The sequence below is a fragment of the Marmota flaviventris genome, chromosome 8 (assembly GCF_047511675.1).
Source record: "Marmota flaviventris isolate mMarFla1 chromosome 8, mMarFla1.hap1, whole genome shotgun sequence".
Classification (NCBI taxonomy): domain Eukaryota; kingdom Metazoa; phylum Chordata; class Mammalia; order Rodentia; family Sciuridae; genus Marmota; species Marmota flaviventris.
Window position 1 is genome coordinate 3,353,213 of NC_092505.1, and position 70,026 is coordinate 3,423,238.

At 56.0% G+C, this 70,026-nt stretch overlaps 1 protein-coding gene and 1 long non-coding RNA gene across 5 annotated transcripts in view; both read right to left on the reverse strand.

The window, feature by feature from the left end:
* Positions 1-3,538: 3,538 nt before the first annotated feature.
* On the reverse strand, positions 3,539-57,757 carry Umodl1 (uromodulin like 1). The gene is made up of 22 exons (XM_071615766.1): positions 57,682-57,757; positions 54,827-55,069; positions 48,053-48,214; positions 46,553-46,683; positions 45,469-45,655; positions 43,732-43,872; positions 37,126-37,380; positions 34,372-34,484; positions 32,718-32,937; positions 28,977-29,114; positions 27,235-27,801; positions 25,667-25,924; positions 23,794-23,906; positions 21,008-21,221; positions 18,756-18,893; positions 17,477-17,796; positions 13,316-13,461; positions 12,604-12,840; positions 12,231-12,390; positions 10,537-10,621; positions 5,721-5,921; positions 3,539-4,820 (listed from the first exon to the last, which is right to left on the reverse strand). Exons 1-21 carry the CDS (start codon positions 57,755-57,757, stop codon positions 5,740-5,742), a joined length of 4,086 nt encoding a protein of 1,361 aa, XP_071471867.1. The 3' UTR covers positions 3,539-4,820; positions 5,721-5,739.
* Positions 57,758-62,422: 4,665 nt separating this feature from the next.
* LOC114087551 (uncharacterized) overlaps positions 62,423-70,026 on the reverse strand; it is a 13,959-nt gene continuing 6,355 nt past the window's right edge. Inside the window, exons 1-3 of one of the 4 annotated variants that reach the window (XR_003581857.2) lie at positions 69,017-70,026; positions 65,393-68,139; positions 62,423-65,270 (exon numbers count right to left, since the gene is read on the reverse strand). The exon at positions 69,017-70,026 is cut by the window's right edge and continues 6,355 nt beyond it. This is a non-coding gene — a long non-coding RNA (uncharacterized lncRNA). Of the gene's footprint in view, positions 68,140-69,016 lie in introns of all 4 variants that reach the window. The other 3 variants (XR_003581858.2, XR_011708280.1, XR_003581856.2) reach the window with 3 other exon arrangements.

Here is a 70,026-nt window from a genome sequence, read left to right on the forward strand (position 1 = left end):
TCTCTGGAACCTTCTTTGGGATCCCCAATAAAACTGGAGTGCAGGAGGGGCATGCCATCCCTCTCCTCTCTGAGAGGACCTGCTCTCTCCTGGAGAGTGTCCCCGCTCCCTCTACCTACCCCTTTGGTAAACCCATGCCTGTCACTCTGAGTGACATACCTTTGATCTTTCTGACTTGGTCACAAGAATTGGGGCTTAAAGGGGATCTTTGCCTCAGTTTCCCAGAAGACCCCAGCCCTGTAAAAGCCCCCCAGCAGCGAGGGTGCTGGAACAAGGGCAGGTTCTGGGCTGATCTGCGCCAAGGCCCCCGGGGCCAGCCTCTGTGTTCATGCTGTGGCATCTTTAATAATGTCCCTCTGCCTGGGGGAGCACACTTCCTTTTCAGAGAGGGAGCATGAGGTGAAGGCACGCCCTGGCCAGGTCTATCACATAGTGACAGGGACAGGAAATCTTGGTACTTCGCCAGGCTGCCCTTTCCTAGAAATGGGGAGGGAAGAGCTTCCTTCATTTGGAAACCCAGGTGGGAGAGCAGAGTCCACGGGCACTGCCCAGGCATGCGCTCCTGGTCACTCACGGTGGCTCAGTTGTACCCTCAAAGTCCAGCATGGCCTTCTCAGCTGTTGATAGGCCTCCCAGGCGCCACCCAGCAGAGACAAAGCCCAGCACCGAGCAGTCCTGAGGAACAATGTCAGATTCAGACAAGAGGCTCAAACCAGGCAAAAAAGAAGGAGAAACCCGGGCTGTGGTTGCTACAGAAACAAAGGGACCCTGAAGCCTTGATGCAGACCCTGGCGTAGGGCTCCATCTAGTGGCCATCATGGAGAGTTGCAGCCATGGCCAGAGGACAGCGGAAGGTTCCAGTGATTCTCCACCTCTGTGGGGCCTTCACCTCCAGCAGAACCTCTGCCATCAGACCCTCCACCCCATCAGACCTTTCACCTCCATAAGACTCCACCTCCATCACACTCCATCTCCATCAGACTCTTGGCCACGGAGTGAGTCACAGCCTGAGATCTTGGGCCCAAGGTGGTGTCTGAGGGTCAGGACTTCCAGGGACACAGAACCCAGCAGGAAAAGACCCCCAGCCTCAGGGAGCCTGAGGACCACCTCCACGCCTCAGAGGTACTCTGCACTGTAATATCCACAGAGGGCCTCCTTCCCTTCCCTCGGGACAGAGGGATAGCAAGGATTCATGACCACAGGGGTTTGCCGTACATCCCACTCCCACCAGAGTCCTGTGTGTGGGAAAAGCTGCTGTTTTAGTCAGTCTTTCACCTCTGTGATTAACAGACTGACAAGAACAATTTTAGACGAGGAAGTTTATTTGGGGATCATGGTTTCCGAGGTCTCAGTCCAAGATGAGGCAGGATACCAGGGCAGAGGGGGATAGGGACAGGAAATCTTGGTACTTCACCAGACTGCCCTTTCCTAGAAATGGGAAGGTGGAGGAGGACAGCAACTCAGGACATGGCACCAGGAAGCAGAGGGAGAACTCCTCACCAGGGACGATATATACACCCCAAGGTCCACCCCCAGGACCCCACCTGCCTACAGCTACCTCCCAGTTAATCTTATCAGCCATTAATGTGCTGATTCGGTAAGACTCTCATAATGCAATCTTTTCACCTCTAAACTTTCTTGCATTGTCTCACACGGGAGCTTTTTGGGGACACTTCATGTGTGAACCATAACAGATGCATAACATCTCTGAGTCCTCAGCCATTAAGAGAGAATGCTCATACCCAAGGAATTAGCACAGGGTTGAGTAGGAAGATATCTGCATGGTCCCACACGATCTCCACTCTGTTATGGGGTGGCCCCAGGGCCACTCACTCTGGGAGGGCATCATCTGGGGAGTCTCCAAGGCCCTGAAGTTTGGTCTCATGGCGTTTCATTGCACAACCCAGGGTGACGTCTGCATCAGAGACACCCAACCTTCCTCCTCCTTCTGTTTCAGTGCTCTCTGGAGTGGGTCCCTTGAGCCATGCCAGCAGAGTCTTGAACCAGAGGCTTTAAGCTAGACGCAATGCACAAGCTGAGAATATCTCTGCAGCGCCTCTGTGACTCGATGGTCCCAGACCCTCCCGTGTGGAAGCCACATGAGCCCGTGAGCATTTCCCTATTCCCCTTCCTCCCACCTGCGGGGGCCTCCCTAGCTTTACTGCACGTCGTGGTCACAGTGGGGTTTCCTCTGCTGGGTGTGAACACTTGGGAGCAAGGACTTCATCTCATTCTTCTTTTCTTCCTGATGTCAGTGTAAGAACGAGACGTGGTAAGCGTTCCTTGGTTAGCTAGATGGCTGCGTGGGTGGGTGGAGAGAAACATGGATAGATGGATAGACAAGCAGGTGGAGAAAAGACAAGTAGGTGGGTGAGTGGGTGGTGGATAGTCGCAGGAGCAGAGACACCTCTTAATGCTTGGGGATGGGCACATGTAGACAGTAGAACAAAAAGATGGATGGACGGATGGATGGATGGATGGATGGACAAGCAGGCGGATGGGAAGATAAGTAGGTGGGTGAGTGGTGGGTGGGTGGCCCCAGGATTAGAGACACCTGTTACTGCTCGATGATGGGCACACACGTGGACAGTTGAACAAGACAGATGGATGGGGGATGGATGGATGGACAGAAGGATGGGTGATCATTTGATGGATGAGTGGATGGACCAGATAGGGACCCCACAGCATCCTGCCCTCGCCTCTCAGCTCCTCCCAGGGCTCCCATCAGCTGCTGGTGGAGCATCTCCCTTCCCTGTGCTCTCTGAGGGCAGGGCTCAGTCTTGCTCTCACTATTTTGTCCAGAACACTGAGCTCAGGGCCTGGGACACTGTGACTCTAGTGGCACCCCCTCCTCCACAAAGAAAAAGTCTTAACTGGGCCTCTCCAGAAATCTTCACCATGGCTGACTTAAGGACTGTCAGCAAAAGAGCTCAATGTAGATAAACTTCCTATTTTCCTGTTGCTCTATTTTACCTGGCCACTGGCCGGGAAGATACCAGCACTCCAGGTGCTGGACACCCCTTACTAGCTTTTCACAAACGTATCCAGTATAGTAGTTTGTAGAACTGTGCAAACAAGGCCTTTGGCCTTGAGCTGGGCTTCACAGAGATGTCGACATTTCTAAGATAAGTTACAACTGGGCTCATGGTAACAGCTGGCAGGGGAGGAAAGAGAGGGGAGAAGAAGCTCCCCCCTTCTCAGATGTTGTCCTTGAAGGGTTAACGTGCCCAGAACAGTGAGAGAAAAAGCTGCTTTTATGTGAACTTCTGCAGACTGTGAACTTCTGAGCCCCTCCCCTTACACGCTGGGCATAAAACTCTGAAACTCCCTGAACTCGGGGTTCAGGGGGTTAATTGATTACAGCAAAAGCTGTGCCCTCTGGACCTGGCTGCAGCCAAATAAAACTGTCTCCTGCTGTCTTGGGTGCCCTGCCTGTCTGTCCCTGCAACATGACTGCTCAGGAAGAACTTGTCAGAGACTTGGGTGTGGGAAGTAAGAAGAGGGGAGATGGAGTTTTCACTATTACAGAAAACACAAACAAAAGGAAGTAGCCTGTTTATTGAAATTGAGTAAAAACTGAAGATGAAGGATGGGGTTTTAAAATAATATGCCAACTACTTTATCTGAAATCCACCCAGTCACAGAGCTCAAGACCTGGGCTTCCTCGCTCTTTCCCAAGAAGGCAAATGGCAAGGTCTGTGGTCATGCCAGAACCTGCCAGAGCCAGAGATGTGCGCCTGGTCTGCCCAGGAGCCGGCGTCAGAGCACACTCGGCAAGCTGAGATGGAGAGGCCAGCACACCTGTCACTCAGGTCTCAGCGTCGAGGCAATGTATCCTGCTTGCTCAAACGGTCATCCACACACGTTAGTTACTAACTGTTCCTCCTATTCTGAGAATACCCAATAAATCCAAAGGCTCCTTTCCCAAATATTGTGTAGGAGTGAAAGTTGATTATATTCGGCAAAATTACTGTCAAGAATTGAAATCAAAGACCCTGTTATCATTCTAAGTTCATGGAAGGAAAACACCAAACTTCTAGATGTTAGCCTTCCAGCCAATTCTACTTTGTTTCAAATAAGGGGGAAAGCAGTGTCTCTTAGCAGAGGGTAAAGGGGAAACCCAAGACTAATATACTTACATTCTAGACCCATTTCCTTCTTTATGCATCTTATGACCCTAAGTGCACACCTATCTACCCCTTCTCTGCCTCCTCCTAGAGTAACAGGCACACCTCCCCCTCCCCCAGGGTGGATTACATGAGAACATGGCTAGGAGCACGTTGCAAACATAAAAGAGTGGTGTTGTATGTGTGTGTATGTAACATCGTTTTTACTCACTAGGACAATTTTCACATTAATAGAGTACCTTCTGTGTTACTGTTTTGTAAATAAAAATGACCTGCTAGGAAGGCAGAAGAAATGTTAGAGTGTGTATACAGCTACTAAAAATAGCATGAGCAATGCATTTAAAAGATGGAGCTATTTGTAAAAGAGCTTCGCAAGGACTGTCAAGTGTCTCTGAAATGTGAAGAGCCGTGTGATTGACGGCATGCTGGCCACTGGCTTCAGTGAGCCAGGGTCACTTGGAGAAGCTTGAGGGCCCGGGAGGGCTAGGGATGTGCAGGTGGCTTAGGCGATGGAGGGGTGGTGTCTGGGCTGGGCTTGAGGGCCCAGGGCTGTCCCAGCGCTCTGCCCACATCTCCAGCAGGACAGCCTCCTGAGGGCGGAAGGGCCGGCCGTCATCATGTCGGGGCTTGTCCTAACGCTGGCACAGAGCACCCCACGGAGTACACGCCTGCTAATGCTTGACTCACGGTGACCTGCGTGGGGAAGGAGGACACTGGTCAGCTTGCATGCAGGGAAGGAGTTCACAGAGTGGCCCCGGAGTCGGCAGGCTCCACACCACCGCAGGTGGAAATATTCTTTTGAAAATGTCCAAGCTGTTGGGATCATTATTCCCTAAAGAACTCAGTGAACACCCTCTGCCCGGCTTGCTGCTGCATTCGGCATTGCAGGTGCCTTCTGGCGGCCCCAGCACGTGGCAGGGGTGCGCAGGCTGCCTGCCGATGCTGTGCTCTGTAGAGCTGTGTCCAGATCTTGCCCAGGAGGTCCATGTGACAGACCAGAAAGGCATCCTCTCCTCAAAGCCCTGAATGTTTAAGTCACCAGTGTTCTACAGTAGGGGTCACACAGGGACCCATCCCTGCACAAAGCCTGGTCCCTGTGAGAACAAGTTTTCAGGGACATCACTGAGAACAGTTCCTGGTGGGCCTGGGGTGCGCCCGACCCACCCTGGGGAAGGCCCTTGGCTGTTTCCCTTTCAATTCTCAAGCTCCTGGTGTGACTGGACTCACCCCACTCCTTTACAGAGGAGGAAAATGAGGCACAGAGAGGCTTGGGAGCTTGCCCCAGGCGGCCCAGCAGGGGAGTGGCAGCACTGGGATTTGAGGCTGGCGCCTGGGGCTGCTCTCACCACCCAGCATCGTGCTGCCTCTGGACTCTTGGGGGCAGTGATGCGCCATCAGTCCAGCCCATCATTGATGTCATAGTCCATGTCCTCTCCCTGGCCACTGAAGGTTGCTTTTCCAGGAGGAGAGGGTGTGTCTCCTTAGGGAACCCAAAACGGGACCTGCACAGACCTGCCTACTGCCAGGCCTGCGAGGTCGTCACCAGGGTGATGGGGGCAGGACACGGCCGTCAGTGCCTTACTCCACACCCACCTCCAGGTCGGCGGGCCTCCTAGTCAGAGAACACCTGGTAGCTGAAGTTGTCCGCCTGGGTGCTGAAGCTGTATTTTCCAGTCAATTTCTGGTACCGCAAGATCAGAAAGGCTGCGGCCCCCGCCACCACGGCAAAGCCGGCCACCACGATGAGAACGACATGGCCGGTCCCCAGGCCTGGCTTTGCACCCGGAGAGGCACCTGTGGGGCGAGACAGGCACGAGTGAGAGACCGCCAGGCCCTGAGGAGGCTCCTGTGGCCCAGCACTGAGCACTGCTGGGAGGTGAAGGTGTGTCCAGCGCGGCCCGAACGGCAAGTGCTGCCCGTGTCCGCCACTTCTCAAAGCATGACCTGGGTTTGATGGAGCCGAAGCTGGCAGAGGTGAGGCCTGTGGGTGCCCATGAGCTGCCCAACAAGACCAGGCGGGTGCAAAGCCTGTGAGTGCAGTGAGCACAGCTCAGCCAGCCCAGCCTCCTGGACATGCCCTGGCTGAGAGGGCAGAGCTGGCCGGCCTGCGCTGGGCCTGCCTGGATCCACCAGGCCAGAGGAGAGGTACAGCCTGCTCCTATCTGGTGGCCGCCCACACACACCTGCCTCCTCCAGGAGGGGAGAACACACACTCAGGGTGCTCAGACGCCCAAGTTTTCAGTGGCACTAGTCACAGTAGCCACAAAGCAGAAAGAGCCCTTGTGTCTCTCAACACATGAATGGGTGGGCCAGGGTGGTCCAGCCCCACAAGGGAACACAGCATGGAGAGGGGAAGCTGACTCGCTGCAGCAGAGATGAAGTGGAACACGTCACACGAGTGACAGGCCAGGGCCACACGTCACAGCGCCCGTCCACAGGAACTCTCTGGAACAGGCCAGACCACAGGCAGAAAGCCAGGGCCCTGAGCAAGAGAATGGAGAGACAGCTGGTGGGCAAAGAGTTGGCTTCAGGGTGGAGCTGGGTTGAAACCCGAGAGGAGGTGGCTGTACTGCGTGGTAGAGGCACCACATACCACTGCACTGTGACGTCAGTACCACTGATCGGTGCTCTGTGGACTTAGCCACGCTGCCTGAGAAAGATGCCAGCTTCTGCCAGCCCTCAGCCACTCCAGCACCCCAAGGACAGACCTGACCACCCACCACGAGGTGGCCCAACCCATGGGCACGCCATGAGTCAGAGGTGCCCAGAGCAGGGTCACAGCCATGGCCACATTCCCCCAACCCTGCCGGGGTGCCCCCGCAGCACAGCTGGATGGCGTGGCTGGGGATGAGCCCTCCTGGGAGACCAGGGGTGCTCACCATCCCATCTCCCACCAGTGGTGATCTCGGGGCAGTTGCCCAAAGTGGTTGCTGCTCTGGGGCTCCCACTGCACAGTGGGGTGTGTTGCTGTCGGCAGAGTTGTCCCACTGAGCTGCTAGGGATCCCTCTGGGGTCCCCGGACAGCGAGCCAGCTGCAAATGACAGCCATACCCCCCAGGAACAGGAACACTCTGGGACCTCCTGCCCCCTGCCTCGGCCCTGAGCTCCCAAGGAACCCAAGGCTCCCAGGCCCTGGCCAGCCGTTTCCCTGGACAACTGCAGAGCTGGCCCTACATTCAGACGCCAGGGGCACTAGAGTGGGCGCCTCCTTCCTCTTGGGCCAGGAGTGAGGGCTCCTCTTGCTGGTACAAGGGGGCCACATGCACCAAGGATGCTGGAGACCAGGACAGAAGGAGACGGGCTCCTGCGATGCTGTGGAGCCAGAGCCAGCCTAGAGTGTCCGCCCAACAGTAGCCCCTGTTCCACTCCACTCCCCAGCTGGGTTTCTGTTGCCTGCACCCAAATATTCCTGACTGACCCACTAAGTCAGGCTGCTCAGAGTGGGGTCCTCAGGCCAGACTGCCCCTGGTTACACAGCCCAGGAAGAAGGGCTCTGGGTCCATGCAGGGTACGTTAGAAGGGGAGAGCAAGCCCTTAGGAATGTCTATCCCAATCTGGCACATGCTTTGGCAGTGTGCCCTGTCCTCACCTCTTCAGGGGCACGTGGGTCATGCAGGCAGAGCGTGTGTCAGTGCAGGGTGCATGAGGAACTCAAGTAACTGCAAAGACACTGAACTACTAGGGCTTTTGTAAAGGGGACAGAGAGGGAAAGTGTCCAAGCCCCTCCTATCACCTTCCCGAGCAGGCCCAGGAGGGACAGGCCTCTCCCAGAGCGCAGAGTCCTCCTCAGTCTGGGGAGGCCCAGCCTCCTCACTTCTGAGCAGCCTCAGTAATTGTTCCAGACCCTCCCACTGGGCTGTGTGTGCATGCTGTGACCATCAGCCTCCTACTCTGTCCACCACCTCTAGCGAGTGTGAAACAGGTCGGCCATCTACTAAAGCAATGGCCATCAAGATTTCCAAAAATTCTGATGGTGAGGGATTATCTGTGGGTAGCACACACCTCGGGAAGGACAGAATGGATTCTTCCTTACACGGTCACTACCCTGTGCCATGTGCTGAATTGTGCCACCACAAGACACCGCCAAGTCCCAGTGCCGCAGGGTGAGCTGGTCTGCAGGTAAGATGTGACTAGGGAAGGCGAGGACACTGGGATTGGTGGCCCAGCCCAATCCTGGGAGCGTTCTGCTGAGAGGATGGCCACGTGGAGACAGAGACACAGGGAGAAGGACACGTGAAGACGAAGGCCAGCCAAGGAACGGGCTGCGCCTCTGCCGGTCTCGGGGCAGCCCTGCTGGCGCTGTGGCTCCAGACCTCTGGCCCGGCACTGAGAGAGGATTTCTGTTGTTTTAAGGCCCCCATACCCGGGAGTGGAGATTGTTCCAGCAGCGCAGGACACAAGAAGATCCACGGTGGAGCGGACCTGCTAAGGAGCCAGCCCAGCTCCTTGGGAGCAGACAGCGGTGGCCCAAGAGGTGGAGCAGAGGGCAGCCCATCCAGGCGGCAGTGGTGGAAGCTCACACAGCCCCCATCAGGAGGCCGGTCCCGCCTCTTCCCAACAGTGGAGGTGATGGTGAAGGCAGAGACGGAGGAAGGTTCCGGAAGCCGTCTGGCCTCTGGGCTCTCTTCACCCCCGCAGGCCCCCATGGTGCTGCCGCTACATGCACTGTTACTGGGTGGCAAAGTCCCCACTGCTGCAGGATTCTGCTTAAATTATCTTCTGTATGTCCTGTGACAGTTATTAACCAAAGGGAAGCTAAGACTGCAAAGAGCAAGAACGATGAGCAAAATGGACCGTCCGAGACCTCGTTTTTGAGCTGACCAGTTACACTCTCTCTCTCGGTGCTGGATGTGCCAGTGCCCTGCTTCCCAGTTATGAATGGCAACAGCTACCGCTGTCCAGCAACTTAGACGGCCAGTCTCGGTGTGAAGTGGGAGTTGTTATTATTCCCAGTGCACAGGTGAGGAAAATGGGGCTCAAGGGAATACCCAGCATCCCCATCACCAAGGGCCAAAGTCAGGAAGTCCACAAATCAGCCTCACACAAAGGTTTTGCTTCTCCTACAGCCCCATGGGACACCCACAACGTCCTGATGAAGCAGGACAGTTCACTACAACATCCATCTTACAAAGGAAAAGCAGAGGGCCTGCACATAGTAGATGGATGAAATAGTAAATGTGTGGATGGATGGATGAATGGATGGATGAACAGATGAGTGGATGGATGGACGGATGAGTGGACGGATGAGTGGATGGATGAGTGGATGGATGGATAGATGGATGAAAGAGTGGATGGATGAATAGATGGATGGATGGATGGGTAGATAGATGATAGGTGGATGGACAGATGGGATTCAGGAGATTTAGTAATTTCCATAAGACTTCCCAACTCATGCATCATAGCCTAACAATCATACTCAGTTCTACTAACTCCAAGTCCAAAATTTTTTATACTAGTTACTAGTTTCATACTAGTTTTTAAGGAGGGTGTCCCTGAAGTTGCCACCACTGTCCCTGGGCCTGTCACTGGCCAGAACTCACTCCTATGGACACACCTAGATGCCAGGGAGGCTGGGAACCAGATTCCCTCCCGGGAGCTGTGAGTCAGCTACACCTGAACTCTCTCACTATGGAAGGGAAGAGAAGAAAGTTGGGGACATCTGACAGTTTCTGTCAAATGTCCTCAAACCACAAAACCATTACTTTTTCAAAACAATCTGATCAAGCTGGTGCAGTAGCGCACGCCTGTAATCCCAGCGGCTGAGGCAGGAGGTTTTCGAGTTCAAAGCCATCCTCAGCAAAAGCAAGGCGCTAAGCAACTCAGTGAGACCCTGTCTCTAAATACAAAATTGGGCTGGAATGTGGCTCAGAGGTCAGATGCCCCTGAGTTCAAACCCCAGTAAACAAACAAACAAAAAAAAAATCTGATAGATCACATTAAAAAAGAACTCATTTTCCTGAAAACCAGATTCTGAGACTACGTGAGATGTAATTGGCTGAGGAAGGTTTATACTGAGGGAGAACGGAAACACTGGGCTTCTTTTTTTGCATCTTCTGAATAAAACAGCTTTTTCACACACACAAAGAATTGGACACCACCTGTTTACAGCCTCCCCCTTGAGCCCCCTCCCCTTCACCCACCGTATCTATCCAGGCCAGAAAACCTCCCCGGCTCCCCAGGGCCAGCTGAAAACAGCCCTGTTCAGCGGTGTCTGACTCCAAGCTCCGTCTCCCCAGAGGCTCGTGACACGTAGAGAGCCATCCTGCTGGCTCACAGGGACCCAAGGACGAGCTCAGCCACCGCTGTTTCTGTGACCACGGGTCTGTTAGGAGACTCAAAGCTCCGCGTTTGGAAGCAGTTGCTCCCTGAGCTCCCTGCTGGTTAATGGGGTCTTTTCCTGTGGACTCACCTTGTGCCCGCACGAGGGGCCCCCAGGACATCTGCTGCACTTCAGAACCTCTGCTGCTTCTCGGTGACCGGAAGTCATTGCAGCTCTGTTGTTTGTTTAAAGGAGAAAAGGTCAAAATTAGTGGCGCAACACCATGGGGAATTAACTCCCTCTCAGGGAGGCCGGTCACCTGGGAGAGTTCTGTCCTCTGGTCATCAGGTCACTGGTGGGTAAGTCTAGACGGGGCATGGGAGCAGCGGGAGACCAGATAGTGGCTCTTCCCAGGTGGGACGTGCCTGGGACAGGAGGAGCAGAGCACACCAACCAGAGAGGTGGAGGACCCTGGCCACCAAAGTGACCACGCCTCAGGGGAGGCTGAGTCCCCCATGCCTCCTCCAAAGGCTGCTGCCGCCACCGCTCCTCTTAGTGCCTTTGCCTTACAAACAGGTGCCTGCGCTGGGGCCTTGGGCAGTCAGCTCACTCTGCCTGCCATGGTGGCTCTGTGTCCTCCAAAAACGCGGACTCCTAAGCCCAGCGCATGTCACTGAGACCTTCTCAGGTTCAAGTGGCTCATAGGGCTCTAATCCTGTATGGCTGGTGTCCTTATAAAAAGGGGACACCTGGACACAGAGACAGATACGCACAGAGGTAGAACCGTGTCTCAGGCCAAGGAAAGGCTGAGGCTGGGAGGGCCTGGGCAGAGCTCCCCCTTGGCCCCAGGAGGGAGCAGGCCTTCCGACACCTTGCAGTTGGAATTCTGACCTCAGCTGAGACCGGGGGCTTCTGATTCGTCCTCTGTCCTGTTTGTGTACCTTGTTACAGCACCCCTGGAAATGAATGGATGCCCTTCTGAGGAGCTAGGGGAGACCTATGTCAAGGTCAGACCACACAGAGCACAGGACTGGCATTTCCTGCCGAGGGAAACTTGTGGCTGTGACCTTCTCATGATTTTTGAGGACTGAATGGTCCAGGTGGGCACATGAGTGTACCCCCAGCACCTGTCACAGGGAATCATCTGTTCCCCGTAGGACAGTCTACTATTTGAGAAAAGGTGACATTAACTCAGTTGGCCACATGGTGCTTCTTCTCTTATCCACGACCTGCCAACAGGCATGGGTGGAGCCCAGGAGCAAGCACATCCTCCAGAGGAGAGACACCCCCGCACGTCGTCTGAACAAAAGGCCCGCAGAGCCAGCTCCTCCTCGGACATCGAGTGACCACACGTGGGTCACTTTGCCTATGACCGGGCTAGAGAACAGCTCTGAAACTCAGGATTGCAGAGCACCTTGCAAATTCAATGGTGTGAGGAAGGGAGACGTAAAGCTATTCACACTCCCTGCGAGAATGTTGGGCACAGGAAAGGAAAAATCTACCACCGCGTCTGATATTTGGTAATGTTCGTCAATGTTGAGAGTCCACACCAGGCTAAGTAGCACTTCTGCGCCTAAGTGTTCACCTGGCCACCTGGGGGAGGGGCTTGGGCTGCTGGGACAGCTAGGTGAACAGCACAGCCTCAAGGTTGTCCAGCCAGCCACATACCCGAGGTGCCCCAGCTCTCCCTGGGCCTCTGCTGCACTGCCTCCTTCCAATACCAACCTGCAGAGCCCAGTGTCCCCAGTCAGATGCCCCTGAGTCCCAGCTCTTATTAACAGAGCTGCTTCCTCATAACAATTCGAACTTGTGCCAACCGTAAGTCAAGGAGCACAGACACTTACTATCTTGCACGTGGCTCTGGGGGACTCCACACAGACACGCAGCCTGCAGTGCAGGTAGACCACGGAGTTATTGATGAAGGAGAAGATTCTCAGCTTAAACTGGGCCTTGCTGGAGTTGCCGTTCTCGATCACACTGGTGTAGGTGTTGGGGACGGGGCAGCTGAGGGGGAAACAGGGCGTCTCAGCACACGCAGGCCCTGCTGGCCTCTCAGGTGGCTCCCTCGTGACTGTGTCTGTCTGCGTCCCCCAGGCCCCGTGGGAGTCACCAGGTCCTCTGAACCAGGTCGACATCAGTGTTGGCCTGGGAATTCCAGGAGTCCCCAGCAGGCGACAGGCCAGGCGGGCAGCGGGTGCAGCACCCCCTGAGCCCTACCTGTTGTTGATGAAGCTGAAAGTGACGGGGTCCCGGGCGTTGCTGGAGGGGGTGGCCCAGCACTCCGTGAGGACCACCTTGAGCTTGCTGTTCTGTCTGCAGAGCCCCACCTCGATGGTGATGTCTTCGCTGGCGGGCACACTGTGGTTTGGAGGGATGGGAGAATCTCCGATGAACAGCTGCATTTCGGTGACAAAATTCCCAGCGCCTTGGAGGTCCTCGAGGATGGTGTGAACGCTGCAGGAGGGAGCGGCACTCAGGAGGGTCCTTCTGCCACACCCTGACCCATGCCGCCTCCAAAAGCAACTCCAAAGAAGTGTGGAAATCGATGAGAACCCCTCAGTAGAGCAGATGGGGGCTGTGGGCACAGATTGGCCACCTGGGTCAGCCCCCACCTGTGTTGGCAGAGACTCCTGGGCAGGTGCAGCGGGCAGAGAGCCTCACAGGAATGGAGCCCCAGGGGTGCCTCGGGGAGGCTGGGCCTCCTTGCTGCTTGACGAGGGGTGCATACTTAGCTCCTCTGGTCAATCCTAAATTGGACTGAGACAGGATTGGGGAAGCTGACAGTATGAATCAGGCCCCAGCCACTGTTTATTTATATAGTCAACCTCAAAGAAAGGGTCTCAAATGGTGGAAACCATAAAGACCCCTAAGATCAAGGTGCTAGGGAGGAACTGGCGCCGTGGAGTGGCCAGAGCGGCCTGACACTCACCCCCACTCTGGGGCGTAGCCCAAGGAAGTCAGGAGGTCATTCTGGAAGGCACAGTGGATGGGGCTGAGGATCTTCAGGTGGTGGATGATTCCCTCTGGGGACAGGTCATTCCTCAGCATGGTCCTCACTACAGTGTTTGTCACATTCTGGGTACAAACAGGGACGTAAGTGAGCTCCCAGGGTCCAGAAGGCTCCTGACTGAGCTGTAGGCCTCGGCTCTGGGTGCTGGGGGTTCTTTTTAAAGCTTACCCCCCAAAGGGTAAAACCCCTGATGACCGTTTCCCGATGTAGATTGCCAAAGAGAGCAGGAAGCCTTGGCTTCTGCCCCCAGCCGCGTCCCCCCAGAAGGAGGCACGACCCGCCAACGGCACACAGTCCTTTGCATTGGTGCAGAGAAGTCCCCAGGGAAACCTTGGCTCCTGAAAACCCTCAAAACCTCTTGAGAGGTCCTGAGCTTGGAGCACGCAGGGCTGATGGATTTCCCCTCCTCAGCGGGCCCTGAACCTGCTGAATGCAGCTGTCACACCAGGTGCTCAGCCGACTGAGAACTCAGGCCTCCATCTCCAGGCCCCTCCTCTGTCCCTGTAGGAGACACTGACTTGGGGGACACCAGCTGGCATATAAAGCACACCCACGCACCTTGGTGGACGCAGACCTCTGCTGGCGGCACCTTAATGCCTGCTCTGTGGCCAGTGCTAGCTTGGGCCTGAGAACCCGGCCGCCATCTGCCAGGGCCCCCCGCTCACAGGACGCAGAGTCCTGGCTCAGGACGGGGCTGCCGAGAGCTGCCGGGCTCCCCTCAGCGGCCCACTCCCCACAGCAGCCCTGAGGCTGAGGCTGCTGCTCGCCTCCCTCTGAGACCCCCCAGCATCTGGAGGAAAATGAACAAAGCCCAGATGAGTCTTCTTGAGTGTGTGAGTTGAGGGCTGGAGGGGGCGTGGGGGGTGGTCTCTGCAGCCACTGGGATCCTGCAGGTGGCTCCTTACTGGGGGCTTTGAGAAAACAGTCGTGCTGGACAGACACCGAGCCTGCATACATGCACACTCCGCAATGGCCTCCACTCTCTCAGCTGACCGCGCCTTCCTGCCCCTCCAGCCCACTCCACACCCACCACCATGTTGTCCCTTGAGTCTACCTCTCCTGTCTTTGTCCCCGCCCGGCCTCCAGGGTCTCCCTGCTTCCCCTCCCCAGGGTTGGGCTCCTTGCTCAGCCCCAAGGCCAGAGTCTGAGGCTCTCCTCAGGAGTCACCCTGTCAACCTCCACCAGTCACCCCCGTGCCTGTGGCTCTTGGTTTCACCAGCAGCCCACCTATCCCTCTGAGCAAGCTTGCCCAGCTCCAACCGGCAGTGCCTGAGGGTGAGGGTCCCACCAACCTCATGGCCCTCCAGGGCCTGAGGCTGAGCACAGGGCACCGCACCTCACTGGACCCACAGACCTGCTGAGCCACCAGCCTCAGCCCTAAACTGGCTAACACTCCTGGGCCCAGAGTCAGGGGACTAAGTGTCATTTGCACCTGCGACACCCAGTCTGCTCAGGTGTTGGGAGGATCAGGGCATGTGGCCCTCCCCACCCTTTCTTCTAGAAAACAAGACCTTGCATTGCTTTCCAGGCCTCCAAGGACAAAGCCCAGGCCCCTGGGTTCCTGCCCTGATGTCAGGAACTGCCATCTCTCGTCTGGCTTCCCTGGCAAGGACGTCCTTACAGCCCTCAGCTCCTCCATCAGCTGCCGCACCCCTGCCAACCGTCCCTTCCGTCCCATCCCTCACACAGCCGTCCCAGGCCTGCGGGGCCGTCCACCCTGCCAGGCATGCTGCCACCAGGCCCAGCAGCCGCTGGTCTGAACCACAGCTGAACTCCCCTGAGAGTTTTCTGTCTCCTTAATGCCACCGCGGCCACCTCCCCTCACCCCATGGGACTACCTGGGCCTTCCCTTTCTAAGAGGAGACCCTTCCCAAAGGGCTCCCCTTGTCCAGTGCCCTCCCTGCCAGAGGCCCCTTTCCCACCCAAAGCCAACACAGGCTCCCAGTGAAGACGGTGGCCCTCCCCAGGGCTTAGGCATGACCCTGTACCCCAGCCCCCCCGAGAGCGTCCCTGCACCACTGCATCTTCTCTCAGTGGCCAAGATCCTGCCACAGATGGCACATTCCTCCAGGGGGACAACCCCGCGCCTGGGGCTTGGCCCTCGGTTGGACTCAGGAGGACCCAGCCCTTCCCCAAAACAGGGATTCAAACGGAGAGAGGAGGGAGAAAGTGGGGCCCACGTGAACATGGAGACCGCCTTCCAGGAAGCAGGACCTGGGCCCAGAGGTGCCCACGTGGACCCCAGGACCTCCTGGCCCAGAGTCACCCAAGGGGCAATGTGCACAGGGATGCGAAGGTCTGCAGCCCAGGAGGACACTTTCCCAGGCCACGTCCCAGTCCAGAGCCTTGAGGTCCCCGGAAGACCTGGAGCCATGTTCCTCTGACAGAGTCACTCTGACAAATGCCACCACATCCCCACCCACGCAGTGGCCATGCACACTCACCCATATACTCACACACTCACTGACAAGCTCAGCTTGCTTGCCCACGCTCACACTCATACATGTGTACAGATACATCCACACACAAACCACACACACACTCACATGTTAGCAACACACTCTGACATGTTCAACTCACACACACATAATTGTACGTGGGCCCACCTACACCTATCTTCCCATTCATGCTCAGATTCATGAACACATTTACACACACCCTTGACACATACAGCCATGCACTACAGACATGCACACTTGTGATGTTTACATGCATGTACATGTAAAACATCACACACAAAACACACTCCTACATTCACACACATGCCCATTTGCACACACACATACACAGCTATGCAAATTTACATACATGCACACAGATACATGCTCACATATGGATGTGTTCAGACACACACACACACACTCAGCCACTCACACACAGGCACAACTGTGCACACCCACAGATGTATCAAACACATCTACACACGTGCACACACTCTCACACACACAGTCAGTGCCTGCACACATTGCTACATTTTGGATTGGAACGTCCATGTGTTGAAGGCCTGGTGCCAGCCCACGGTGCCACCTGAAGGGGTGGGACCTTGAGGAGGTGGGCCCCCAGGCAGGACTTGGGGCGTGCCCTCCAAGGAGGTGTTAGCACCCAGCCCCTTCCTCTCTCTTCCTTTGCTTCCCAGCTGCCACGAGGCAGCTTTGCCCCACCATGCGCCCCCGCCATAGTGTTCTGCCTCGCCACACGCCCAAGAACAACGGCCAACAAACTGAAACCTCCAAAACCGTGAGCCAAAGTAATCCTTTCCTCTTTTAAGTTGATTTATCTCGTGTATTTTGTCACAGTGAAGGAAATCTGACTAATACACATACACTCATTCATACATGTCCATAGGCTCATTCATATGCACATGTACACTCGTGAATGTTCCCACTACACACAGGCTCATCCACACACGTGCACACACCTGCACACAGGGATGTTCATTCATATGTGTAGGCATATTCACATGTATGCACACATGTGTGCACTCATGTACACAAACACACATGCACAGGCATATTCTTACACGTGCACATGCTTGGCACATTCATGCATAGGTGTGTTCACTGTATGTGCACTCGCATGTGCTTGTATGCTCACACATATACACAGGCATATTTGCACACATGCACATGCATGCACACGTGTATCTGTGCATGTGTATAGGCACATTCACTGTGTGCATATGTACACTCTTGTATGCTCACATATATACATAGGTGTATTCAGACCCACGGGCACTTGTCCACACTCACATTCCCACAAGACACCTGGATGTCCTGCCTCTTCTACTCCTGCCTCTCCCTTCTGCCTTCAGTGGGACAACTCTCTGAACCCTGACTCAGATGGACCCTAGGCCCTTTGCACCAGAACCCTGCAGGATGGAGCTCACATCTCCTTCCTATTTCTTTGGTGCAGGCTGGGCTGATCCTGACCTCCATTGCTGGGTTCCCTTGCTTAGAGTCAGACAGCTCAGCAGCCAGGGTCTTGCCTGGCCCCCCAGACCAGACGCCAACCCTCCCCATATTGAGGACCCGCTGACTCACAGACCCTGCACCCAAGTGTGCATTCCATGTCCGAACTTACACTTTGCACAAGGGTCCCGCACTCTCCCCAGCCGGCCACCAGGAGCACGTGGGTGCTGTTGCTGCTGCTCACGTTGCAGGAGGGCTGTCCCAGGTACAGGGAGGACTCGGGGATGGCCTCCTGCTGTAGGAAGCGTCTCTGGATGGCGATGGCCACCTTCTCAATCTCACAGAGCACCCTGACTGCACCGGTCAGGTTCAGCCGCGGGCGCAGGTCCTGGGGGGTGGGCCTGTCACCTGGCCTGAGCGCAGCCCTGGTCCCTACTGGTGTGGGGAGCTGCTCTGGGCTGGGGGCCTGGGTCAAGTTGCCAGGAGAGCTTCCTGCAGACACAAGGAGACCAAGGGAAGGGGTGGGCTTCTGTGGGGCTGACCTGGGTGGGCACATAGCTGGGGAGTCACTACACCCTGCAGCAGCCACACAGGGAACAGCCGGCTGAGCCACAGTGGCACACGGCATGCTGTGCCAGCCAGCTTTGCACTTTGCACAAGGGGCACCTGTGGCTGGGGACCTCAGGGGATAATGCAGGGATGTGCCAAGCTGTGGGCAGGGTAAATCACCTGTCCCCGGAGGCTGGAGGCTGGCCACTCATGGGCCATGAAGCCTCCCTTCAGGACCCCATGCCCCCACCCCTGCCTGGATTCCCTCTTGCCCCAAACACTCCACTGGAACACCCACGAGAACCAGGAATCACGTCAGGCCTCCAGGGCGTGCCTCCGTTCTCAGGTGCCCTGTGCTCACGTGGACCCCAGGCCCCGGGCTCCGGTCAGTGGGCCTCACATCCTCCTTCCCGGCCCTTCTGGCCCCTGCTGGCCTGGGGGCGACCTTCCTTCACCTCGGTGGGGCTCACCTGGTGCTCTGCAGCTTCTCCCCCGGGATGTGGAGAAACTGCTGCGGTTTCTCCAGCAGCCCCACACACACCCCAGCACCTCATCCTGCAGCCACCCGACTATGTGCTTGGACCTTGACCACCTTCAACAGCCTCTCTTGCTCAGTGACCCCCCAACACACCCTGCCACGCTGCCCTCCTTGTCATGTGCCTCCTTAGCTGCTCCTTAAGACCAGCCCCAAGACTCTCTTCCGCAAGCCCTCCCTGAACAGGCTCTGGTCAGAGACAACTCGGTCTCTGTGCCTCCTGCTTCTACCCTAAGCAGAGCATGTTGCACACACGCCCCAAGTGCACACAGGAAACTTGCCCCAGGACAACAAGCCCACTCATGAGAGTCCTTGAAAGAACAGATTGTGGGACGGTGTTCTGGAACGGGGATCATGACACTGTCACCTTTGCAGGGTCTTCCAGAATATTCCACATGGAAGTCCGGGGTGTCTCCCTGGCAGCTGCAGGTGAAAGACCCGAGGGTGTTCCGGCAGGATGTCCCCAGCACACAATCGTCCTCCTGCCTCTCACACTCGTCATAATCTGCCAGAGTTTAGAGAACAGAACAGGAAACATCGTGGGGCCCGCGGGTGGCAGTAGGAGAGGCATCACCAGGCTGATGGCTCACCACGGCCCCGAGGGGAGAGCAGGTCCTCGGAGGCAAAACTGAAACGACCCCAGGAGAGCACACCACCTGCATGTGGCCAGCTCTGGAGGGCACGGGCTGCTGGGATGGCGGGGAGCTGCTGTCGGGGCGTCTGCAGAGGCTGCCGTGCAAGGGCGAGGGTGCCAGCAAGGCAGGGTCGTCCCCCAACCTCTGGAGAGAGCCAGCAGCCAAGCCCCCGATCTCCCTGCGCCCCAGGCCTGTGCCTCCGGCCCTTCCTCCTCACACTTGGCCACTTAGCGACTCAGCAGCAGGCCTGCTGCAGAAGATGGGGGGAAACAGGAAAGCAGAGCACAGACCCAGCGCCCCCAATTCTGCGAGCTGGCTTATTTCCACCTGGTCTCTTAAGACAGACTCCAGGCCCCGCGCAGCCCAGTGGTAGAGCACTTGCCTGGCCTGGGAGAGGCCCTGGGTCGCAGCCTCCACCGACACCAAGCATGTTCCGCCTCTTTCCTTCCCCTGTCTTTCCAGCACCTTCCACCCCAGCAAGCCTCGTTTTCATCATGGACGGCGGCATGTGCCAGGGACATGATTTAGTACACTTCCTACCCCAGGACTGCTGCAGTTCCAGCTCTTTGGCTTTTAAAGTGACCCTGAAGATGAATGTGTTGTAAAAAAAATGAGGGCTGGGGACCTGGCCCAGTTGGTAGAGGGCTTGCCTCACATGCACCAGGCCCTGGGTTCAATCCCCAGCACCAAAAAAAACATCAAAAACATGGTCCCAACTGAGCCCTGAGAGTCCTAGAAGTGATGCTCAGACGCCAAGGTGGAGGGACCCCCGTGCAGCACTTGGTGTCTACAGCTGACTGATTTCTGAGAAGGGGGAGCAAATTCCACCCCCAGCAACCCCTCACGCCCCTGCTCATGGAGCCTTCATTGGAACTCACACATTACAACATGAAGATTCTTTACGTGTCATTGAAGGTGACCCTCTTTGTCCGTCGCTTGCATCTTCTTCTCTATTTTCTCTTTGGGTCCCTGGGGCACCTATCTACAGGGTTCTTGCTATTTATCGTCTACTTGTGTGATCTCCCTGAACTTAGGATATTATTCCTCATCAGATTACTGAACATTTTTTGCTCACTTTATAAAGGTGCCTTTATTTTGTTTGATGTAGAAGATTTGGGTCTTCAGGGCTGGGGCCTGACTGACTGATACAGCCTGGCTCAGCATGCACAAGGCCCTGGGTTCAACCCCCAGCACCTGACGGAAAAGAATTGTGTATTTATGTAGTCAAGGATTTCAGCCTCTCTTCTGGAAATCCAGTTTTCTTTGGTAAATTCTTCTCATTCCAAAAAGTCAGAAAATATTAATCCTCAATTAAGAAGTCTTCAATTTTTCATACATGTAACTCATAGCCACTTAACATTTCTTTTTTTTTTTTTTTTTTTGGTACCAGAGATTGAGCCCAGGGGAGCTTAACCACTGAGCCACATCCCCAGCCCTTTTTTTATATTTTATTTATCCAATATTTGATAAGATATTGCTAAATTGCTGAGGCTGGCTTTGAACCTCAGCCTCCAGAGCCACGGGATTATAGGCATGAACCCCCGCCACCAGCTTATCATTTCTTCTCAAGCATGATCTGAGGAAAGAACCTCTTGTCTCTTCTCTCTGCTCTTCTTGCCCTCTGCCCCCACTAGGATCTTCTGGGAGACTGCCTGGGAGGAATCTGGCTTGCTCAGGGGGACGCACCTCCCTCGGTCCACCAAAATGGGCAGCAGGGGCAGGGCAGAGCGACTTCTGAAGGTAGCACATCCCTGGGTCTCTGCAGGTTCACCTGAGGATGTTTCCAACCCTTGAGCCTTAGCAGTCATGGAGGCATTGAGAGAGATGAGGAGGGGCCCGTCTATCCCACACTCCCCGCTGGTTTGTCAGAAAGACCACAGAGGAGGCTCATGGGCACATCCCCCCAAACCAAAGGCAGCAGCTGGGCTGTTGCTGCTCCAGTTCTGAACCTGGGGGAGGTCCCCACCGCCTAGTCTTCACATACCCCATATGGAGGCACTGTCCCTGCTGGCTTCCAGCAGAGACGCGTTCTGTAGGGCACAGAGGAACGCCACAGACACCTCCCTGACATCCAGGTCCACGGTCACCAGCAAATCAAACTCCACCACGACGCTGCCGTTGGTGATGCTCGTGACGTCCACTCGGATCCCGCCGGAGTCCATGTGTTGACGCAGGGTGGTTGGCAAGCGGTCCCTCACCTTGAGATTTAAAAGCCATGTGAGAAAAGTGGCCTGCTGAGGACATGGGTCACTGGTCCTAAGGACAGCTCCTCCTGGGGTCCTGCCCGGCTGCACGGCCAGCTCTCTGCAAAACTGTCAAGGCCACAGGTTGGTTCTGCGCTCCTTTCCTGTCTGCAAGTCCCCAAGCCAGCCCCAACACCTGGGAGAGTCTGTGCTACTGAGAAGGGTCCTGCTACTCCCCCAGACCAGGCGGACAGGTCAAGCACGGAGCAGGAACACATGAGAGGACCCTGCCTGTAACATGGGGGTTAAAGGTGACACAGAAACCTACAACTCAGCTCAGAGACACAGAGAGCAGGAGCGTGAGTGAGAGGTCATAGGAGCCACCAACCACTGTCACCTGTCAGAGGCCAACTCCCCCAGAAAGCCCATCCCCACATCTGCCTGTGGTGACACGGATAGCTGCTGTCACTATCGATACGGATGTAACAGTCGGCTTCTTCCGGCCCCTGGCTTCCGTGGGGAGGTCTGCTTAGTCCTGAGTCATTGTGACCATGCCAAACGGATCTCAGGCCCTCCCAGGAGAGGATGATGAGTCGGGTGCCTCTTTAACCCATGGTCTCCATGTTCTGCATACATCTTGTCATACAATTATTTGCTATCCTAAGATTCCAGATTAAAAAAAAAAAACAATTATCCTCAAACACAGGCAAAGAAGGAAAGAGTTTAACGGGGAAAGATGAACCAAGAAACCTAGGGTGGAGATGTGGCTGCCTGTCCCTCCTTGGGCCACCAGGCCACCTGGAAGGTCAGTGTACCTAGAGGAGGTGGTGACGCTCACCATGGAGCCACCACAGGAGCTGGAATCCCGGAATAGCGGAGGCAGGACCCCAGGTCCACACAGCTCCACAGGGCCAGCTCCCAGAGGCAGCAGCACTCATTACCAGCTGGGGTGCTGAGGGGTTGAACCAAATCACCTGTCACACCCACCACTGGGTGGCGCTGCCAACCCCTCTCTACTCCCATCCAATTGCCACTAGAGGGAGGAGACGGGTGGAAGGGTGAGCGCCTGCACCATCCCTTCAAACCAATGTAACCCTAACCAAAACTATGGAGATTTCTCCCTTGCTAAGTGGGAACAATATGCCCTTAAAAAAGAACACTCTGGGGGTGGCAGGGATGAAGCACAAGAAAGAGTAGGAGAAATAATTTTTGTAAATGCAGGTGACCTAGCGCCACAGCAGCATTAGTCATAACAGGCAAGACGTGGAAGCCAGCCAAGGTCTACCACGTGGTGTCTGCACAAACAGGATGTGGTCCTTCCATGCAATGGGACAATATAGCCACAGAAAGGAGTTCCAAGAATGAACCTTGGAGACGTGGCGCTAAGGGGAAGGAGCAGACACAGACGCCACAGGTTGTGAGCTTCCATTCCAAGACAGTCCAGAGCAGGCAGTCCAGAGACCGAAAGCCCAGGAGTGGTGTCCAGAGGCAGGGGGAGGCAGAGGGGAGTGACTCACAGTGGTAGAGCGTTTCTCTTAAGGATGTTAAAATGATGTGGAATTAGATAGTCGTGATGGCGGTGTAATGTTGCAAATATGGTTAAGGTGTGCACTTGAAAAAATTAACATTAAACAGAGACATGAGGTGGGAGGGAAAGGGAGAGAAAAGGGAAATTGCATGGAAATGGAAGGAGACCCTCATTGTTAAACAAAATTACATATAAGAGATTGTGAGGGGAATGGGAAAAAAACAAGGAGAGAAATGAATTAAAAAAGTAGATGGGGTAGAGAGAGAAAATGGGAGGGGAGGGGAGGGGGTAGTAGAGGATAGGAAGGGCAGCAGAATACAACAGACACTAATATGGCATTATGTAAAGATGTGGATGTGTAACCGATGTGATTCTGCAATCTGTATACGGGTAAAAATGGGAGTTCATAACCCACTTGAATCTAATGTATGAAATATGATATGTCAAGAGCTTTGTAATGTTTTGAACAACCAATAAAAAAAATGTAGTCCCCCCCCAAAAAAAAAAAGAAAATCTGGATTTACCGTTCAGGTAGAAAAAGTAATTATTTACAAAAAGTATGTTTTCCTTTTAAAAATATTCCTTATAAACTTATCTTAAATGCATTATTTTAATATCATATTTTATGTAGTGTTTTATGAATTTATTACAAAAAGTAGGCATGTATGTATGAAATCATTAATAAATATATTCTCTCACAAAAAAATTAAAAAATAAAAAACATAAAATGTGAATTTTAAGTATGTGAAATAGATCTCAATGTTTAAAGTTTTTTGTTTGTGTGGCTCTTTTTAAGCAGGGGAGGGCCTTTCTGCTTCACGGGGTCCTACAATGAATAGCAAACCGTGTGAAGCCAGGGTGTGCAGGGGACAAAGTGTGTCTCCCTTCTCCAGATGGGCCTGTGCTGCTCTGGTGGACACCAGGGCCATGCCAAAGCTTGTAGTCCCAGCCACCTTCATATAACAGGAGTCCCCTAGCCTGCAAGTCTGACTCCTGGTTGGATGAGGCTGGAGCGCCCTTGGCCTCCCAAAAGGACTGAAGGGCCTGCCGCCCACTCACCCTTCTGAAGAAGAGCTCCAGGAAGCGCTGGTGCTCAATGCTGCTTGAATTGCACAAGGATTCTGAAAACCTGACGTTTGCTAGTCTGACTCTGCCACTGAGTTTCTGGGCGGCTGCAGGATGGAGAAAAGACATATTTGGAACAGCAATGCTGCAGGTCACAGACTGTCATTTCCGTCCCGTGGCCATATTTCCATGTTGGCCAGAACACCAAGCCAAGGCCAAGCTGTGCTCCACAAAGAAAGAACCAGCCCGACACCACAGACACAGCCCACGGGGCTCCAGAGTACGAGGGACAAGGGGAGAGCCTCCCGGGGCTGCAGGACCTGCTCAGCCCTGCCACTCTTCCTGCACAGCTGTCTCCCTCAGGGCTGTCACCTGCAAGCCAGGACAGCTTTGAGAGCAAAGGGAGACTCCAGCAAATAATTAGGCCAGGGCTACTCTGTAGATGGGTGTCCCAGGGAACCAGGACACAGGGCTCTGCTAGGCCTCTGATGACAGCCTGCACCGTGGCAGGGAGCCGAGGTCTGGTTTGGTCAGTGTCCCCTCCCTCACAGCCCCTTGGCTCCAGGGTGTGTGGCAGTCCCACTGTGGTGCCATCTGAATCTCTGCCCTCCGTGGGCCTTCTAGTACACCGGACAGCACTCAGACGCATCCCTCCTTGTTCAGGCCATCACCACATACTTGTGAAGCACTCGCTACACGCCAGGGTGAGTGGGCAGTGAGAGAGAAGGACAAGCTTCTCCTCTTGGGGGCTTAAAGTGTGTCCCCTGAGAACTTCTCCGTCTTTATACACACCACAAAGCTGTCCAGCTGCACATTCCTCGATGAACCCCAAGCCCCATGTCCTGGGGCCATTGCTGTCACTGCACCTGAAGGCCATGAATCCAGAGCTGTGACAGGTGGCATATGCAAGCTGATCTGACGCAGGACAAGGACACAGGTGAAAATGGATGTAGACCTAGCCTCAGGCACGGGGTCACAGGCCCATGTACATTTTGTCCCTCCAGAGAAAGGGAGAACCTTACGGACCCAGCTTCAGCTCTCGGACTCAGAGGCCACCCTGCCTGGCCATCCAACCAACACTGACCTCCCTCTCCTGCTGGCCATGAACTCCCACATGCTGCTCTCTCACTTCCCAGCCCAAGGCTGATTAGCATTTTGAATTAGACCAAAAAAAGTGCTAAGCTGTTCTAATTGCACCGCAGTAGGTCATCTCTAGCACCCCCAAAGATGGGACCCCCACCCTGGAGACCCCACATCAATGCTTGGGAAGCTCCCTGAGACTTGAGGACTGCCTGCAGTTTCACACAGGTGAGTCACATGCTCCGAAAATATCCAGGTGACAGGCTAATGAGGAACAGAGAAGAAGGTCATCTGACTGTGTGCTTATGGATAGGGACCTGCTCCCGCATGTTGGAGTCCGTGCTGGGCACAACTCAGTTCTATCCCCATCCCTCCGCCTATGGCACTGGGCTCGGGGGACCACTGGTAGGTGACTGGCACCTCTCCAAAAGCCAAGCGCACAGAGTCGAGGGAGGGGACAGACCAGCACCATGAGCACTTCCCTGCTATGTACCAGAGGGCACAGATGGGCAGCACTGGGCACGTTCTGCAGAGCCACCTCCCTGCCACGGTCAGGCCAACTGCCCCTGAGGCGCCACTCCTGTCCTGCTGACTGAGTGCAGTGAGAGGGACGTGGAAACCCAACGGCCCACTAGTCCACCGGGCTCTCGCCGGCCTTGGGCTCCTGCCATTGCTTCACCCTTTTCTGACCCTCCCTTTAGGACAAATGGTGACGGCTGGGCCCACTACCCCGACGATGACGTGCCCTGGTGAAAACACCTGGCGGCAGGCGATCTGAAGCCCTTACCTGTCCTCACTTTCAGGTGTGCTCGGGCACCTTCTTCCCCACACACTTTGGCCACAATCTCCACCAGGTGCAGGATGCCAGGCTCCAGCCCCGACACAGTCATGCTTGTGCCTCGGGTCTCCAGGCCCACGGCAGGGCTCCGTGGGGAGGCCAGGGAGAGCCGGAAGGTGGGGTGCAAGGTAAGGTTCGCCACCCATGCCAGGTGGAAGCTGGTGCTGGTCACATTGGAGACCGTGACCCTCTCGATAGGAACAGGGGCTAGGCAGTGGAATATAGAGGCCAAAGTGGAATCAATCCAGGTGTTCTTAGAGAGGAGGACTCCCGACACCGAGGACCAAGTCCCGCCTCCGACCTCGTTCAGTCCTTCTCTGAATATCTGTGGAGCACCTCCTCTTCTCCATGCTTGACGCTTGTCCCCTGAGAGCCAGCAGGGGGAGTGCTGGCCGTCCCAGCACCACCCCAGCACCCCTTGGGGCGTCCTCGCGGGGCCCCCTAGCCTGGCTCCCTAGAACTGCACCCCTGCCCCCTGGGATGATAGGAAACAGGTCCTGGCGCCGCTCTGTTCCAGAGCCAGGTTCAGCCACAGCCCTTGGTCTGTAACTGCCCCAATGAGGCCTCTTCAGTAGGTGCTGGACAGCTCCTCAGCAGGGCTGCCCACACCTGACCCCAGGTGGACATCCCTGGAGGCATTGCTGACCTTGAGAGCTGATCCAACAGGGAGCCTGTGGCTCCTGATGGGACAATCCTGGCCCATGTGAGCCTGAGAGAGAGCTCCACCAGCAGCTCAGGTGGCAGGGCGGAGGAAACACCTGGCAGAGCGCACACTCAGCAGTTAGTCCAGTTTGCTGGGGCCCAGGGCTGAACCAGCTCTGCACACCCACGACGCAGATGCCAGGGTAGCCTCTGGGGGGCTGTCACCACCCAGGCCTGTTCACTGCAGGGAGCAACTTCTCTCCCGGGCTGTCCCCTGGGCTTTGTGATGACTGAACCCTCTACTCACAGAGTGGATCTGCTGGGGGGGGGGGGGGGGTAGCACAGCTGGTGGGTGGTACAGGCAGCTGGGGGTATGGGAGAGCTGGGGCTCAGCATGGCCAGGTGAGGAAGAGCTGGGGGTGCAGAACTGCTAGGAGGCTCCACAGGACTGGGGCACATACAGTGTGGGGTGAAGGAAAGGCGGGGTGCAGAGTGAGGTGTGCTGTGACACACCGAGGGCTCTAGCCAGCCAGGGAGCAGAACACTGGGGATGGTGGTACTGCTGGCACCCAACACTCAGGGTCGCTCCAGCAACTGGAGGGCTACACACGCCGCAGAGGCTCTTTCCCTGGCTGACTTCTGCCCCAGCTGCTGCACACGGGGGCCCTCAGGCAGAGGAGAGGAGAGGGGAGGGGAAGGCTGGACCAGACACTACCACTGAGGTCCCACTGCTCTGGGCCTGGGTCTCCTCCTGCACAAGATGAGAGAGATGGCCCCGCATTTTTAGCAGACTTGGGACACCAGGCTCTGGCTTGGTCACCTGAACACACGAGCTGCCAAGTTCCCACTGGGGTCTCCATCCTCAGACAACTCACCACAGGCAGGGGGCTCCAGGGGGGCAGGAATGGGGGTGGACACCAGGTCTAGCCAGGGAGAAGGCCCAGGGTCCTTGTCCTGCAGTCTTGTGGCGTTCAGAGATGTCTTTTGAGTGGGAAGGCTGGTGTGCCACACACTGTGGCCCGTGGGGTGCTCCGCAGGCACAGGCCAGAAGAGTGGATCCATGGTGGGGCTCCCCCGTAACTGTCCAGGGGGGTCCAGTGGGCTGTCCGTGTCCCCCTGAGGGGAGACATGGGTTGGCCCAGGACCCCTGAAGGAAGAGGTGCTGGCCACCACGCTGGTGCTCCCTTGGCTGGTCCCCAGGCCCAGGGCCATACTGGGCGCCTCCTTCTCCACGCCTTGCCCTGTGCTGTTCCTGTTGTTCCCGACTGTGCCACTGCCCCCTCTCCTGGGTGGGGGTCTTGGGGTCTGGGCCTGGCTTTCTGACAGGGTGTCCCATGGATGCCTGGATCTGAGGGACAGGGTGGTTGTCCCTGTGCCGAGGGCTGAAGCTGTCACCCCTGTTGCTGCAGATAGTTCACCTCCCGTGGGGCTCACCACATCACCTGCAAGACACGTCCGCCATCTGACACCAGGAACATCTGAGCAAAGCCCCCCCCAGTTCCTCCCACAACCCGAGTCCTCCCTGCGGGAAGACACGGCCATCCAACAGGACTGCCCTGCCTCCCCAGGGACCCCAAAGGGACACAGGCAGGCTCTGTGGCGTTTAATGGGCCGGGTCAGCAAGATGGGGTTTTCTGCCCGCAAAGAGGAAGCTGAGACCCCCCCAAAGCAGACAGGAACCCACCTGGGGGCTGCAGACCCAGGGCCGGAGGCAGGGCCTAGTGCTCACAGGCCTCAGATGGACCCCCAGGGCTCTGACCCCCAGGGGAAAGGGACAGTTTGCCCAGTTTGTACTCAGAGTAGGACTTGGTGCTAGTTGCTCTCAACTCTAATGTCCACATTAGATAAGAAAGAGAAGTGGGAGACAAGCAGTGGACACCTCGGAAGGCAGGATGGACACTGAATGTCCCAGGAGAGCTTCCCCTGGCTAGACCTGGCGTCCACCCCCATTCCTGCACCCCTGGAGCCCCCTGTCTGTGGTGAGTTGTCTGAGGATGGAGACCCCAGTGGGAACTTGGCAGCCCATGTGTGTTCAGGTGACCAAGCCAGAGCCTGGTGTCCCAAGTCTGCTAAAAATGCAGGGTTTTTCCTACTCCTCCTTCCTGCCACACAGGCCTCAGCATGGATGTCAGGCGTGGCTGGCCCCTCCACTGCCCACACCCTTGTCCAGGGCAGACGTGGCAAATCACCACAGCATCTAGGGTCTGCAGGTGGCTCCCTCTGCTCCCTGAGCAGCACTCTAGTGGCCTCTGCACTAAGACTTGGGGCCGAGAGGTGGAGGAGCAGGGCTCAGAGGCCCCACAGGCCTTCGTCCAGCTCACCTGGGCTTCTACTCCCTCTCCAGTCTGAGGCCTCCCAGGAAAGACTCTGCCTTCCCAGGGGCTCATGGTGACTGGTGGGTTCCTGTACCCCTTCCTTTAAAAAATCTATTAAAATTAAATTTTACAACTACACTGGCATAAAAGTGGACAGAACAGGCTGAATTTGTTGTTGTATATATTTAGCATCATATTATTCTCTTTCTTCTGGTTTTAAAAGAAAATTAAAACATTTCCATGGACACTTGCATAGCTTGCCCTCCTCCCCCAGGTCCCAGAGCGGGGCTGGGGACACGCACCCTCACAGGCCCGGCCAGCCCGGGAGGGGTTGGCATCCCTGGTTGTGCGGCACTGGCAGGCGTAGGAGCCCTCGATGTTGATGCAGTCGGCGGCGGGGGAGCAGTCGTGCTCCGAGCTGTCTGCACACTCGTCCCAGTCTGCCGGGGACAGAAAAGACAGAGCCAGTGAGAAGAGGGCCAGAGAGAGCCCAGAAAACAGGAGGACACGGGCCAGACACTTCCGGACTGTTCTCCTGGGGGAGAGGCAGAGTCTGCCAAACACCACGGAGTCCAGCACCCAGGAGCAAGAGCCCCTCCTGGAAGCCTGACCTCCAACCTGACGAGCAGACCGACAGATGGACGCCTTGCTGGCCTTCACCTGGGCTGGCTCTCTGGGGAGGGGTCAGGGAATGGTGGCTCTTTCAGGTAGGTGTGAATGCATTGCTCTTAGATATCCCTTTGGGATCTCCATTCCTTCCTCTTTCTCCCACCTCCTCCTTTCCACCCCGGGGACTGCCACCCCATCTTCCACCTGCTCTAGTAAAGAATGTGCTGGTCCCGTGCTCTTTAACACAAGCCCAGACGGACACGAAGGAGATCTTAAGGAGCAGACCCCTCACCTGGATTTCTGGCCAGGAAGAGCTGGGGTCAAGGGCAGTTTCCCATAACCCTACAAGTCTGTCCTTCAGTCCAGAAGCCTCTCTGTGGGTCACTGCCCACAGGGAAACCTCTGGGCTGAGAGTTCAGCTGGGGATGGGGCCTGCTGGCCAGGGAGGGCTCTGAGAGGAGCCACCTCTACTAGAAGGGCAGCCAGACCAGGAAGTATGCGGTTCCCCGCGGTGGAGGTGGGCTGAGCAGAGGTCAGGGAGGGCCAGGCTGCCCCATGTCTGTGCATGCTTATGGAGCTGCAGGTGGAGTTTCCCAGGAATGCAGCGACCCAGCCCAACCTGCCAGAGCTCCGACTTGGCAGGGACTGAAGCCAAGAAAAGGCACTGTTTGCTCCTGGCAGCTGTGCGGCTGGGAAGCCCAGCTGCGGCGTCTCAGGTCTGCCTCATGCTGTCTTCACAGAGGTCAGCCAGGTGGTTACCTGCCGCCACAGCTACAGACCACGTACATGTGGCCTTCTGGGTGACTTTGCCATCACAGCACAGCCAGAGCCACATGCCTACCCGAAGGGCTAATGTCCTGAGCCACCAGGCTGGGGTCGGGGCCAGGCTGGACGGGAGCAGGCCATGGAGGGGAGCGGAGGCCCAGTCCAGACAGACCACCGAGCACCTGGATCTATGTTTAGTGTGCAGGGACTCACCTAGCACGGCTGCCCGCTGCTGGCGGCTCACAGGAAGCCCAGAGCAACGCGTGGGCAGTGTTACTCAGTGTCATACCGAAGCCAAGCCAGCCGGCTCCCGGCACAGAGGAGAAGGCGGGGTGTGCTGCAGAAGGAGCTGTGGGGGCTCTGCACCCGTGGGCTGGGCAGGTGAGGACGGGGCAGGAGCCCGAGCAGGGGCAGCACTCTGTTCCCCTCCGTCGCCCTGCCCAGGACATGGCAGACTCAGGACAGACAGGCTAAGGGCAAAGAAGAGGTCCTGACATCCAATGGCCCCACGTAGGCTCCTGTGAGCCTTCAGTGTCAGGATTGGGACACGCTGACCCACGGGCAGCAAGTGCCCCAAAATGACCTGGAACGTTCCGGCCACTCCACCAGGATCACTTCCTGGTGAACCTGAGCAGACACCGTTCCTTCCTCCCAGGAGTGCCAGGTCTTGTCACAGAAGGCATGGTCTGTGCCCCTCCTGGCCTGAGGTGGGGCTCTCTCAGGGTGGGGAGACCGACCCCCACAGTGGGCTCTGGCCTCCCTGGGGAGGAGACTATGTCCTCTAGTTGTTCTGCTGCTCTGGTGTCCAGGGAAGCCACCGATTCCTGAGTCAGAAGACTCTGTCCAAGGCAGGGCCACCTCCCCTGACGAAAGACAGCCTGAGGGCTCGTCATCCGTAGACCAAAGAGCCAACTGGGGGGGCACCCCGCAGTGACCCCTCAGCAGGAAATGCTGCTCAGCAGCCTGCTGTCATGGGCACTTAGCAACGTCCAGGGGCTTCTGGAACTTCTAGGGAACAGTTGGGGGGGCACTCTCTACGGACTTAGGGGATATCAGAAACACAAGGCCCGTCTTCTTCCCACCTGTGTCCTGTGGCCACCATAACAGCGATCACCGATTGGGCACCTCCAGTTCATCTCTCCACTCTGGAGGCCAGAAGCCTGCAATCCAGGCGTCAGCAAGGGCCAAGCGAACTCTAGGCTTTGCGGGACCCTCCTGCTGCCTGGCACAGCTTCTCCTGGCTCCAGGAGTCCCCCTCACCCGGGGGGCATCCCTCCAGCCTTCGTCCTCCCCTGGCCCCCTTCCGGCCTGCGTGGGTCTCTGCTTTCTGTCTCCTTTGAGGACACTTGTTCTTTAATTCAGGGCCCACCCTAAATCTAACCTCAGGATGATCTTATTCTGAGCTCCTTGCCTTAATGCCGTCTGTAAACAATTATTCTAAACAAGGTCACATTCTGAAGTTCCAACAGCCATGACTCCTGGGGGCATGGTTCAGACCACTGTGTCCCTCACACCCAAGGTCCATTTGACCAAGATCTGGAGTAGCCTGGCCCTGGTGCCTAAGTCAGGGGAGGCAGGGCTGGATCAGCTGAAGGTTTGGTCTCAGGGAGGGGCGGGGCAGGGCAGGCACTGAGGACCCTGCCACGGGACTCCTGCTCCTGCTGGCCCTCAGCCCCACAGCCCAGCCAGGCAGGACCCTGCAGCACATCCATCTCTGAGGGCACCAAGTGAACCGAGTGACCCCCAGACTAAGCACAGGACACCAGGAGTGGCTTCAAGTACATGTGCCATGGCCCCCTGCACTCCTGGGCAGGGCAAAGTTGGGGCGGCCAGCACACCACTGAGCTCAAGGGGGTAATGTTGCTCCTCCTAGGCCCAGCGCCACCGGGGGGTACCATTCCGTGGTTGGCTCCCAGCTGAGACCCAGGGTGCAGAGTCTGTGTCCCACTGTGGGGTCAAAGCCAGGCCCTGCTGGGAAACAGCAAAGCTGGCCTCACAGTGGACACCCTGTCTCTGCCCTGTCTCTCTCTGTGTGTCTCTGACTGTGTCTCTGTGTCTGCCTCCACTTCCAGTCTCCATGTCCCTGGCTCCATGTCTACGTCTTCGTCTCTCCCTGTCTCTGTCTCTCTCTGTCTCTACCACTATCTTTGTCTCTCTCTCTCTCTCTGTGAGGCTCTATGTCTCTGTCTGTCTTCATCTCTCTTTATGACACTTTTTTTGTGTGTCTGTCTCTCTTGCTTCAAGGCAACATCAGTAAAATGAAATGGCATGTGAGCTAATCAAACAGGCCCACGGGTAAACTTCCACAGACACCTGCAGCGCGGGCCCTGACCAGACACAGGGAATGCCCATTCCCTGTCCCCAGGTGGACCCCTGGCCCTATTTTCCTCAATATTCTGGGCCTGCAATTAACAAGAGGCACCATCCAGAGGGAATAAGCCCTGTCTCAGAGTGCCTTCCCCGGGCACCTCCTCCTACCTGGAGCCATGAGGAGTGGGGTGCAGAGTGGGGGGCCTGACCCTGGCCCCTGGTTCTTATGGAGAAAAACAGATAAAAATTTGCTTTCCTTTACTTTATTTCCTTTTGGATAAAGAAAGATTGACTCAAAATAAAGTCTCCTAGACCACAACCACTAGAGGGACATCCTGGTGGCACAGTCCCGTGCGTACCTTGCACAGCCGTCCCCTGCTGGTCAATCTGGAACACTGTGCTTGAAGGCAGCAGCTGGAGCAGGGGGGCCAGAGTGGAGACACCCACTGGAAACTCGGGGTCTTGCACTGTGATCCTCAGCTTCACCACCACGCTCCCCACCTGGAGAGACGCCACCTGCATCCTCAGCTTCCCACGTCGGTAAAGGTCACAAACTGCTGGTGGGAAGGAGTTCTCGACCTAGCCAAGAAGAGGCGACAGGGCTCAGACATGGCAGCAGAGACACCTCTCAAATCATGTTTTTCCCTGAGTCAGTCGAGCCTGACCTGGTCTTGTTGGAGAACCCAGAGTGACCTCTACAGTCAAGCTTCCAGACCTGCAGCATCAGATGAACAATCCACTCTGGATGTTCTGAAGTTGGGCATGCAGGTAATTTGTATATGTGGGTGAGAGTCAGATAGACTGTTGGATTTATTGAGGGACTGATCGATTGACAGAGAAGAATACCAAGGAACAGTCTCCATGGCTATTTGGAGCTGTTCCCCTCATTACTGGGCTGTGTCTCCAGAAAATACACAGACAGAGCCCAGGGCTCAGGGTCACCTATGTTCTATCAAACACCAGCCTTACCTCCTACCTTCTGCCACTCAGTTCCTGTGAGCTCAAAGAAATTAACATTGGAAAAGAGTTTTCCAAGAACCCTCAAAAGCTAATTTCCCCCTGTAGATGAATGCTGGGAAGCAACATTCTGTGAGGCTCTTGCATTTCCACACATCCTGCAAACAGAGGCACTAACTGCCCTTTTGTTCCAGACTGTCTTTCCAAGGGTGTTTATATTATGAACAGCCTTGGGAGACAGTAATGGTGGCTCCCTCTAGAGCAAAGACCGCCCTGTTTACTGTCCAGTATAACAAAGATAACATCTCCTTCTGAAGAAAGGCTTAGGCATTTTTGCCTGCAGCCTATTATAAAAGATTTGGGTTCCCTAAATGTGGGGTTCCTCAGCTGTGACCTGGACCCCCTTTATGGGCATCATCCATCCACCTGTACACCCAACAGAGCCAAAAGGGCCCAACATCATGCTCAGGCCACTTGCAGTTCTGGGAATGACAAGGGCTCTGTCTCTGACCTAGCGATCTCTTGTCTTTTGCCACATTTACGACACTGTGGCAGCAGCCTATTCATTCACAACAAAGGTAAAAGCTCAGTCCTTTCATAATTCTTGGTGATTTAGTAAGCCACTTCCTCTCCAGCTCAAAATCTATGGATAGATGGTATTTAACACTGGCTTTGACTCCCAGGCTGCGCACTGGACGTCTCCTGTTAGCCACAAGGAGGAAGGGATGCTGAGATGATTGGTAAATGCTTCACTGGTGAAGCTACGCCATTGTAGAAAGACAGGTTCCCAAGCAGATGGTTCAACAGCAGATCCAGCTGTGTGTTCAAGTGGTGTAGACCTTGCAATCAAACACAAATTCTGAAGACAGATTGTTCAGGGACAGGGTTGGGTGGGGTAAGCCATTACTGTGTGATTTGGGCTTGGCCTGCCTAAGGCTGCAGTGACATGTGACTTTGCCATGACCACAGGGGAGGAGCTGGGCATATTGCCCTCCCATGGGTAGTCCTTGCCCAGAGGACCCAAGGTGAGGAGTCTGGGGCCACATCTGGCTTTACCTCTTGCAGCAGCTGTCGGGAGAAGTCCCTGTGTTCCACACTGCTACAGTTGAGTAGCTGCTCCGTCAGGTTGCAGTTCACGATCCTTATTGTAAGTCCAAAAACCTGGGCATCTGAGACAGACAGTGGTGCAGAATAGCTGAAATCCTGGGATTCAAAGTCACCTGCTGCTCTGACAGTTTTCTAGAAAGTCTATTTTTTGATGAGGAAAGATTTTTTTTTAAATAGATCAAGGCATGAACCTTAGATTGAGCTCAAACTGGGAAATCCGATTTACCATGTTTATACCTGCAATGGAGTGAAAGGACTGATTAACATAAGCCACACTTATGGCCAGGACAGGAACACTGAGGAGCCAGGTGCAAACCCCACAGTCCACTCCAACAGGAACTGTCAACCAGCTCCTGTGGGGTAGGAAGGTCCCTTCAACTGTCCTTCCCCAGGGGGCTGCTGCTTCCCTTTGCCTCTTCAGAACACAAGGCCCAACCCAGGCCCCCCAAATTAGGGTGACAAATTGGCCCCGGTTGCTGGAATCTTCCCGGTTTCAGTGCTGAGAGCCCTGCCTCTGTCCTGTGCAAACTATCATCAGCCATAAAGGTTGCTGTTACTCTGATGCTGGGAAAAATACTCCAAATGGGACAGGGTGACTCATGTCACTTTCATCACGTGCACAGTCAAAAGGTCAGGAGCATCGGAAACAGGCCCTGCTGCCTCTCTGGATGCTGCTGAGTGTGGACAGCAGCTAGCTGACCCCGCCCTGGCTCAGCTCGGTTAGCAAGCTTTAGGACCAAGGAGGTCATCACAGACTCCTGACCCAAACAAGACCTCCCAGGATGCCCAGTGCACCCCCGAAGCACACACACACTCCTAGGATAAACTTTAGGCTACAAATCAGGCACAGGAAGAACTGGAACAATGACTAATAATAAAATAGAATCATAACAACACGCTGTAATAGAAGTTATTCAACATTTGCAAATTATTTGTAGAATTTTCCCCTCTCATGTTTTTACACCACAGTTGATTGCAGGTAACTGAAACCCAGAATGTGAAACCCCAGATACTTCCAGGCTGGGCCCCCCCTCTTAGCAAGAGACCCCCATGCTTGGCCCTGGCTTTCGGGCCTTGATGCGAGCCCCTCCTACCTCTGCCTGGTCAGCATCACAAGATGCAGTTGCTGAGCCCTGAGGACGTTCAGCCTCCCCAGGGCCTTGGAAGCCAGATTGCATCCAGAGGCTCTGGGTGACCGCTGCTGCAGTCTCACCCACCCAACGTGCAGATGGCATAGAGGCCACATTGGAAATGCAATGTTAAGCGAAGAGAGCACTCTAGAAGGCCTCTACTGACAAAAGGCATTTTGCGACATAAAGAAAGAAAGAAATCAAGGCCGGAGAGTGGAAGAGGCTGACTCTTCAGAAGTCTTCTAGAACCTTCTGAATCACCCTTCCCTAGCATGGGAACATGGATATTTTTTCATGAGGGCCTGGGGTGGAGGGTGGAGCTGCAAATTCCTACCATCTGCCCCAGTGGAGAGAGCTCTGGCATCACAGAGGGCGGCCATGAGTGGCGCATCCCAGGTGAACTGGAAGGAGTGTGAATAACAGATGGGTATGAGAAGATTCCCTGGTCAGTGACCATCTCTCAGGCCTCGGTTTCCTCCAGGGGAAAAAAGGCCCCTCCCCTTGTCCCTGGAGAGATGGAGGGGGGTCCTGGGAAACTGGAGACCCTGCGCCAAGTCAAGGCTTGGCATGCTGGGGTTTGGGGGTCTCTGGGTGCCCACCCTGTGTGCTGGGATGACTTTGCATGGGGTTGGCCCTGAATCTGTTCATCAGGGGCATAGGCCGAGTCATCAGGGCCACTCGTTCACCCACAGTCATAGCTGTTGTCGCTGCACGGATCTCTGTGCACTGGACAGACCCCAGCAGCCTCTTTATGAAGCCATTTCAGTGCTCACCATGCTCTGAGCCTGACCCCCAGCCTGGGGCCCCCATTGCTCCAGGTTGAGGGCACACACATGGGACACAGGAGTAGAATGTCTCGGATGCACTCCTCACCTCACAACCCACAGCCACAAAGGCCAGCCTTGGGGAGAGCGCCCACCCTGATACCTAGCCAGACGAAGGTCTGCATACTACCGTGACCCCCCGGGGTGAGGACGAGCAGGCAGAGCTGGGCAGGCCACCTGGTAGACTGGACAGCCACACCAGCCACCTCCCAACCCTGAGTTCTAGCTGTGAGGGTGTCACCTAGGTATGGGGAAAGTGGCCTCCAGGCACAGGGGTGTGCACTGTGTCAGCACACGTGTGTCACATGGGAAGCGGGGCACATGTGGTTGTGGAGACTTGAGCGTGCAGCTCGGCTCTGATGGTGGGGAGACATGTAGACAGCCCTGTGGGAGCGAGTGTGGGGACAGCTGCCTGCTTCCCCACGGCCACCATCCTCGTGTTACTGCATTTGGCCTGTCCACTCAACGACCCTGCATGTGCCACAAAGGTGGCCCCAGAGAGCCCCAGGCCGTCCCCTCAGACGTCAGAGTGAGCCCTGGAGGAGACACTCAGGGAGCAGGGGAGGCTGTGGAGGGCCGGTGAGGCAGCCTGCCAAGCTCTAGGAAGCTCAGGGGGACAGGGAGGCTGCGGTTAGGCAGTGACCTCTGGTGGCCTGATTGCAGGAAGAACAACACCATGTGCGGGGACTGCGGAACTGGGATAGCAAGACAAGTCCGCAGGGTCACCTGGAGTTCTGGCCCGGCCTTACCTGTCTTGACGGTCAGCCAGGCGGAGACGCTGGCCCCGCAGCCCTGGTAGCTGGTCTTCACACCGTACAGCACCCCGGCCTCCAGCCCAGCCACCTCCAGGCCCAGGTCGCTGGTCCAGGCGCGTCTGAGCACCAGCTCACCCCGCTGGAGCTGGACGTGGAAGGTGTGGTTCTGGGTGGAATTCAAACCCCAGGACACCCGGAAACTGCTGCTGGTGACGTTGAGGGCCACGTAGTCACGGATCGGAGGACAATCTAGGGCGGCATGGGTGTGCACAAGCCTCAGGGAGGGTGGTCCACCTTCCGTGCAGGCAAGAAGCCCCACCTCCATTCAGCCCAGGGCCGAGTCCAGTGGGCCAACGCAGGACCACCGTGGCATTTTTCCCAACTTTGAATCAAACCTGTTAGTTCAAAAGAGAGGCAGCAACCCTCTCCCTTGGAAACATCCCACGAAGGGCCCAGGCCCTGCCAGGGATTTTGGAAAGTAGTTCTGGATGGCTACGTGATGCTAGGTATTGAGAGGAAGGAGGGAGAACGCCAACAGAAGCCTGAGGTTCACGTCGCAGCCCCCATGTCACTGAGCCAAGCTAGAGAGCCCCCGACCCAGTGCTCGCAGTCTACACCACGGCTCTGCGCGTGTGGCTTGAGTGTGATTCAGAATTGGTGGTTACCAGGAGGCAGAGCACCGTGGGGACTGTGGCACAGACAGAAACCATCTTCATTGAGGCCACTGCCAGGCTAGGCTGCAGGGCTGTGGCCGGAACCCTGCCTCCACCCACCCAGGGCTGCGGGCCACATGGACTCCCGCGAGCCTGTTGGCTTGCACAGGACTTCTGCTTCCAGCCAGTCATCCACTGGACCACGGACCCAACAGGACACAGCCCCAGGGGGCCAGCGGAGTCTGCTCCATACCCCTTGGTGCTTTCCTGTCGAAATCCAAGCTTCAGGGAGCAAAACGCCAACGTACCGCCCGACATCTATTCTGGTCCTCAGCTAGAATTAAAGCTCTATTTTGGGTGGGAAAAGCCTGGCTCTCTAGCAGCCATCTGGGAGTGGGAACTGCATCTAAAGTAGGTGGCCTAAAGGCAGGCAGCAGCGTCTTCAGGTCAGAATTTTAGTTCTATAAAAAGCATCAATGAGGACACTTGGAAAAAAATTTTTTTGTAAAACCACAGTAAAGAAAATGAATTTTCAAGCTATGCGATTCCTCAAAGCCCTTTGTGTAAGGACTCATAGAATACACACTTTCTAGTATCGTGAAAAAATTCTGTCCTTCCCAACACAGACATACGCTTCTTCTCAACAAAAACAACAAACCAATACAACCCAGTTCCCCTTTTTGCCTTGGCTGCCAAGAAGCCCAGAACCAAGCTTAGTGCCCCGTCATAGTCCTGTGACATGGCCCTGCTGCCTCCTTCCAGCCAAGCACCAGGCTGCCTTTCATAATCCCGCGTGTGTGTGTCCTTCCCCTCAGCCAGCCTCACAGACCCTCCTCCAAGTCGTGGGCACAGATGGCTGAGAGGCCTCCCTTCCCTGTGCCTGGGGTCAGGATCAGTGAATCCTCCCAGACTCTTACTGCTTCCTCATGACATTCCTAGATTCAGGAAGCATATTTTTTAAAAGACCTGACTCTTCTTTTACTGGACCACCCAGTGGTTTTCTGCATTTTGGTCACAGAAGTCGACGTAGACACTGAGGTTCACCCTTGACGACGTCTTCCTTTGCAGCAGGAGACGCGGGGCAGGCTTCCCCCAGGGCAGGGTCCTGACTGCTTCCCTGCAATCTGGGTCCTGACAGTGTAGGCCTCCCCCCAGCTCCACGGTCCCTGGAGCCCCGGCCCAGCCTCCAGCAAGTGCACTGCACATCAGTCTGTGCCCTGGGAGCACGTGTCTCACTCAGAGACGGGGAAGGGCCACGACTTCTTTTCTGAAAATCTGCTGCACATTCTGACGGTACAGTCAAGACAGGCGGCACCAAGCACTTGTTCCTCCACGTGGTTGGGGGACCAGGTGCGGCATGAGACCTGATAACAGGAAAGTGGGGGCCCAGGGCCAGTCTGGAAGCTTGAGCAGCAGCACACAGTCCCTGTCTCCTTGTTGCTGCTTGGAAATCACAACTGACGTGCAACAGAAGATGACTTATCTGTACTGAGGGCCACCCTAGAGTGTCTTCTGAGAGTGTCTCCGTGCAGGGTGGAATGAAGATGACGTGAACATTTGCAAAGGACTCAGAGGGTGGTGTTGGGAAGAGGCCTGGGAAGACCATGCACATGGCGCCTCTTCTAATAACATACGCTCAGTCTTTCAATGAAAAGCCAATGGGTTCTTGGACTGTTGGTTTGAGGCTGCAAACCTGGAACCTTGAAGGCTGTGAGACCTCAAGGCGTCCACAGATGGCAGCTTCTGTGTTCCTGTGTGCAAATGAGCATTAGGAGAAAGAGAATCCCTTCCCACCCAAAGAAATGCAGCCCCTAAGGCTAATGCTACCTCTGAATATTTGTGCAGCTCCTTCTCCAATTTATTGCCTTGGGAAACTTGCAATTCCCCCCGTTCAAATGCTTTCCACCAGCAACAGAGGCAGTTTCAGAGGCTCGAGGTTTGTTGAGCATCTACTATGCACCCACACTGACACAGACACGGGGAGAGCTACGTGATGCCACAGCAATGCCTGACAGGCACAAGGAAGGGTCCTCCCCAGGCAGCCTCCAGGGGTGCAGGGACACTGCCATGGAGCTGGGAGTTCACTCCAGTTGCAAGGCTGTGAGGTAGAACAACACAGGCATGCCACACTCGGTCTAAGCTGTCACTGGGCCAGACATGGTGCCCCATGTACCTCTTGCCACCATCCCAGCTAAGAAGCTCTTCTGTGACACCATCTCACAGAGGTGACCAAAAAGGTCAAGCCCTAAGTGGCAGAGCTGTTGACTTGACAGCTCCCTGCTGACTCCTGAGCCATTGGCCACGGTTGCCAGATAATGACTGAGGAACTGCCGGCTCTCTGAAAAAAGGGTCTTTGCAGGTGGATGTAAGCTGAGGGTCTTGAGATGGGGAGAGTGTCCTGGATGGCCCAGGGTGGTGATAAATGCAACCGCAAGTGTCCTTACGAGAGGTAGAGGGAGATTTGACAGAAGAGCAGAGAAAGACCTGAAGACAGTGGCCCTGAAGGCTGGTGACGTGGCCACAGGCCAGGAATGCTGGCCGCAGCAGGAGGAGGTGGGAGGGCAGGCAGAGATACTCCCCAGGAGCACAGTCGCCCAGCCCTGCTTGGGCTCCATGGTACCTGTTTGGGACCTCAGGCCTCCAGAAGTGGGGGAGACCTCGTTCCTGCTGCGTAAGCCACCTAGCTTGTGGTACTTTGTCACAGCAGCCACAGGACACTCAGGAACCTGCTGACTCTGCTTCCAGTAGTGTTTGAGGCCGCTGTCCCGTGACTGGCACAGCACACAGGAGAAAGTTCCTCATTTTGCTATAAAATGACCAACTCCTGACTTCCTGAGCTAACGCGCTTCTGCGCTCTCCCCTAAGGCTACTCCTTCTGCACCTGGCCTTCTGTCTTCCGGGATAAGCCCCTGGAACTGGGTTTGAGGTCCCTCATTAGCCAGAACACCCTCCTCTGCTTATCCCAGTTTTTCCTTCTTAAAATGTGACCCCAAATGTCACCACTCAGTCCTTGACTCCGGGCATGGTCTGTGGGCAGGGGCAACCTGGATCCCGCGACTGCAGGCAGCGAGGTCCCTGCTGCAGGGCTCTCCCACCCCACAGCTGGGGGCATATCCTGGCCCTGACCCTCCTCTCAGTGGGGCACCTCAGACTCCTGTCTGTGGGCCTGGGCTCTCGTTGCTCCCAGCAGCCCTACCCTCCAGCTGTTCAGGAAATCGTGCTGGGACACAGCTGTCATGGTGTGTGTCAGACTCAGTTCCCGTCCCCCTGGGCCGCCCGCCTGGCACCCGACCCTCATGAATACAGAACCAGGGGGGATGGATCAGGGCTGAAATCCTGAGCACGCCACGGAAAGCTGACTGGAGTCAAGAGCCTGGCTGGAGCAAGCCTGGGCGGCCGCTCCTCACCAGCTCTGCTGCTGCTGCCACTGACACCCCTGCCCGCCAAGCCCAGGTTCAGGAGAGCCCCTCCTCAGGGAGCTGGACAGCTGGGGGCCTCCAGTTGAGGATGGAGGCCAATGGGAGAGGGACCGGTGCCTTCCCCAAGGTGGACCACGCTCCTGGAACATTAAGTGTGGACTGTGGCCATTCCTCACGGGTTTCGGTAAGTTCAAGAATACAGCTGCCCTGTGTCATTAATCGAGTGACGAATTTCACAAGAAAAAATATCTGAGATTTGTGCTGTATTTTCCAGGGACTGTACCTCTTAGCCATTCCAGGGGATTGCTCATTCAGATTAGCGTCTAAATTTAAAACACATGCTGTTTCCTTAGCAGTGTGCGAGTGGAACTCCCCCAACTCTGGTCTGGACGTGCTGGAGCTGTCTGTCCTGCCCCGTTGGAAGGCAAGCGGGGCTGGCGGCCTTCTGGCAACGCTCTACGCTGGCGGGCTCGGCGGAGCTGGGCTGGCGGCGTTGCTAACTGTAAATAGAGCCTAATATTTTTCCAGATTACTGTCCAGAGTAAAAATAACAGTATCCCAACTCGTGTTCTCACTAAAGGGGGGATTCTTGACCTGGGGTCCACAACCGGGAAGTCTGCGGAGTCTGTGGTTCCACATAAGGCATGGGGTGCATCTGTGTGGGGTGCAGCTCTAATGGGACCCCCAAAGTCGTGAGCTGTGGTGGCGGAGGAGTGATTGATTACCATACTTGGGCTGGTCGGCTCTTTCTTTCTTTCTCTCTCTCTTTCTTTCTTTCTAATACCTGGAGAGCCAGGATTGGCTACCACTCCAAATTTCCTTTAATTGAAACAGCCAATGCAGCTGTGCCCTCATATCACCATTTGGGTCAACACCGTCCACACCTACTTCAGGGGCTGTACCACAGGGTATGTAGCTGCCCAGCTGAGGGCTGTGTGAGGGCCTCACCCTGAAGCCATCGCCTGACGATGCTACTAGAACGCAGTGGCACAGAACTACTGCAGTGCCCACCCCTGCACCAGGACACTTCCAGCAATGAAGAGGGCACAGGTCTGTTCCCCTGCACTCCCTCCTGTCAGTGGGTAGAACATTCCAGCTCAAGAGGACTGACCCTGGACCCCTCCATGATAAGCATCAGCCCCTACAGGACTGCAGAGTGGTGGCTAAAGACAGAAATAGACAGGCCACAGTCTCAGGGACACTCTCCAGCCATGCAGCCCGGGGAAGGTCAGGCCAGAGGCACTTAGCCCCTCGGGTCATTCTTCACAGGGACGACAGCCATGGCGAGCAGCCCTGGGGCCCATCTCAGAGCCAGGCTCATCTCTGCTCCTCCTTCCCTAGCCAGCAGGAGGTCAGCCAGGCCTCAGGGCCTTGGCCATGTGTGGCATGTTCTTACAGGGGACACTCTCTAAGCAGCCCTCTGGAACCCCAAGGGACACTTGGTGTCCCTCCGTGACTGGTATGGAGTGATATGACCACCCAGCCCGCAGGGAGAGGGAAATGACAGGGACAAAGGAGTCCAGGCACAGTAGAAGGGGGTTCCTGCTCCAGAGCCAACATAGTAAGATCAACTAATAAAATGGAACAACCCTAACAACACACTATAATAAAATCCTGGGATGTTTTCTCTGTCTCATCAAAATATCTGACTTATCATATTTGCCCTTCTTGAAATGATGTGAGATGGCACAGAGCCACATGGGATGAACGGGGGAGAGTGACATTGGCGTTGTGATGTCACTCGACTGTTACATGAGGATCCCTTGAGCACAAACACTGCAGTACTGTGACAGGCGGTCTGAGAACTGAGAGGACCACCAAGTGACTCATGGGTGGGTAGCGCATAGAGTGTGGCTACACAGGACAGAGGCACTTTGCGTCCTGGGTGGGATGGAGTGGGACGGATGGCTCATCGTGCTACTCAGAAAGGCTCATAATTTAAAATTTATGAATTGCTTAATATTTTCAGAATGTGGCTGATCACAGGTGAATGCAAACCCTTGAAAGTGAAACCAAGGATAAGGGGAAACCACTGTGTACAGTTATTTCTTACTATAAGCCCTGGGTTGGCAGAAGCCAGTCACATACACAGCACCTGGGACACCCCAGCCTCCGATGTCCCCAACAGGACAGAGCCAGGCTGTCCCTTCTCAGTGTCTCTGCCAGCACCCAACACACTTTCTGCCCCTAGATCGCCCATGCAAAGCCAGGGTCAGTGCCAGATCTTGCCTGTGGTCCAGCCTAAGCCTCATCATGCCCTCCCTCTCCAGGGACTCAAGACCATCCTACTTACACCAGCCCACGCCTGCCAACCTCGGGAGGTTCCCCAGGGTGACCACTGCCTGCTGGTGCCTGCTCCTTTCACCAGCAACGGGGCAGTGGATGGCACTGGACAGTTATCTGCTAGATCAAGGAATGATTGTGAGAGTGACTGCCAGGAGACCTGGGCAGGTGAGAGAGCACAGGGAGGGTTCAGCCCTCCCCTAGACCCCAGCCTTGCGCACGCCATCTGGGGAGCCCCATCTTACCTTTGCCTGTGCCATTCAGCTTCTGCGGAGCCGGGGCCGAGGAGTCCTGTGGGTAGACGCACTGGTAGGAGCCCTCCCCGTTCACACACAGCTCCTCTCCAGAGCAGGCATGGAGCCCATCGTGGGAGCACTCGTCCACGTCTGAGAAAGAGGGGTCAGGACGGCCCGTCACATACCTCCGCCCTCCCGCGGGGCTCCACACGTGTCCTCCCAGCTGCCCACTGCAGGCAGGGCTTGCACACCCTCACCAGGCACCTCACGCCCTGGGCAGCCCCTGTGGCCTGAGCACAAGGCTTCAGGGTTGGGCTGAGTCTGAGTGAGTGGTCATGAAATGATGGGCCCCAGAATAAACCACGTGCCTAGGCAGTTTTCTGAAAGAGAAAGAAAATTGAAGCCACCCTGGATGTTCTGAGTGGGCCTGGCACTCACGGTGGCCCTGTCATCCTCCCATCAGGCAGACACCATCCCCCGGAACACTGACCTCAGGGCAAGGCCGCTCTGTGCCCAGGACAAAGCCAGGCAGAGCTGGGCCCCTTCACTGGAGTCTCTAAGCACCAACAGGAATTAGCTCACGCATCACCCAGAAAGCTCAGACCCCCCTCTCTCGGCCACATTGTGGGATCATTAGTTCTTCCCCTCTAAGGCTCATCTTTGTGCAGTTTCTTCACATCCCATAGATGAGATTTACTGAGCGACCCAGTCGTACAACTGTTCCACTTCAGTCTAGAACAAACCTTGCTTCCTTACACCCTCCCCAAACCACCCAGTCAAATCCACATCCTGCAGTAGGTTTGCAGCCTCGCGGGGTAAACCACTTGCTCGCCAGGTGTGCTCCCGTGACCACTAGCTGAGGGTGTGGGCATGACACCCCAGCACTCGGATCGTTGGCCCTGCGCCAGCCTGGCTTGGTTTCCAAGAACATCCGTGCCTTTTGCCATTACTGCAAAGAAAGGTAATGCAATCCCCGGAGTGTTCATGGCTCCTTCAGGCTGACCTTTGGCGTCCCAGACCAAGCTTCCTCGAGGGGAGCAGCCCCGCCCAGGACCTGTGAGCTGGGCCCTGCCGCCTGCTCCCGCCTCAGAAAGGGTTGGGCTGGCCCCGCCTTTTGCTTCTGTGCCTTGGCGGCTGCTCATGCTGTAGGGCCAGAGCTGGGCAGCTGAGACAGAGACCATGTGGCCCACGAGGCCAAAAATATTGACTCTGTGTCCCTTTTCAGGAAAACACTTTGCCAGCCTCTGTCATCAACTAAAAAGCACCCTGTCATTGCTCCTGGAATCGAGGCCACAGCTGAGGGCCTCAGCAAGTGAAAATTCAACTGTGCACAAATTCTGCTGATAGAGCCTCCTGGGGGAAAGATGTCCTTGTCAAAGGTGGGAAGGAGGCCAGAGGGAGACTTAGGAGCCCAAGAACTGGAGGAGCACACTCCTGGAGTGTGCTCTAGGCTTTGCACTCAGGGGCCCCTGGACGGAAGCAGAAGCCTCCCAGGGAGGAGGAAGGCTTAGAGAGGGGAGGGAAGGTCTCAGAACCTGTGCTTGGGACCTGAGTTTAAGCTTGGCTTAGGCAGAAGGAGTTCAGATGGGCCCCACCGCCCACCACCGCCCACCACCGCCCACCTCCACCCACCACCGCCCCTGCAGGAGGAACACACTGGGCATGGGGATCCCTGCCTGCCAGTGCGCAGGACTGGTTCTGACCTTAGCTAGCCTGTATTTGGGCCACTAGGGCAAGAAGACCAACCTTGCACCTGGATGCTGACCACTTCATAGACACGCTTCACAATGTCATTCAGCATAGAGGAGACCTTGGCCACCGGCAGCAGCCGAGGCAGACCCAGCAGCAGCCATGACAGTGTGGTGGAGGGGTCCTGCCTGGCTGAGCTCAGGTAGTGCACAGCGGGGTCCAGTGGCTGCAAGGCACTGGTGACCTGGAATCAGAGCATCAGAGAGGACATCCTCTTCAGCCCGACAGGGAGCCCGAGGTGGGAGGAGCTGGAACCACGTGCACACACACACACCCCGTTCTGCTCCACAGAGAGCGCTGCGGCAGGACTTCTGTACCTGTGCCCCTCCCAGTGAAAGCCCTGCAGACCAGACTCACACGGCCTTCGCAACAGCAGTGGTGGTGAGCTGAATGGTGCCCTCCAACTTGCACCCCTGGCCCCTGACTGTGCCCTTATTTGGAGATGGTTTTGCTGCAGATGTCACTTGTGAAGGTGAGCTCATCAGGGCAGGCCCCATCCCGCCGTAAGTCTGATGTCCTCATCAACAGTGGAAACTTGAGCCCAGAGCCAGACACAGAGGGAAGGCGGTGCCGAGGAACACTGGAGAGGACGCCACAGAGCCCAGGAAGGGCCTGGAGCCCTTGCAGTGCCCAGAGGGAACCGGATCCCCAACACTCTGATTCTGGACTTCCAGCCCCTAGAATGGTGGGACCCCTTTTGCTTCTCGATAGACCTTTGATGGCAGGTGGGTTGTATCTCTCTGAAGCTGGTATTTTGTTGTTGTTGTTTTTGGTACCAGGAATTGAACTCAGGAGTACTTAACCACTGAGCCACATCCCCAGCCCTTTATTTTATTTTTATTTAGGTCTCACTTAGTTACTTAGGGCCTCACTAAGTTGCTGAGGCTGCCTTTCATCTTGTGATCCTCCGGCCTCAGCCTCCCGAGCCATTGGGGTTACAGGCGTGCACCACGAAGCCCAGCTGGAAGCTGGTACCTTTAAACTGAGAATTCCAGTCTGGTTCAAGCCAGTCATTTGGGAACCACTCATGAGACATCCCCCTCCCTGTCCCACCCTCAGCTCCTCTCCACCTACCACCCACCAAGGAGCACAGAAGGCGCGTGTGGTTCTGCAGCCCAGGGTCCACAGGCTGCAGATCCTCAAAGTCCACCTTCACCAGCATGGTCACGTTGTACCAGCTCACACTGCTCCTCTCTGGAGCTGCACCTGCATCTGGAGGGTGAATGCCTGTGAGTTAGGACCAGGGCAGGGCTGGCCACCAGAGGCCACTGTGGGGTGGTGTTGGGGTTTGTATGTGAGGTGTCTCCCAAAAGCTCACACATAAGACAATACAAGAGGGTTCAGAGGGGAAATGATCAGGTTGCAAGAGCCTTAAACTCATCAGTGAATCGATTCCTGATGGGATTAAGTGAGTGGTGGCTGGAGGCAGGTGGGTGTGGCTGGAGGAGGTGGGCATTGGGGGCGTGTCTTTGGGGTATATAGTCTGTATCTGACCAGTGGAGACTTTCTCTCTGTTTCTGATCATCATGTGAGCTGCTTCCCTCTGCCCCACTCTTCCCCCACAATGTCCTGCCTCGCCTCAAGCCCGAGGAATGGAGCTGGCCTTCTATGGACTGAGACCTCTGAAACCGTGAGCCCCTAAATAAACTTTTCCTTCTCTGCAGCTATTCTGGTCAAGTCTTTGACTCGTAGCATCACAATAGCTGACTAAACAGGTAGGGTGAGGACGGAAGGCCAGAAGGCAGGAGGCCAACCTTTGCCCACCCCTCCCTCAATAAATCACCTGCCCACAGCTCCTCTCCCTCCCGTTGGCCATGAAGACCACTGGCCCCAACCTGTGAGGGGCTGACAGGTCAGAAGGCCTGGGAGCCAAAGCAGTGGAATTTGAAAAGAGATGCAAGATGCAAGTGTATGCTGCGATCCTCACTAGTATAATTTTGCACTGATGTATCAAGTTATTATACACTGGGCCATGATTTTATGGATTCTATTTATACTATTAATATCAACCAGCATAATACATAATTATATATTACATAATATACTATATAATACTGTATGTAAACCATATTATAAATACCACAATATATAGTTGAATAGTATAGTGAACACAAAGTATTTAATAATACTTGATACCTTTTATACTATTCCTTTATGGCTATATACTTACTAATATGGCTATATATTGTATGTGATTCTTATATACATTTATTTCACATGTTTCCCTAGCTCTGAACACTGGCCCACCCATGCTTCTAGGTATAACCTGTGGTTAGGACAGAACTTTCCAGACCAGCAGACATGGCCAGTCAGCACCTGCTCTTGGTGTTGGGTTGCTGAAACATCTGCTGAGCATCCAGCCCTAGCTTCCCATGCAGGAGCCCACCTGCAGCTGCCAGGAGACCTAGGTCTCTGCCCAACAGGAGTGCCTCGCCACTCCAGGGCACTGAGAGCCCAGCTCTGCCCAGTGCTCCAGCAAGCAGATCAGGGGAGGAGCCCACCCTGCCTGCACTGGGGCTGCTGCTGCTAGGTGCCTACCCACCCACCCCTCCTCGTGAGACCCTCCTCCTAGCAGCCGTACCGTGAGGTGTGGGAGCCACACAGTGGTGGCCCCCTGACCAGGGACAGCACTTCTGAAGCCCAGGGCACTCAGTGTCCGAGCTGCACTGTGAGGTGGGTAGCTGTGGCCCTGCTGTTGGGCAGACACCAGGTCTTGATGCAAACTCCCCAGACCGATTCAGGGCTAAGGGGAAAGGAGAACAGAGACAATTAATGATCTGGAATCTCAAAAAAAAGAAAGTCCTTGGTGAGCTGTGGGCGCTGCATGCAGAGGTGAGCCCCTCCTGTGGTTCACGAGGCGAGGCAGGACATCGTCCTGTGGCAGGACCTCCAGCCCTGTTGGTTCTACCATTGCCTGGCCATAGGGCTACCAGGGCAGATTTGGTGGAGGTCCTGGGGCCTCCTTTTCCTCTGACCTGCAGAGTCTGGGGACAGTGGCTCTACACCCTCTTCCAGGACCCCATATGGCTTCCTGTCCCAACAGCTCCACTCGCTCGCTCATTCAGCCACTGAACATCTACCGAGCACTTACTGTGGCCAGGCACGGTGCTCAGTGCCTGGCCCAGCTGTGGCCCCAGACAATCTACCCTTGAGACTGTGTTCCAGGGGGACGGAATCTGCAGGTGAACCTACAGAAGGTCACATAGGAGCAGAGCCTGGGATAAGGTAGGCGGGGGGGGGGGGGGGTGTCAGGGAAGGCTCTGGGGGGAGATGCAGTGCCTCCATCTGGCAAGCCAAAGGAGCCCGGTAGAGTGATTCCAGCCCTGTTGCCAGGAGGCGAGGGAGTGTTGGACCCTCAGAGGGTCTGTCTGTGGCCCGGCAGGAGGCGCAGCAGGGGCAGAGACCCTATGCATGAGTGGGGGCCCTGGAGATTTGAGCCATCTAGTGATGATGGGGACACTATTGATACTCCCAGTCCCTCTAATTGCTCTGGCCTGATCTGTACCCCATCTCCTGTGACCCTCAGTTTGCCCTGGAGGCTAGAGCTGCCTGGCTTCAGTGAAAACCTGAGGTGCCTGGAGATCCAACAGCCAACTTCTCCGCCTATGGCCAATGCCGTGAAGGTGTGCTGCACCTTCCCTTTGTCCTCCTGCTTCCTGGGGGCACAGGGCACATGCTCGTCTGGTCCACATTGTGGCGGCCCTTCTGCCTGCTGGGGAGCAGCCTCAGAAGGGAGGAAGGCTGTCACGATGATTCAGGAGGGATGTGGAGGCCAGGTGGCAGAGAAGGTGAGGAGTCAGACCAGAGTTATCAGCTACAAGCATCTCCAGGATGTGCCAACAGACAGGGCGGAAGGTGGGGTGCAAGAGAAAGAGGAGCCTCAGGGAGCCTCCGAAGCTGCGGACCTGGGCACCCACCTGTCTCTGGTCCTTAGCTGGGGATGCTGCAGGAAGAGTGGCCAGAACCTCAGAGTCCAGCCTTGTCCATGTGAAGTCTGACAAGTTACTGGACACCTGTGTGGAGATGTACCTAGCAGTGCACACCCCACCCCATCAACACGAGGGTCAGCTGAGGCTGGTGGCTGCAGAGCCCAGGGCCTGTTAGCACAGCGTGTGCTGTGAACACGGCCTGGGAGTCACTCCTGGCAGACGTGGGATCGCCAGGACGGAGGGAGCTGCTGTGGGGACACAGGTGATGTGAGGCCAGGGACAGAGGGAGCCACCTGCAAGGATGGTGATCCTAGTGACCAGGAGCTCAGTAATGGGGTGGGGTGGCCATGGTGGGCTTCTCGGGGTCCTAGCAAGGGCCAGGAGTCCAGGGAGATGGCGTTCCAGCCACAGGAAAGCAGGAGAGGGAGGCGAGGAGAATCTGGAGCCCAGGGGCTGAGCTCCAGGAGACGCTGCAGGGAGACAGTGGAGCACGCACTGATGTCCAGGAGAGCTGGACATGCAGCAGGACAGATGTCCCCAGCCAGCCCGGAAGGTGGGCCAGACTGGGGGGCAGCCGTCTCATTCCCAGGAGGAGTAAAACTGAGATGGGAGCCCGAGGAGGAAAAGGGCAGAGGGAGGGCAGCAGAAGGCAGGAGAGGGGCAGTGTCAGTGCCAGGAGGGCTGGGAGCTCGGCCTCCCACCCAGCAGCCGAGGGCAGGGGCCATGCCCTCTGCAGGTGCGGCCCCAACCCACACGGCTCAAGCCTGGAGGCACTAGAAGGTGTGTGTCTTCGCCAGTGGCCCACAGGACTGTCATGAGCCCCTCAAGGGCCACGAAGCTCCGCGAGTCGCACTGGTAACCAGGCTCTGCAGCTGTCCCCATGAAGGTGGGAGGCAGGCGATGGGCCAAGCCTAAGGGAGGCCTCGAGGGGCTGTGGCCCAGGCCCATTCTCCTGGGGCTCCAAAGATGTTTTGCAGAACAGAAGACCCTGTTCCCCTCTTCTGTTGGGAACACCTCTCCGAGGGTGGCTGTGTCTGCCAAGGCAGAACAGGGGCAGCTGAAGCTCTTAACGTATGAGGGTCCCCTGGCTCTCTGTACCCAGGAAGCTGCTGTAGCCGCGTCTTGCTGTGGGATTCCCATGGCTAAGTAACTCCCTGCTTTCTGAGTCGTCCTTGGCTGTACCTTGGTGTCCTTGGCATCCAGGTGAGTGCACTAATGTCTCCAGGTCCCAGAGAGAGGGCTAGGCCAGCAATGGCTCTGGGGTATAAGAAATGGATGTCTGGGGGCTGGGGTTGTGGCTCAAGTGGTAGCGCGCTCGCCTGGCATGCGCGAGGCACTGGATTCGATCCTCAGCACCACATAAAAAAAAATCAAGATGTTGTGTCCACCGAAAACTGAAAAATAAATATTAAAAAAAAAAAAAGAAAATAGAAATGGCTGTCTGCACAGGCCAAGGAGGGAGAGCGGGCTCCCTGCTTCATCCCTGCGGTGAGTGGCAAGGGCCTCAAGGCCCACAGAAGCCAGGTCTGAGTGTGAGGTGGGCTCCTGGGACAGAAGAGGGGCGAGGCAAGGTGGGCAACCAATCCAGGCAAACATGGAGTCCCATGCCCAGACCCTTGACTGGGACAAACCACCCCAGTGACACGAGGAAGCTCAGAGGCGTGGCAGGGAGCCATGTGCCTTCTTTGCCCCTCTTCCATCAACCTAAAACTGTCCTAAGCTAACATGTTTATTTAAATTTAAAGAAAATACAGCCCACCCGCCAAAACTGGCTTCCAGCCACGGCCGCCTGATCACGACAGCGGCATTTAGGTCCAGGCTCTGCGCCTCCGTTTGACTACTGGGAATCCCCTCCCTGCCTCCATTGGTGGCTCACCCCGTGCCATCAGAGAAACACCAATGACTCCAACTTGGTCAGAAGTCAAGAATCTCCTTCTCCTTCCCTAACTCAAGGCGAACCATGAAACGGGGCACCTGACTCAGCGAGATGACGCTGCGATTTCCATCCAGGCAGCCACATCCCAGGGGCTGTGGAGCCGTTGCCGTGTGTTGCATCCTTTCCTGCCTTGTTCCTCCAGGGCCCTGGCCATCATCAGGGAGGGATGGGAGTTACGGCGTCTCCTCGTCCAGTGGGGCCCTGGCTTGCCCAAGGAGGGGAGCTTGCCAAGGCCTTGAACCCATAGAGTGAGCCGTGAGGAAGCCAGGAGCCCCTGGACATGGTGAGCTTTGGCAAGATGCTTGGTCCCACTTCTCAGGAGGTACCCTGATACGTGATCCTACTGTGGGGGCAGTGTGCGTCCCTTATGATTTTCAGCATTACTTATGATGATAAAAACATTGGGAACAACTAAATGTGAAGCAACAAGAGATGCATAAGAAGCACTGCTACGTCCATGGAGGTGGTGTGCGGGAGCCATTGAGTCAGGCAGCAGATGATACTTATTGACATGAGGACGCCTGGGCGGCCTAGCCAGGGGTGAGGGTGTTCTTCAGAAATCCCTGTCTGGGGCCACCATCCTCCATAAGATGCCCTCCCTGGATATAGACCAGAAGAAATCTAACTGGGGTTATTCTCGGGTGGCGGGCTTTGGGGTAATTTCCGTCTGTTCTCTGTGCTTCCAAATTATTTGTGCATTCATTTTTGATGAATGGCCAATGGCCGTGCACTCATTTTTGTTATTTCATCTTTTAAAATTTAAATAAAAAATGTGACTCCTCATTTCCTAGCAGTGCTGGGCCCACAGGTGGAAGAGGCATTCAGGTGGAGGTCGCATCCCATGTGCTGATGACTTTTTGGATGCCGGCTTCCAGGGCAGAGAAGAGAAGGGAAAGTGGCATCTTGCTGCCGCCTGGGGACAAGGTACTGATGCAAAGGCACCAGGGCAAGAGGCTTTGCCAGAGAAAAAAATGTCTTTGGGCTTCTTTGTCCCTCCCACCATCCACCTGTGGGGTCCAGCTCTACACCAGCTTCATCCTGGCAAACCCGAGCTGCAGGTCTTGGCTGGGCTGCTCGTCTCTGGGCTGACTGAGGCCTCGTCCACTGCTTGAGCTCTACACCGCCAACCCACCATGGGTGGCTCCAAATGGGCATTCACAAAACAGTCATGGAGTGACCCAGAATGCTGGGCAAGGCTGGGCTGCCCATCCACATCCATGGTGTAGATGTGGTGCCCACCGGCAGCCTCAGGCCAGCAGGGCCTGCTTTTGAACAAGAGCTGGGTAGAGATCAGTGCTTACGATGGTCCCTCACAGAGAGAGGGAGCCACGGCGGCCACATGGGTTATGCTATACGACAAGCCCTGGCACCAGCAGGGACCTTCCCAGGGGACAGCCCAGTGTCCTTGGTGCCCTGAAATGTTCCCCTCCCACCATCACATGGCCACTGGCCTCAAATGCTCCCCAACAGCAAGTGCAGCTTGGGGAACCAGAAAACGATGGTGTGAGGTCAGAGACTTGGGCCCCGTCCCCAGCCTGCCCACTAGCGGCCAGTCCTGGTCAGGTCCTCTCTCTGGCTGGGTTCACACCAGGCAGAGCTCCTCCTGAGTGACAGAGGAGCAAGGATCTCCTATCTGGCCCGTCCCTCCAACACCACTGACCAATGCCCATTTCCTCTCCTTCCTTTCCAGGGTCCTGTCTGCCTTTCTGGGTCCCCCGCTACTAGAGCAGCACTTCTAGGAATCAAGGGGACCATGAACTGTCCTGCCTCACAGCGCCTCTCTCCCTCTCCCTCAGCCATCCCTTACCTGCCTCACCCTGCCTGCACCTGCCACAGGGTCACCTGCAGCTCCCCAGAGCAGCACTGCGCCCACCCGAGACTCTCTAACTAGAACACTTGTACCCTCCCCTCACCCTGGTGAGTCCTAACTAAAGGTCCAAATGCTCTTAAAAGGGGGCCAAGGCCCCACAGGAGGCCCTTCCAGATGCTGGTTTGCTGAGGGAAGGTGGGGGCAGGTGGTGGGGAGGGCCACCAGCCGCCAGTCTTCCCTTCCATGGGGATTAGCGTGTGGAGCAGAGCAGGGCCACAGGTGCCCTAGGCAGGGCTGGAGGTGGGAAGGGGCTGAGGATCGGCCTCCCTTGGGGCTGCCTCCCTCCCTTCAGCTGTGTCGCCTCACTAGTCCTGACAGCAATAACGAGTCAGAAGAAGTGTAGCTGTCACACTGAGATGGGATGGGGCAGCCCTGTGCCAGCCTTCAATGGCCAGATCACGAGCTCCATGCCATGATGCTCTGAGCCACGAGGCCTTCACAGCAACAGGCTGGGAACGCAAGGGGACCCCAGCCCCGGGAGGTGGTGCAGGAGCAACTGCGGTGGGACTGGCTGGCCACAGTTGCCCAGGAGCCCTGGAGATAGGAACATGGAAATAGGGCTGGGGTCTGGGCACAAAGGGACTCCTTAGACCCCATCACTTAGTGAATGGACAGGGACACCCTGTCACTGTCCGGTGCTGGCCCTGAGTCAGCTGGCCCTGTTTCTTCTGCAGAGGAGCCTGATGGTGGTTCCTGTTCAACAGGCATCAGTCCAGAACCTTCAGCCCTCTCTACACCTGGCCCTCTGAACAGGACAATCGGGAAGTGTCCACCACCCATCCTTGATGATGTTGCATTGGGGAATTGGGGGGCTCCCAGCCTGCTGGCATACTGGCCTGGGCCACAGGAGTTGGTCCCTTGGGGCCCTTCTCGGGGCCCCCACAGCTAGTGCTTTCTGCCCTGGGCTGCTGCCCTCGTGTCCTGGGTGGCCCTGCTGACACCTAGCCGGCACCCCTTCCCACTTGCCCTCCCCAGGGTGGGAGAGGACCTTCTGACTGTACGGAGGCTCACTCTGATCTGATCCTGACTCAGAGCGAGCAGCACCACCCACGCACCCTGCCTCTCACTCTCCCTCCCGGAAGAGGTCATCTGAGCCTTGCCTGGCCCTGCTGTGGCCCTGGCAGCCACACTGGTCACCTTGGCAACAGCCACCTCTGCTCACAGCAGCAGCTTCACACTGCAGGGTGGAGGCAGGAGGACGTGGCCTCTGGGCAGTGATGGGGGAGGCTGGCCCTCCGGGCCACCGTAGGGTTCAGGCTAGGACGTGAGCTGGAACTCACATCACCTAACCATGACCTTTAAAAGGAGAGGACTGTGCTGCTGGGGAGGAGCCTGCACAGCCTCCGAGCTCAGGCAGGTCTACAGCTCCTGGGCCCTGGGTGTGCCGCCCGTCCAGGCTGAGGGCCACAGAGCCTCCGTACCACCTGGGAACAGGCCGGGAAGGCCAACTCTTGCCTTTCATCATGACCCACAGACTCGGAGCTCTGGGGTTGGGGCCTGTGACCCCCTTCAGATGACCCTAATGCACAAGACCTAAACAGTTCAGTGCTGACAGCAGGCACATGACAGTCCCAGAGACCCCCCCTCTGCCCCTGCCAGCCCCTTGCACCCTGGACTCACACAGGACGCAGTAGAAGCCGAGCTGCTCGTAGTCCTTGCAGCAGTCAGTCACGTTCCTGTACTCGGGGACCTCCACCATCAGGTACCGTGTCCTGTAAACAGTCTTGGGGCACCACCTCCATGGGATCCAGCCCCCGCAGGACGTGTGGACAACGTGGGAAATCTGGACAGCCTCCACCCTCGGGACACTTCGGGGCTCCAGGTAGCTGCACAGCTGGTAGCTCAGCAAGGACAGGCCTTTTTCTATGAGGGAGTGGGCAAAGAGGTGGGACCAAAGCGTCAGATCAACGTGGGTTCATGGATGGCCACCTCTGCCACAGCCAGCGACAGGATCGCCTCACTAGGGCCGCTCATGCCCGCCGCCTGCCCAACCACAGCCTTGGCCTCTGTGCACCGAGAGTCATGGGGTTTGCACCAGACTGAAAGGAATGGTGCATCAACATCTGTCTGCAGGCTAAAAAACCCTCCTTAGAGTGAGCCGCCACCCAGGCCACTCCCACCTCCTTGCAGCCAGGGCTCCGACAGTGAAGATGCTGAAGGAGCAAAACCAGGAGGTCCCGTCCCGTTGTCTACTGCACGTTTCTGGTTCTGCAGTGTAGAATCTCGTGCACACCTGACTCGTGAGCCTCAGACTGGGCATGTGGAACACGGATAGGCAGCGACTCCCTCCCTCCTGCCAGGGGCCTGCTCGGGCCAGGCAGAAGACAGTGACAACTTTTGTGCAGTAAAATCCAATCAGATAAATAACAAATATGTAGCCACATGTGAAAGGTGCACAGATGATGAAGTTCACTGCAACTGTCACTATTGTCATGGAGGACGGAGATCACGTCACCCTGTTCTAGACGGAGCCTCCCGCTAACCTGGTCAGGTCCTAAGCATCTCTGCCCTGGAGCCTGGCTCCTACGTGACGCCCATTGATCCTTTGTCAATACGAGTACTCTGTTCTTGAGACTTAGGCACAGGTGACATCTGCCAGCCCTCTGCCCCTTTGTCATTGTCTCCCCCAGGTGGCTCCTGGGGCTTCCCCTCTTCCCAGGGAGACTCTGTCACCTCATGTCACTGAAGCTGCTTAGGGGGGATTGTGTTCCTCCAAAATATGTTCAGGTGCTAACCCCCAAAAGCTCAAGAGGTGACCCTAACTGGAGATGGACTCCCCTCAACTCCCATAGCACCCAGCAGGGGCTCTGTGTGCTGGACTCGGGTATGGGCTGAAGGAGTGGCTGGCCGGTGCCCGCATCTTCAGATGCTCAGCCTCAAGCTCTCCACCCCACTAGACTACAGCCTGCGGGCAGGGCCAATGCCACCACTTATTTCCCTCCAAGAGCAACTCGGTGGGTTGCTGGGAGGAACTCATAGACAGGGGCAGAAATAATCCTAAGAAGAGCAACTGCCTTTGTCCCCACCCCAGGATGGCACCTCTGAAGACACCTGCCCTGAACTTTTGGGTGACTCACAAACATGCAGATAGTAAGAACCAGTAAGAAACTGGACAGAGCCAGCCATGGACTGGCTGATGGAAGGGGTGCAGCCTTATTCTGGGCAGAGCCCCAGGGCGGAGAACAAGACTCTCCAGCCACAGAGGACAAGCGGCCACCTTCCTGGGGGATGCTGCATCCCAGTCACCCTCCTCAGGGGACTCTGTGGGTCGGGGGCGACCTGGTTGCTCCTCTGCCAAATGTAGGTCCAGTCTGCTCTGGAGAGCACAGAGCCTTGGTGACATGGGATGGGACAGGAGAAGTTGGGGTCATGGGGGTGGGGGGGTTGGCCAAAAACTCAGATATGACTAGGAGAGGGTGAGAGAGTGGCAGAACGAACCCAGCTTAAACTTAGTGGCCATGCTGAGCAGGACGAAGCCCCAGGTGCCCAGCATCAGGTGGCTATAGAGGGTTTCACCTTCACCTAAAGTGAGATGTCCACCGAGGCCACAGTATGTAGTGTTTAGAGAGCCCCCGGGCTCCACCTGCTCTTTATGGGTCCCAGCTAATGGCCAGGAGGGCCCTTCAGCCGGCACATGTGTGTGCACATGCACATGCTCACACAAGCTCATACACGTGCACACACTCGCATACGATCACAGGCTCTCATTCTCACCATGCACACACACACGCGCGCCCGCTCCTGTCTGCAGAGAAGCTGTAGTTGATTTGGAGACAGCGTGGGTCTCTTTAGACTCCCAACTGAGTGAGAGAGTTTTAAGAGGAAATAATTTTAAGGCTTGGAATCTCAATTTCTTGCAATCTGTGGTTTCAGAAATCCACGGGTTTCTGTCTGTTTGCGGTGCTGGGCATGGAACCCAGTGTGCTAACTGTGAACTCTGCCCTGAGCTACACCCCAGCCCTGCAGCTCTACAAACCCTGTGTCTCCTGAGGCTCCTGCCGGTGCCCTCACCCACCCCTCACTCCATGGCACTTAGGAGCTGGGTGGCGAAGGGCAAGCCCTAACATCTCTGGTTCCTGGGTCCTGACCTATGATCAAGGACTTCAATACCCTGAGGTCCAGGATAATCTCTAAGAGCTTGCTCTAAGAGCTTGCTGTCCCAGCGGGGTCCAAGGATCTACCACACCTTCATCACCCGCACAAATGCAGTTTCAGGCCCCACCCTGCCCCCTGCCAGCTCTGAATCTGCATTTTAACCCCATGGATCCCCGGGACCCCCAGAGGCACACTGGCACTGAAGGAGCCCTCTTTCTGGAAGCTTGCAGGGTGCTCCCCTACTTATGCAGCTTGGCCATCCAGGAGCAGGTCCACCCCTCATAGAAGACACAGTGTCCCCATAGGTGCCATCCTCATGAGACCCTCTCCCAAGGAGCCCCTTCCTCAAGAACCACCCACGCTGAGCCCAGATGCCTCACCTGTAAAGCTGCTGGCCTGGCTCTGACCCACCGCACTGGTCAAAGCCAGCAGGACCAGCCCCAGGGTCACGGGCATCCTTGGGGGCAGGGGCCACGCAGGACCCAGGGCTTCCAACGCAGCAGTCTGAGTCTTTGGAGGGGCACGAAGGGCCTGCGTCGCCTGGGCCCCAAGAAAAGGCCCTCTGTCCCCTGTGCTGCTGGTGATGGCAATGGCTTCAGAGGGAGCATCTGCTGGGAGCAGTCCCTTATGCCTGCTCATCAATGCCCGCCTGCTACCGCTGTTTCCCTGGGGGCTCCTGCATGTCACAGACTATTCTTGCTCCAAGCAGATGGCATCTTTTAGGAAAGGTGAGCGGCCAACATCTCCAGTCTCATCGCTGAGTTCCATCTCATTGTTACCCAGAAAATGCATTGCAAACCCAAATCTGTGTCCCCCCACCAAGTGCAAAGTATTCTCTTACCCTATCACTGCAAACTGGCAGGAGAAAACAGCGTCAAATCAAAGTGGTACATCAGACTCAGAAAGGTACCCTTCACACAGCTCCACAATACAGCTCAGAAGTCATGAGTGGGACTTCACCAGCCCCACCAGACCCTTCTCCTGGGGATCACTGGGCTGTGCTCACAGAGACGCTCACTACCCGTGATTGGAATGGAAAATCACCAGTGGAACAGCCACAAGTGGGGGGGAAATGAATTATTGCAGAGGATGGAATATTAAAGAATCGGGAAATGCCCACCATGAAGATGTTTTACCAGCATTAAGAAAAAATGAGCACTGTGAACTCAAAACAAAAGTTCATACAGCTGCCTACAGAAAGAAATCAACCCCAACCTTATATGAAAGTGGATGAAACCCGGAGAAGATCAAGGGAAGAAGAGAAAGCCTGTTGAGGTGGTGGAATTGTAGGAGGCGTTTTTATTTCAGTAACTGTCATGTTACATGTGAGATGGATTTTTAGATTTCATGTCAAACCCTCTCTAGCCCACAAAGCCTTTGCGCTTTTTGTAACTTGGTATTGAAAGCTGTTGGCTTCTCGGAGAAGACCACAGGGTAGGTACAGGGGCCCCCTGGCTGTCCAGCTCAGTAATCCCCTTGTGTCCTAAATACAGAGCTGTTCTCTCCCAGGGGCCTTCCACCCGATGCCCATGCCCACGTTGCCATGTCTTCTATTCTCTGCAGGTTCATCTCCCCAACGACTCACTGCTGCGCTTGCATGGCTAATGGCTGAGTGTCAGATGCCATGGCAAGAACTTTAAAGAGAAGCTGGAAATAACCACAGCCAAGGGCCCTGCACAGGGGTGCCCTGGAGGACAGCAAGACCCTTTACAGAAGACCCGAGTTTCGTGAGGACCGACCCATAACTGTGCTGTAATACAGGTTAAAAAGAAAGAGTTTAATAAGGAAAGAATCGATTCTAAAACTCTCATGTTCGAGGAAATTAATTTGATTAGCATTAGAAGAATAAATAGAAAATTAGGGCTGGGGATGTGGCTCAAGCGGTAATGCGCTCGCCTGGCGTGCGCAGGGCGCTGGGTTCGATCCTCAGCACCACATAAAAATAAAATAAAAGATGTTGTGTCCACCAAAAACTGAAAAATAAATATTAAGAAATTCTCTCTCTCTCTTCTCTCCCTCTCTCTATCTTTAAAAAAAAAAAGAAAATGAAAATTAATTAAAATTTGAGTAAATTTAGACATTTAAAATGCAAGCTGAATCTTCTTTATAATACCACATTTACCCTCTCTCGGGAAGTTTGTACAATACAGGAAGTTTCCATAGCATGTGGAGGTGAATCAGGGACAACATTAAAGTTTAAAACTTCTTTTCCCTGCAATTCTCTACCGCCCTACAGCGCAGGTCCTTCACCAGGTGGGTTCCAGGAAGGGGGCCGCGGTTCAGGAAGGCATGTGGTGAGGGAGGGGACCCCAGCCTGGCCCCTGCCTCCCACTCCACTCCACGGCCTGCCGGTCCCTCTGGAGAGAGCACTGCACCCTCCAGCCCAGCACAGGGAGGGCAGGACGTCGCACTGAGGACTTGGTGGAGTCTGGAATGTCCTCATGCTTTCTCTATCGTTAAACGCCTGTCGTCAAAAAAGAACCAAGTTAACAGTTTCTAGCTGTTGACTAACAGGTCTTCCTGTCAATCACTCCTCCATAAAGGTACAGCAAAAGGTGTGTGTGTGTGTGTGTGTGTGTGTGTGTGCGCGCGTGCACGCGCGTGCACATGTGTTGGGTGTGTGTGCACATGTGTTGGGTGTGTGTGTGACTGAGTGAGTGTTATTCGTGAGAGTGTTATTGTGAGTGAGTGGGTGTGAGTGAGCATGAGAGTGCGTGTGTGACTGTATGGGTGTGTGTTCGTGAGTGTGTGAGTATACATGAGTGTAAGCATGTTTGAGTGTGTGTGCAGGTGCAAGGTGTGGGTATGTGAGTGAGCGTGTGTGAGTGAGGGTGTGATTGTGCTCGGTGAGTCCATGCTCAGGCACAGATGACCGCGGGGACTTTCCACTTTGCCTTGTTAGGCGAAGCAGCTTCACCCTGTGGCCAGCAGGGAAGGATGGTCTTGTTCAGAGTCAGCACGGCCAGGATGTGTCCATCAGAGAGCAGCATGTCCATCAGACAGACCAGCGTCCTGCTGACCCAGTGTCCACACGCAGGAGAACAGGGGAAGCCACGGGGTGCAGTTGAAGGGTTCACACACACCCATGCACACACACAGGCTCGGTCCCACCAGCTCCCTCACACACTGACACATGCTCACAATTCACTTTCACACCCACCAATGTTCACATACATGCAGCTCTCACACCTGTTCACACTCAGCACTCATGCTAGCTCGTGCACGTTTACACACATGCCTGCTCGCTCACATCTGCACACACGCACAGACATAAGGTGAGGAAGGGCCTGCCGCCTGGACAGCCTCAGCAGAAGCTGCCATGGTTCATCTCCTCCATTACAGGGAGAGCATGGGTCCCCCCCTGACGGCCCTTCCTCACTTGGGGTCTGAGTCCTGCGACCTGTGTGTGCTCACAGAGGTTGCACACACCAATGCAAAATGGCACATCTGTCGCCACCCTGTGGCTCAAGTGTGTCCGCCCTGATGGTGGTTCCACATCATGGCAGTCGTGTCCCAGAGACAGACGAGCACACCAACGTGAAGTCCTCCCACTGGTCCGGGCTGGGAGGGTGAGGAGGCACCACTAATAGCCTGCAGCCTCCTCTGGGATCCTGTCCCCAGGCAACCACACAGCCACCTTCCCTTGGGAGAGGAGGGAGGGCTGCCGAGGTGGGGGACGCCAGCCCGGAGGGAAGGAGGAATGGCCGGCAGCAGCTCCATGCGAGGGAGCTGTCCTGGTGGAAGTGGGGACTTGGAGACACCTGCACTGTCCTGACTGCAGAGGCCCTTGTCCCACTGGAGTCCGGGAGCAGGGGAGATGCAGAGCTCAGCAGTCGAGGCTCATTTCCATGAAGCACTAGCAGGATAGGACAGTGGCAGTGATGAGCCAGACAGCAGATTCGTGAAACTGGAAAAGTCTGGATTCGGAAGAGGCCTGGACTAAGCTGAGCCGGCTTCCTGCCCACTGCAGGCAGCTCCCTGGCGATCACAGGCACCAAGATAGGGCTTCTTGGAGTACAATGGGGGCCCCCGAGGAGGTAGCCTCCAGCTCCTCCGCAAGGCTGTCACAGATTTCCTGGGGATCCTCCTTTCAACGCAGGCTCCCTCCTGGGTCAGCTTGCCTCTTTCCTGACCTCTTGTCCCTATCCCCTATGCAGGGAGTGGGGGACAGATGCCAGCCCGGGCCCTGGTGTGACAGCTGTGGCACCTGCCCTTGCTGTGTCCTCCAGAGGCTCTTGAGGGAACCTGCACCCTCAGAGCCACTCAGGGAGAGGCCCAGACACCTGGGGGAGGAGGGCAAGGCAAGGCGGTCTGGAGCAGGTGTCCCACGCCACGGGAGGGTAAGACGACTTTCTCTAGATGCTCTCCTCTGCCCTGAGGAGGCTGGGGTGCCCCACAGCTTCTGAAAGACCCTCCTTCTCTGGTTGTAGCTCTGAGACACAGCTGGGCGCACACCCTCCACCTGGGCAATGCCACCCTGCGGCTGCAGGGAGGGGGAGCGAGCGGCCAGGCGGGAATCACGGAGTCTATGGAGTGGTTCAGCCCAGCTGTGCCTCCAGAGGTTCCTGTGCTGGAGCTCAGGATCCTCACCAGAGGCCCAATACCTGGAGCTTCTGGCCTTGGAATTTCAGTTTCCAAACTATAAGCTAAATAAACCTCCTTTTTTTTTTTTTTTAACTCAACCTCCAGTATTTTGCTATAGCAATAGAAAGCAGGCTCACCAAGCCCCAGCCTCTGGTCTGAGAGGTACGAATATCTCCACGGGGGTCAGGTCCAAAAGCTTCCATCCACCTGCCCTGGGGATTGATGGGATTTGGTGACTGTCCCACTTCGCCTTGGACTCAGGCGTCTCTTAGAATGAAGAGCCTTCACCACCTACACCAGAGAGTCTTGTGGACACCAGGATGGATCCGTCACAACTGAGAAGCTTTCTAGGAAATACCAATGCCCAGCCCCAGCCCTGGGGATCTCAGGGTGGCATCTGGGGGTCTCCAGAGGCCTGCAAGTTGAGAGCCCTTGCCCAGTCAACCCAGGCAAGGGAAAATGGGAGACGCCCTTGGTCAAGGTCACTTAAGTAGCAAGATGAACAATAGTTCCTACAAAAAATGTCCAAGCCCTAGCTCCTGGCACCTGTGAACACGAGTTTATTTAGAAACAGGGTCTTTGTGAGCCATCCCAGATTAAGGTGGACCCTAAATCCAATGACGGATGTCTTCCTAGGAGAAAGGAGAGGGAGACGAGATGCACAAGGGACAGGAGGCAGGGAGTGGAGGTGCGTCCGCAGTCCATGAAAGGCAGGGAGGGTCGGCAACTCCAGAAGGCAGGGGACACAAGGGACAAATGCACTTGGCGCCTCCAGGGGCACCAGCGCTGCCCACACCTTGGTCTCAGGCCTGCGAGAGAACAGAGCTCCGTTGTTGAAGCCTCTGTGGTGCTTTGTTATGGGGCCCCAGGACGCTTCCCTGTTGGTCAGAGGCGTGGCCTCCTCTCAGTCCTGGTACCCTGGGATGGCGTCTTCCCACCATGACCTCTTGCTCAGCCCCGCCTCCCCTCTTCCACATGGGGCCAGCCCCCAGTCCAGGACAGTTCACTTGGGGTGAACAATGGGAGATGCTCAGTGCATGTGGGACTTGCGGGCTGACAGGTGTATTGGGACCCGTGTTGATCTGAAATAACCTGGCCGTGGCCTTGGGCCTGGGGTTGCTGGGGCTGTGGTGTGCGTGGCAGGCTGTCCCAGCAGAGATCTCCACGGGCTATCAGAGAGTCGATCCCTGGAGTCTCTGACTGCCCAGCTCTCCTCTCTCTGCCAGCCACACTGTGAGGTCCTCCCTTTGATCCAGGGTGTCTGCCCTCCTCTGGCCTGCGAGGACAGGTGTGTATGGGGCTTGGAGCACCGTCCCGGCCACTCTGGCTCAGGGTCCCTGCGGTGCTGAACACAGCCCTGCCCCCTTGTTTGCGAGACCTTCCCCACTTCCATCTGGACAGTCTCTCACAGTCTGCCTCTTGTAACGTCAACAGTGAGTGGTTTGGGGAACATTAGTTGAGTCTGAAAGCCTTTATCCCTGTTGTGTGGTCCCAGAGTTTGGGTCAGCAGCCTCAGCAGGCCAGAGAAAATGCCAGAAGCCCAGCTCTGGGGGTAATCCAGAGCCAGATCTGCCCCGTCTGCCCACTGCGTGCCATGGCCCCACGTGGGCAGAGGCAACTGGTCCTGCAAAACAGCCGTGCAGGGAGCCTAAGCTGATGTGGTTAAAGTGACACCAATCCTGTGGATCTGCTGCGACGAGCCCAGAGCCGCCTTGGAGGTGCAGCTGGGAAGGGTTGGTCCTGCCCACAGTGAAGGGGGCCCGGCAGGAGAAGGCGCCGTGGCACCGCCCGCCCCCGCAGTGGTCAGGGGCTGCGCCCTGTGCAAGCTGCAGGGCGTGTGGGATGGAGCGAGGAGACTGCTCCGTCGCTGATTCTCACTCGAAGAAGAAAGCACACCTTCTCAAGTCGGGCTCAGCCCCGGCAGTTTCAACTTCTGGAACAGCTCAGAGGAGAGGCAGAAAACAGGAAGCGAGAGCAGGAGGAAGGGTGGTGGTGGGGAGACCATGATGCAGAACACCCACATTGGAAGATCGAATATACCAGAAAAGGGGCGATGGCGGCACCTGTGGGACTTCTCTTGGATGAGGAGCTCATTTGCCACCTGTGGGGGGGTCAGCGCTCTGCCCAGGGGCTCACGCCTTCCTCAGCATTCAGCCCGCCTTCCTTGGGCACTCCTGGGCAGTCGGCCGTGGGCGGGCTCACTAAGTCCCCGGAAGCCTTTGGTGATCAAACTGTGGCTCCCAAAAGATATGTGTGTGACCTGACCTCCATACCTGTGAACGTGGCCTTCCTTGAGTTCAGGGTCTCTTCAGATATGATCAAGTTATGATGAGGCCACACTGGAGTAGGGTGGCCCTCTGGCAGTGTGGCTTGGGTTCCTATAGAAGAGGGAAGTAGGGACACAGCACCCAGACAGAAGGCTGTGTGACAACCGGAGGAGCCTGGAGCAGGGCCCTGAGAGCCAAGGGGTGCAGAATGGCCAGCAACCAGAGGAGCTGGGGGCAAAAGGATCCCCTCGCACCTTTAGAGGGAGCAGAGCCCTGAAAACAGCCTCCAGAACTGTGAGAGAATAACTCCCTGTTATTTGGGTCCCAGTTTCTGGAACTTTGCTATGGCTGTCCCAGGGGAAAGACTGACAATGAACATAATTCCAAACCAACGTGCCCAAGAGCCCATGGCACAAAAGCTGGGACCTCCAGGAACGGGGTCAGCAGGGCCTTCCTGAGAGACAGCCTCAAAGGCCCTGGGGCTGGGAGCCTGGTCCACACAGTAACAAATGGAGCTGGAGCCCGGACCACAAGGCTCTCATGCAGCTGCCGACTACCAAGCCAGACCGGCCCTCCCCCACCTCCCACCAGGTCCCCAGGACCATGTGGCGTCTGAGAGCTGCACCGTTCTTGAAGTGGACATTGAGGCAGAGTACCAGCAATAGCAGGCCTCAGTCACCTCCAGTGCCTGTGCACAGGTGCTGCATTTAGGGGCAGGGGGTGGGGGGCAGTGACAAAGGACCGAGGCCTCGGTGTCACTCGGGGCCGAGTCAGAGAAGGTTGACTTAAATTACAGCAGGAGGAATTCAGGTCAGATGGCGAGGACTGTTAAGCCCTGGACTGCCTTGCCCAGAAGCTGTGACAAGGGACGCTGCCCGGGGAAGCCCTCCAAGGTCCCCAACCTCTGCACCTGAGACGGTAGCTTCAGAGGAAGGGCAGTTCCTCCAGGACCTGATGACTTCAGCAGCAGGTGGACAAGTGATCACCCAGCTCTGAGAAGCACAGCAGGGCCACGGTATGTGGACAGAGCAGGACCAGCCAACCCCATGGATGCAGGTCTAACCTGACCACCTCTCACGTTCTGAGTGGCCTTGGAAGGTCTTAGCCTGAGTCCTAGTCTGCAACAAGTCACCATGAGGCTTACTGGCAGCTGGCACTGGGAGCCATCATTCATGGACCCTGGTGTCATCCCTGCTCCCCGGAGGAGCAGCTTCTTTCTCCCTCCTATGATCGTGCTTACCTTATGACATGTGCAATGCCAGTCACCAGCCAAGTGTGAGGCCCCAGCCAAAGACGCCTTGCCATTAGCTAACTTTCAGGAAGACAGGCAGGAGGGGTCGAGGGTGAGCCACGCTGGACCCAGAGCAGAGCGGGCTAGCACTGCAGGAGCTGTTTCCACAGGGACTACAGCAGGGGACACTAGGCCTGAGCTAGGTTGGTGCTCACAGTGGCCCAGCGGTGGTGAGTGGGTGACAGTGTGGATCTCAGAGCACAGATGCATGGAGGGAAAGCAGGGCTGGGTTAGGAGCCGGCCTCGGGGAGGTCCTCCAGGGTGGTGGGGCAGGAACCCCGAGCCTGGAAGGCTGAGTGGCAAGGGTCATCCAGGGATCTTTGGGTAAGGGGCAGATTCACAGAGCCAGAGCTGAGGCAGAGCTGAGCCACAGGGACTGGTCCAGGTCCACGGCCAGCTGAGGTCAGAGGCCAAGTTCAGGCTTCACATTAGGGCCCGACCTGAGGCTAACACTCACGGAGGACTTCAGGCTGTCAGTCAGGGTCAGACCAACAGGGGACAAGTGCTGATCCAATCAACCCAGTTCCAACACTGACTCCTCCCCACTGCCCACCTGTCTTCGCCACAGGGTGCTCCTTCCCCACACCCAAGGCACGTGGCTCCTCACCTCCTCACGTCCTTGTCCCCTTTGTCCCCTTTGTCCTTTGTCCTTTACAACAACCTTGCCCTGACGGATGGGACAACACAGGAAAAGGAATCATGACCCAAGATCATCTCCTGGTATGCACCAGGTGCTCAAAAAATGTTGCATAAATAGTTGGGGTCAGTTCACAGGCACATTAGGGGATCCCCAGAGACAGGAACACATAAAAGTGTCTCCCAGACAGCTTCTCCCACTCTCCTCATCCTCAGGAAGCAGAGTTCTCAGCTGAACCACAGCGGGGCCACCCAGGACAAGTGTGGCCAGAGGGACAGGCAGTGACAGCTCACACAGGCTTCGTGTCCATCCAATGGAGATCCCAAGTGGGGAAAGTGGCTCTTAGCAGGTCTCTTCACCTGCTTTCTGAGGGCATCCGAGTGTGAGCCTGCTGGTCCCTGCTGAGAAACCCATGCCCTGGGGCACCTTTGGTCTTTGATGTCATGTTATATATTTAAAATTCCTCGGGGGTGGCTATTCCCCTTGGAGCTGACCACTTTACAAACCGCTAACCTGGAATGACTCCCCGTTACGCCATGAAGACTGGCAATGACTCACTCAAACCCGGCCTCTGCCACTGCCCGCCTTCCCCTCCACCGCCTGCTCTGAGTTTCCAGCCACGCGGAACGGTCAGACGTCAGAGAACCAGGACCGGACGCAGGGCTGGCACCACACATGGACTTTTTCTGGAGGAGAAGAAGGCCCACTGGAAAAATTCTGAGCAGGAATTTAAACATAGACCACCAACGGAACAAGATGAAGAAGTCTCGGCTGGAGACGCACCCGGCGGCCAGAGATGCCCGCCAAGGACAGCCGCGGATGCCAAGGATTTGGTTGCAGGTTCTTAAAACTTGGAATTTCCTTCCAGATGAGCTACTGCTTTTCCATTTTCCAAAGGTTCCGAGGTTTTGTTAAGAAAGGCATTTGAAGTGAGTTAGGAAAAACACGCCCTTTCCAAAAGCCCCGAAATCTGTGAAGAAAGCCCAGCCCGGCTCTCCTGGGGAAGGGGGGTCTCAGGCCCCAGGGCCAGCATTTTCAGAGTAAGTGGGAGAGTGTTTACCAAGAGCGTTCCACGGTTTGGGATTTGTATAAACAATAGACCAACTGATGAGAAGCCCCAAATGGAAAGACCAGCTTGGAATGCCTGGCTGACTGGCGAGGCCAAAGAGAATGCTTTTCCATCCCCAAAGGAAGGGGTCACATGCCCGAGCTGAGACTGGCAGGTAGCCTGCTGGACTCACTCAACAGAAAAGAGAAGACCAACAGACTGGGGGGAAGAGAGAAGGAAGAGTACAGGCAGTCGAGGGCGGCAGTGGGTTGGACGAGTGTCCCCTGCACATTCATGTCCACCCAGAATCACAGGATGTGGTCTTATTTGGAAAGAGGGATTATGGTAAGATCCCAAGTGGGGAAAGTGGCTTCACAGAGATGGTTATGGTAAGGATGGTGATCCTGGACTGTGGTGGGCCCTGCCCCCAGTGAGTGTCCTGATAAGAGAGTGGAAAGGGCCCAGGGAGCAGGCAGAGAGTGGGCAACTGCACACCAAGGACCCAAGGCCACTGGCAGCCAGGAGACCAGAAGGAGCCCCCAGGACCATGAGCAGCAATGCTCGTGCCAAGAGCGAGATCTGGTTCATGGAAGACCACACCTCTGGATGCTAGAACCCGTACAAACGCATCAAGCAACTCGCCCTCAAGATCACCCAGACTATTCTGAGGCCACTGTTGGGCAACCTGGGGGTGCAAGAAGGTGAGCTCGGGCCGTCTGAAATTCTGTCCAGCCTCCCAGATGAGAGTCTTCCTGCGGCCTCTCTTCCCTGGGTTCATCATGGCATGCAGGAGGAAGGCAGCTGGCCCTGTCAGCTCTGCTCGTGCCAGCCCCAAGACTGCAGTCATGGTGACCTCCACCCTACCAAGGGAGGGTCCTAGCGAGCTCTGTGGAGCCTTCCAGAACTGAAACCTCGGGATGCAAGATACACCCTGATTCAGTCTCTCCCTTGGTTAATTTTATGGGTGGCCTTTGGTCATCCACTGTATCCTCTTGGGAATGCAGTATCTTTCTAGGAAGGAATTGAGAGGGGAAGGGAGGAAGGAAGGAAGGAAGGAAGGGAGAGAGGAAGGAAGAGGGGAAATGAGGGGTGGTGGTCGGCCACTGGAAGGCTGGGCCAGTCTGTGCCTCCCGTCTGTCCCTCACAGAGCTCCCCGGCTGCCTCTAACCACAGGTCCAACTCTGGGGTCTTGTCCTGCAAGCTTATCACTGTCTGTGCACCGGGGAACTCCAGTGGAGACGTCTGTGGCTGGCCCTCATGCCTAGGAACACCAGAGTGTTGCAGGTAGCACCCATGCCCAGGGGAGGAAGGGCAGAGTCCCCACACCACCTGCATCTGGCCTGCTTGCTGCCCAGCATTCCCACACAGACGTCCCAAGCACCAGGCCCTGACTTGTCTTCCTGCTCCCGACACTTCAGGGTCGTGCCTGTGGCCCAATGGACATCCTGCTACCAGGCAGTGCTCTATGGTTTCTTTCTGGGCTCTCCTTGCTCCTCCTTCCCCTGTCTGAGGCCTCTGGCCACCCAGGCTCACAACCCCCTCCTTCTCCCCACTGGTTCCTCCCTAGGGAGCAGGAAACACCCATGTGCACAGGGTGGGACATGGTGGGACATGGGCAAGGCCTGGGCCCCCTGCTGCCCACTCTGCAGCCTCCCCCTCAGGATAACCCCAGCTAAAGTGCAAGTCCTCGCTGGTGGACCTGCCTGGACTGTGACCGATGTCTACCCAGGTGATGGACAAGACACATGCGGCAGGGGCTGCAGGGTGGAGTGGACTTGGTGCTGCCCGTGGAGCAGCTCCCCAGAGAAGACGAAAGGCGACGGCAAGTGTTGAGGGGTCGCTGTGCAGACGCAGTACCTGTTTATTTGGGAGAGATCCAAACACTTACCTGGGGGACGATGGCCTAAGTCAGTCCTCCGAGGGGAAGATTCTTAGCTGAACGTGGTGGTGAGCTGCCTGACTGCAGGAGCATTCAAGCAGGCCTGAAGCCGCTGCAGCAACAGCTGGGTTTGGAGCATCAGGAAGGCTGGCACCGCACAAACTGAGGTTTTGGGGGGCAGCAGAATGGACCCTGAAAATGGGAGAAATCCCAGAAGGGAAGAGGAAATTGACCACAGGGGGCAAGGAAGCCTCGGGGACGGGGACAGCAGCAGACACTCTGCACCTGCATCCTTCAGAACACAACACCCAAGCTGTGCTCACGTGGCACTCCCCCTGAAGGAGAGGCCAGGGCCTGGGGGACATCACACACCCTACTTCTGCTAGGATGGGCTGAGGTGCCCCCAGCCCATTGATCTGGAAGCCTTTGGTCCAGGGTCATAAAGAAGGTGAGAGGGGCCCAGGAGCCAGCCCACGGCACAAGTTCTCTGTGTGCACTCCGGGGGTTGCTGCCTGGCTGCCGTGGCACCATTCCAACTGTGGACATTGCTTAGAGGCTGCGTGAGACCGAGGCAAGAAGTGTTCCTTGAAGTTAGCCTGGGGCTAACTTCCAGTGGGCCCCAAGGTCTCACAGGAGGAGTCTCTGAATCCTGGGGGCTCACACCTGGGCTACAGAGATGATCAACTCTGTGACCTCAAGCAACAAAAGCTCTTTGGCCTCAGTTTTCTTTTTTTAATCTGTTGATAGAAAATTGGTGAACTAGGGAGTGATGTTGGCCAAATCATATTGTTAAATCGTGAGCATGTACTAATGTGTACAACAAATCCCACCACCTTAGGGACAGCTAAGATGCACCAGTAAAAAACGTGGAGGAAAATCAGTGAACTAGAGAAAGTGAGGTAATTGATAGGGCAAAGCACATTAGTTCTTGTTCACATTTTCCCAGGGCAAGAGTTCCCCCTAAGAGAAGTGAACCCACCGCAAGCTCCTTCATGGCAACACGTGAACAGCTGACCCCT

Coding starts and splice junctions, on each gene's coding strand:
- Umodl1 (XM_071615766.1), bottom strand. CDS start 57,757: ATGCCCGTGACCCTGGGGCTGGTCCTGCTGGCTTTGACCAGTGCGGTG. Junction 34,485..37,125: donor CTGGCTGACCGTCAAGACAG/GTAAGGCCGGGC, acceptor TGTCTGTCTCAG/ATGCCCAGGTTTTTGGACTT. Junction 29,115..32,717: donor GCAGGGGACGGCTGTGCAAG/GTACGCACGGGA, acceptor TGTCCCCGGCAG/ACTGGGACGAGTGTGCAGAC.